The 72,089-nt window shown below is 41.6% G+C and overlaps 4 protein-coding genes across 4 annotated transcripts in view; 3 read left to right on the top strand and 1 right to left on the bottom strand.

The window, feature by feature from the left end:
• The window catches only part of bbs1 (Bardet-Biedl syndrome 1), a 29,565-nt gene extending 20,482 nt beyond the window's left edge, over positions 1–9,083 (top strand). The window contains exon 7 of the mRNA XM_039784023.1: positions 8,204–9,083. Coding sequence (XP_039639957.1) covers positions 8,204–9,034 — 831 coding nt within the window. The 3' untranslated portion in view covers positions 9,035–9,083. The remainder of the gene's footprint in view (positions 1–8,203) is intronic.
• A 10,715-nt stretch (positions 9,084–19,798) lies between these two features.
• Positions 19,799–21,661, top strand: LOC120548071 (leukocyte cell-derived chemotaxin-2-like; the record flags this gene model as incomplete). The annotated part of the gene is made up of 2 exons (XM_039784022.1): positions 19,799–19,976; positions 21,401–21,661. Coding segments are annotated over 2 exons (345 nt in total), but the record flags the coding sequence as incomplete, so codon positions are not given.
• Positions 21,662–28,438: 6,777 nt separating this feature from the next.
• Positions 28,439–37,822, bottom strand: LOC120548070 (microfibril-associated glycoprotein 4-like). Its single transcript, XM_039784021.1, has 6 exons — positions 37,739–37,822; positions 35,862–36,017; positions 33,870–33,908; positions 31,566–31,662; positions 31,325–31,492; positions 28,439–29,709 (listed from the first exon to the last, which is right to left on the bottom strand). Exons 1-6 carry the CDS (start codon positions 37,742–37,744, stop codon positions 29,453–29,455), a joined length of 723 nt encoding a protein of 240 aa, XP_039639955.1. The 5' UTR covers positions 37,745–37,822; the 3' UTR covers positions 28,439–29,452.
• Positions 37,823–46,380: 8,558 nt separating this feature from the next.
• Positions 46,381–71,646, top strand: asah2 (N-acylsphingosine amidohydrolase 2; the record flags this gene model as incomplete). The annotated part of the gene is given in 13 exon segments (XM_039784020.1): positions 46,381–46,453; positions 50,610–50,744; positions 51,948–52,075; positions 61,800–61,943; positions 62,725–62,901; positions 63,813–63,940; positions 65,777–65,854; positions 68,671–68,791; positions 70,142–70,267; positions 70,543–70,567; positions 70,570–70,628; positions 71,186–71,290; positions 71,565–71,646. Coding segments are annotated over 12 exon segments (1,303 nt in total), but the record flags the coding sequence as incomplete, so codon positions are not given.
• Positions 71,647–72,089: the final 443 nt, after the last annotated feature.

Genomic DNA, 72,089 nt, shown 5'->3' with positions numbered 1-72,089 from the left:
GCTCCTGTAAGAAGATGTCAATCGAGAGCACCTGTAAGAAGATGTCATCACTTAGAGCACCTGTAAGAAGATGTCATCACTTAGAGCCCTGGAAGATGACATCACTTAGAGCACCTGTAAGAAGATGACATCACTTGGAACACCTGTAAGAAGGACATCACTTAGAGCACCTGTAAGAAGATGACATCACTTAGAGCACCTGTAAGAAGATGTCATCACTTAGAGCACCTGTAAGAAGATGTCATCACTTAGAGCTCCTGTAAGAAGATGTCATCACTTAGAGCACCTGTAAGAAGATGTCATCACTTAGAGCACCTGTAAGAAGATGACATCACTTAGAGCTCCTGTAAGAAGATGACATCACTTAGAGCTCCTGTAAGAAGATGTCATCACTTAGAGCTCCTGTAAGAAGATGTCATCACTTAGAGCACCTGTAAGAAGATGACATCACTTAGAGCACCTGTAAGAAGATGACATCACTTAGAGCACCTGTAAGAAGATGTCATCACTTAGAGCACCTGTAAGAAGATGACATCACTTAGAGCTCCTGTAAGAAGATGACATCACTCGAGTTTTTAACCAACTAAATAGTTGGCGATTTAATCCATGAATCCAGAGAAGGTTCCTCAGGTGAAGTAATCAAACTAACCTGTGCATGGTGTCTGTGGTGTCTGTGTGTCTGTGGTGTCTGTGGTGTCTGTGGTGTCTGTGTGTCTGTGGTGTCTGTGTGTCTGTGGTGTCTGTGTGTCTGTGGTGTCTGTGGTGTCTGTGTGTCTGTGGTGTCTGTGTGTCTGTGGTGTCTGTGTGTCTGTGTGTCTGTGGTGTCTGTGGTGTCTGTGGTGTCTGTGTGTCTGTGTGTCTGTGGTGTCTGTGGTGTCTGTGTGTCTGTGGTGTCTGTGTGTCTGTGTGTCTGTGGTGTCTGTGGTGTCTGTGTGTCTGTGGTGTCTGTGTGCTGAAGATGTCGCTGCCCGCCCCCCCCACCATGATGGATGTGACGGGGCAGTTCGACGTGGAGTATCGCATCACCGTGGCGACCCGCAACGGCAACATCTACGTCCTGCGCAGGTGAGACGCACACACCTGGCTGAGATACACACACACCTGGCTGAGATACACACACACCTGGCTGAGATACACACACCTGGCTGAGATACACACACACCTGGCTGAGAGAAGGCTGAGACACACACACCTGGCTGAGATACACACACCTGGCTGAGATACACACACCTGGCTGAGACAAGGCTGAGACACACACACCTGGCTGAGATACACACACACCTGGCTGAGGTACACACACACCTGGCTGAGATACACACACCTGGCTGAGATACACACACCTGGCTGAGATACACACACCTGGCTGAGATACACACACCTGGCTGAGATACACACACCTGGCTGAGATAAGGCTGAGATACACACACACCTGGCTGAGATACACACACCTGGCTGAGATACACACACCTGGCTGAGACACACACACACCCGGCTGAGATACACACACCTGACTGAGAAAGGCTGAGATACACACACACCTGGCTGAGATACACACACCTGGCTGAGATACACACACCTGGCTGGGTAGATAGATAGATAGGTAGGTAGGTAGGTAGGTAGGTAGGTAGGTAGGTAGGTAGGTAGGTAGGTAGGTAGGTAGATAGATAGGTAGGTAGGTAGATAGGTAGGTAGATAGGTGGGTGGGTGGGTGGGTAGGTAGGTAGATAGGTAGGTGGGTAGGTGGGAGGTAGGTAGGTAGAGGTAGGTAGTGGTAGGTAGGGGGGTGGTGGTGGTAGGGTAGGTAGGTAGGTAGGTAGATAGATAGATAGATAGATAGGTAGACAGACAGACAGACAGACAGACAGACAGACCTCAGCCCTGATGCATGTCTGTCTCTTCAGGGAGTCGGACAAACCGGTACGCACTGTACGAGCTGTCGTCTCACCCCGTGGGTCTGGTGAGAGTCGGCAAGAACGTGTGGTCGGGCTGCAGCGTAACGAGAGCTCTGCAGAGCTTCACGCAGAAGGTAATCTGAGCTCACGTTATGAACTCTACAAAAGGTAATCTGGTTCCCACGCTATGAACTCTGGACAAGGTAATCTGAGCTCACGTTATGAACTCTACACAAGGTAATCTTGTGTCGCCGCGTATACACAACACAAGGAACATGCCTGAATTAAAACTATAAAAGGTAATCTGAGCTCACGTTATAAACTCTACAGAAGGTAATCTGAGCCATAGTGAACTCTACACAAGGTAATCTGGCCAAGTTACAGTTAATCGTAATTCTACGCTACAAAACTGAGCTTTTTAATACATACTACACAAGGTAATCTGAGCTCACGTTACGAACACTACACAAGGTAATCTGAGCTCACGTTACTAACACTACACAAGGTAATCTGAGCTCACGTTATAAACTCTACACAAGGTAATCTGAGCTCACGTTATAAACTCTACACAAGGTAATCTGAGCTCACGTTATAAACACTACACAAGGTAATCTGAGCTCACGTTATAAACGCTACACAAGGTAATCTGAGCTCACGTTACTAACACTACACAAGGTAATCTGAGCTCACGTTATAAACTCTACACAAGGTAATCTGAGCTCACGTTATAAACTCTACACAAGGTAATCTGAGCTCACGTTATAAACACTACACAAGGTAATCTGAGCTCACGTTATAAACTCTACACAAGGTAATCTGAGCTCACGTTATAAACACTACACAAGGTAATCTGAGCTCACGTTATAAACTCTACACAAGGTAATCTGAGCTCACGTTATTAACACTACACAAGGTAATCTGAGCTCACGTTATAAACACTACACAAGGTAATCTGAGCTCACGTTACTAACACTACACAAGGTAATCTGAGCTCACGTTACTAACACTACACAAGGTAATCTGAGCTACGTTATAAACTCTACACAAGGTAATCTGAGCTCACGTTACTAACACTACACAAGGTAATCGCTCACGTTACTAACACTACACAAGGTAATCTGAGCTCACGTTACTAACACTACACAAGGTAATCTGAGCTCACGTTATGAAAACTACACAAGGTAATCTGAGCTCACGTTATGAAAACTACACAAGGTAATCTGAGCTCACGTTATGAACACTACACAAGGTAATCTGAGCTCACGTTATGAACACTACACAAGGTAATCTGAGCTCACGTTATAAACGCTACACAAGGTAATCTGAGCTCACGTTATGAAAACTACACAAGGTAATCTGAGCTCACGTTATGAAAACTACACAAGGTAATCTGAGCTCACGTTATGAAAACTACACAAGGTAATCTGAGCTCACGTTATGAAAACTACACAAGGTACTTTACCTTCTGCCAGGTGTAATGTTAACTACCGTCACGTGCAGCAATGGTTTTGTTGCTGTAGAAATATTTCTATAATCTAGAGGTGTTATTCTCAGTATTAAAATTGTATCCCCTGTATAATGGGACACACAGTCAGTTATCTTACGCTTTGAGTACTTTATAAATCCAGGAATGTGAGTGTATGTATTACTGTACCATACAATGAAGCGGAAAGGGGCGACAAAAACATCCAAAAAAGTGACTAAAACTTAATTTCCAAAACATCTGGAAAAAAGTGTAAAAAAAGATGACCAAAACATTGAAAAAAAGTTTGAATTTTTACACAGAAAAGCGAAGCTGCCCGGCCGACGGGACGACAACACAAGGGTTAACCCTTCCAAAAAATGAACAATAACCACTTTTATATAATGAATAGTGTGATACATTAGGAACATACATTGGGATTCTCAACAGAGGTCAAAATTAGCACCACCTACCAGCCAAATGCTGGTAAAATAAGCAAGTGGCTGGTACATTTGCTTCGCTCTCCAGCCAAAAAATACAATGGCAATCTATTGAGTGGCTGGTAAAATGTGAACATTCACTAGCCATTTAGCTAGTAGACAAAGTTAATTTTGAACCCTCATTCTAACCATTTACTAATAGAGGTGTTGAAATTAATCAAATAATCGATGCATGGAATCGTGGACATGGACGATGCTGCATCGATAATCGTCCGGCTCATAATCTATTATTTCTGTTTATAATGTAATGTAGGCCTAACAACATTTCTGTTTACATATTCTGGTATGTTAACACATTCAGGAAGAGCCATGTGCTCAGTGCTGTATAGTTTTAATATCCAGTTTATTTAGTATCAGAGCCCTGCAGAATGTTTGGTTTTTGAAGATTGAAAAGCTATGAATTAAATATCCTACATGGCTTTATAGAAACATGGATTAAACATCCTACATGGCTTTAATAGAAACATGGATTAAACATCCTACATGACTTTAATAGAAACATGGATTAAACATCCTACATGACTTTATAGAAACATTGATTAAACATCCTACATGACTTTATAGAAACATTGATTAAATATCCTACATGGCTTTATAGAAACATGGATTAAACATCCTACATGACTTTATAGAAACATTGATTAAATATCCTACATGGCTTTATAGAAACATGGATTAAACATCCTACATGGCTTTAATAGAAACATGGATTAAACATCCTACATGGCTTTATAGAAACATTGATTAAACATCCTACATGGCTTTATAGAAACATGGATTAAATATCCTACATGGCTTTAATAGAAACATGGATTAAATATCCTACATGGCTTTAATAGAAACATGGATTAAACATCCTACATGGCTTTAATAGAAACATGGATTAAATATCCTACATGGCTTTATAGAAACATGGATTAAACATCCTACATGGCTTTATAGAAACATTGATTAAATATCCTACATGGCTTTAATAGAAACATGGATTAAATATCCTACATGGCTTTAATAGAAACATGGATTAAACATCCTACATGGCTTTAATAGAAACATGGATTAAATATCCTACATGGCTTTATAGAAACATGGATTAAACATCCTACATGGCTTTAATAGAAACATGGATTAAACATCCTACATGGCTTTATAGAAACATGGATTAAACATCCTACATGGCTTTATAGAAACATGGATTAAATATCCTCCATGGCTTTATAGAAACATGGATTAAACATCCTACATGGCTTTAATAGAAACATGGATTAAACATCCTACATGGCTTTAATAGAAACATGGATTAAATATCCTACATGGCTTTATAGAAACATGGATTAAATATCCTCCATGGCTTTATAGAAACATGGATTAAACATCCTACATGGCTTTATAGAAACATTGATTAAATATCCTACATGGCTTTAATAGAAACATGGATTAAATATCCTACATGGCTTTATAGAAACATGGATTAAATATCCTCCATGGCTTTATAGAAACATGGATTAAACATCCTACATGGCTTTATAGAAACATTGATTAAATATCCTACATGGCTTTAATAGAAACATGGATTAAATATCCTACATGGCTTTAATAGAAACATGGATTAAACATCCTACATGGCTTTATAGAAACATTGATTAAATATCCTACATGGCTTTAATAGAAACATGGATTAAATATCCTACATGGCTTTAATAGAAACATGGATTAAATATCCTACATGGCTTTAATAGAAACATGGATTAAATATCCTACATGGCTTTAATAGAAACATGGATTAAATATCCTACATGGCTTTAATAGAAACATGGATTATATATCCTACATGGCTTTATAGAAACATGGATTAAATATCCTACATGGCTTTAATAGAAACATGGATTAAATATCCTACATGGCTTTATAGAAACATGGATTAAATATCCTACATGGCTTTATAGAAACATGGATTAAATATCCTACATGGCTTTAATAGAGACATGGATTATATATCCTACATGGCTTTATAGAAACATGGATTAAATATCCTACATGGCTTTAATAGAGACATGGATTATATATCCTACATGGCTTTAATAGAAACATGGATTATATATCCTACATGGCTTTAATAGAAACATGGATTAAACATCCTACATGGCTTTATAGAAACATGGATTAAATATCCTACATGGCTTTAATAGAAACATGGATTAAATATCCTACATGGCTTTAATAGAAACATGGATTAAATATCCTACATGGCTTTAATAGAAACATGGATTAAATATCCTACATGGCTTTAATAGAAACATGGATTATATATCCTACATGGCTTTAATAGAAACATGGATTAAATATCCTACATGGCTTTAATAGAAACATTGATTAAATATCCTACATGGCTTTATAGAAACATGGATTAAATATCCTCCATGGCTTTATAGAAACATGGATTAAATATCCTACATGGCTTTAATAGAAACATGGATTAAATATCCTACATGGCTTTAATAGAAACATGGATTAAATATCCTACATGGCTTTATAGAAACATGGATTAAATATCCTACATGGCTTTAATAGAAACATGGATTAAATATCCTACATGGCTTTAATAGAAACATGGATTATATATCCTACATGGCTTTAATAGAAACATGGATTAAATATCCTACATGGCTTTAATAGAAACATGGATTAAATATCCTACATGGCTTTAATAGAAACATGGATTAAATATCCTACATGGGTTTAATAGAAACATGGGTAATACATATCTGTAGGCTTTAATAGAAACATGGATTATATATCCTACATGGCTTTATATAGAAACATGGATTATATATCCTACATGGCTTTAATAGAAACATGGATTAAATATCCTACATGGCTTTAATAGAAACATGGATTAAACATCCTACATGGCTTTAATAGAAACATGGATTATATATCCTACATGGCTTTAATAGAAACATGGATTAAATATCCTACGTGGCTTTAATAGAAACATGGATTATATATCCTACATGGCTTTAATAGAAACATGGATTATATATCCTACATGGCTTTAATAGAAACATGGATTATATATCCTACATGGCTTTAATAGAAACATGGATTAAATATCCTACATGGCTTTAATAGAAACATGGATTATATATCCTACATGGCTTTAATAGAAACATGGATTATATATCCTACATGGCTTTAATAGAAACATGGATTAAATATCCTACATGACTTTAATAGAAACATGGATTAAATATCCTACGTGGCTTTAATAGAAACATGGATTATATATCCTACATGGCTTTAATAGAAACATGGATTATATATCCTACATGGCTTTAATAGAAACATGGATTAAATATCCTACATGGCTTTAATAGAAACATGGATTAAATATCCTACATGGCTTTAATAGAAACATGGATTATATATCCTACATGACTTTAATAGAAACATGGATTATATATCCTACATGACTTTAATAGAAACATGGATTATATATCCTACATGACTTTAATAGAAACATGGATTAAATATCCTACGTGGCTTTAATAGAAACATGGATTATATATCCTACATGGCTTTAATAGAAACATGGATTATATATCCTACATGGCTTTAATAGAAACATGGATTAAATATCCTACATGGCTTTAATAGAAACATGGATTATATATCCTACATGGCTTTAATAGAAACATGGATTATATATCCTACATGGCTTTATAGAAACATTGATTAAATATCCTACATGGCTTTAATAGAAACATGGATTAAATATCCTACGTGGCTTTAATAGAAACATGGATTAAATATCCTACATGGCTTTAATAGAAACATGGATTATATATCCTACATGGCTTTAATAGAAACATGGATTAAACATCCTACATGGCTTTAATAGAAACATGGATTATATATCCTACATGGCTTTAATAGAAACATGGATTAAACATCCTACATGGCTTTAATAGAAACATGGATTAAATATCCTACATGGCTTTAATAGAAACATGGATTATATATCCTACATGGCTTTAATAGAAACATGGATTAAACATCCTACATGGCTTTAATAGAAACATGGATTATATATCCTACATGGCTTTAATAGAAACATGGATTAAACATCCTACATGGCTTTAATAGAAACATGGATTAAACATCCTACATGGCTTTAATAGAAACATGGATTAAATATCCTACATGGCTTTAATAGAAACATGGATTATATATCCTACATGGCTTTAATAGAAACATGGATTAAATATCCTACATGGCTTTAATGGAAACATGGATTATATATCCTACATGGCTTTAATAACACCTCTGTTTACTACCCTCGGTGTGTTCAGGGGAAGAAGCTGTGGAAGGCCGTCCTGCCGGCTCCCATCACCACCATGGCGTCCATGGACCTGCCGACGCGCGGCTTCCAGGCGGTCCTGCTGGGCCTCGCCAACTGCGAGGTCCAGCTGTACCGCGACAAGAACCTGCTGAGCACCATCAAGACGCCCGACGTGGTCACCAGCATCTGCTTCGGGCGCTACGGGCGCGAGGACGGCACGCTCGTCATGACCACGAGGAAAGGCGGCCTGATGGTGAAGATCCTGAAGAGGACCGCCACGTTCGAGGACCGGGACAGCGCGCCGGGGCCGCCGCTGGCCCAGAGCGTGCGCCTCAACGTGCCCAAGAAGACCAAGCTGTACGTGGACCAGACGCTGAGGGAGCGCGAGAACGCCGTCGCCATGCACGGCGCCTTCCAGATGGACTTGAGCCGCTTGCGTCTCGCCGCCGCCAAAGCCTACGTGAAAGCGCTGGAGTCCAGCCTCGCGCCGATGTCGGCCAGCCTCACCGAGCCGCTGAAGATGAACGCCGTGGTGCAGGGCCTGGGCCCGTCCTTCAAGCTGACGCTGAACGTGCAGAACACGGCGGCGTGCCGGCCCGTGATGAACCTGGCGGTCAGCTTCCTGTACGACGAGAGCCTGTACCGCATGAGGAGCCCGTACATGAGGATCCCGCTGCTGGTGCCCGGACTCATCTACCCCGTGGAGACCTTCGTGGAGTGCACCAGCGACAAGGGCGTCTCTGACATCATCAAGGTGTTCGTTCTGCACGAGGGGAAGAGCTCGCCGCTGCTGACCGCGCACATCAACATGCCCGTCAGCGAGGGGCTCACGCTCAACTGATCGTGCTTCACAAACTGACAGAAAACTTACAGAAAACTTACAGAAAACTCAGAGAAAACTGACTAAAAACTGACAGAAAACTGACTAAAAACTCACAGAAAACTGACCAAAAACTGTCTACAAACTGACAGAAAACTGACTAAAAACTCAAAGAAAACTGACCAAAAACTGACAGAAAACTGACTAAAAACTCACAGAAAATTGACCAAAAACTGACTAAAAACTGACCAAAAACTGACAGAAAACGGACTAAAAACTGACTGAGAACATCAACCCGCCATGTGGCGGCCAGCGCTCTTAGATTTACTCGCCAAACAGAAAATCCACCCCCATTTGGCGCCTGGCGAGTGTTAATTTGGGACCTGGGCCTCCATGTGTTAAAGTTAATGTCCTGTGCTGTTTGGACGCAAGTTAAGTCAAAATGAAATAAATACATGAGGCAATAAATATCTATGAATAAATGTAAAGATAGTTAAATAAACAACCTATTTATTTAATTTAGGAATAAATGTCCCTCCCTTCTTGTCATGTTCGAAGAAAAAACAACAGATGGACATTGTGCGTAAATGTTTAAATCTCAAATGTAATCAAATCTTAACCTTAAAACTCTCAACCCAGCTGGTGGATCAGGAGAATGATGACCCCTCTAACACTGACCTAGTGGAACAGCCCCACCTGCTGGACAGCTGACAGTTAAACTAAACACACTAATACAACCTTTTCTGATTAAATGAGCCGCAGACACATCCGATGTTAAGCGTGAGTTAAATCGCCAGCCACTCTGTTGTACGTAGTTACACACTACGTATTGTGTGGATTTAAGTTTGTTGTTTATGTGTGAAACAGTTTGTGTTTGTGTGTTTCTGCGTGGAGTTAAACTCCAGATTTATCAACATATTTAAAGCTCTCAGGGTTCATAATGTTTGTATAGAAATAGAAATGCGACATATGTTTTAAATACTCTGCGTTTTTTAAAATGTAGTTTTGTGTAAAGTAAAATAAATAAAACAATGAAACCAGTTTGTACAGAAATCATCATTGTGAACAAACGACCTATGGGGGTGTTTTTATTTCATGAAGTTAGACTAACAGCTGAAAGGTGGGTTTAGTCGTTTGGATGTTTTAAAGTGCCCATATTATGAAAAAATCACTTTCTGGTGATTTGGGGAGTTATTTTGTGTCTCTGGTGCTTCCACACACATACACACTTTGAAATAAACCCATCCATGGTGTTTAGAGTTAGATCTGGTTTCTGAATGTGTCCTGCCTTCAGTCTCCTGGTGAGCTGGTCACAATCTGCACGGCTTTCTACGGCACTAGCCGAAAAAAGCTGGCTAACCGTAGCAGGCTAGCGCTAGCATGCTACCTCATTCTCAATAGCAAAGCACTGCTATAACACACACAAGTTCACCATAATCTCCAAAAGAACTACTTCCATGTGCTCCCTGGTTTAGAAGAAGTCTCCCAGCTGATCCTGCCTTGTAACTGACTGAAGTTGGAGAAACAGCCTTTCTTTTACTGTCTATGGAGTTAGCTGACATGAGCTACGATCTGAGCTACTGAGCATGTGCGAGTGCAATCAAAGATAGTACAGAAGAAGAAGAGAGGTCTCACTCTGTAGCTAAAACAGAGACCTGAACACAGGGTGAAAAGAGGAGCTGCAGCAATGTGCAGTACAACTAAAATATGGTGTTTTTTGATAATTAAACCATGTAAACCTATTCTGGTACAACCTTAAAATACAGTTATGAACCTGAAAATGAGCAGAATATGGGCGCTTTAATGCTGACATGTTGCATCTTTAACCCTGTTGTCCTGCCGACCTGCAGCTTTTAGTTTTTCTGAGTCAAAATTTTAAATGGAAACCCTTTATCAACGTTCTGGTTGTCTTTTTCGACACTTTTGAATATGGCGATAACAATATCACTTGAGATAAATAAACAGATATTCAAGTGTTCTCAGTTCTACTGCTTTCAGTACTCTACTAAAATACAACAAACAATAATTTCCAACATTCTTTTATTGAACAAATTGAACATTGAAATTAATATAAACGGCAGCAAAATAATGAAAGTTACATTTTACTTTACTTTTAACATGATGCAGCCTTTAGCGACGTGTTTATTGCGCAATCGATAGCGATTTAAAAAAACAATATATTGTGCAGCCCTAGTTTAAGGCTGTCGCAGCTCGCTGCAACGTGGAAGAAAAGTCAGATGTGTCTCCAGTTGGGCGGCTGCAGCAGGAAAGTAGGGCCCATAATCTTTAAATGGAAACACATATATAGTCTGATCAGCTGTTAATCACTGCATGAACTGATAACACGAGTCTAAAAGAGAGAAAGAAGTAAAGAAAATGAAAAGTATGAAAAGATCTTTGTAGTTCAGGACAGCCAGTTGATGTTTGGTGGAGGTTTGAAACTCTAATGTGAATCTTTATCTGCTGTACGGTGACAATAAATAAGAAGCTGAGCATTAAGATGATCTGATGTCTTCACTTTGTCTCCTGAGTCTTTCTGTCTGGACTAATTTTCTAATTCAAAAATGTATATTATTTTTCACATTTGGATTTTATATTTTAGTTTGAAAATAGTTTTTCAGAGTGTTTGTTAGATTTATTTTTAGACAATAACACATTCGACTGTGTCCTTATGAGTTCAGTTGTGACTTCCTGTTCTTGTCTTTGTATTTCATTTCAAGTGTAGAGAGGGAGAGCTGTAACCTGACTCCACCAGATGGATCACTTCACATTAGCTCGGCATATCCATCTGGGAACATACTGTTGGAGAACTTTTGGGAAGGGGCGAAAATCCTGATTATCTGATTGGATAAACCATCTGTCTATCACCACCTATAGTTGGTGATAGACGGGTCAAATCAACCAATCAGATCAAACTCTTGCCGAAACAAGTCGGGAGAAGATCAAAAATCATCTTTTCCTCCGAGAAAAGCCTCCAGTGCCGTTTTTTTGCTCTTCTTTCAATGAAGGAATACTTTCTAATTCAGATAAAACTTGCTGCGATAGCTACGCTCATCTCATCCGTGGAAGTCGCCACGTTGTTTAGACTGAACAGTCGCTTCTCGTTGCGTCACACCTAAACCCGCCTCAAAACCAACGCTGATTGGTCGGGCGTTTGGCGAACGGCTCCAAATTTTCTCTATCTCAAGATGCCAGACTGATCTGCCAGTAGAAAACTGGAGCTCGCCAGATCAGGACGGTCCCAAGAGGCTAGGAGAGCGGGGCTGAACTCACCAGACTATTATTAAAATCAAAATTCTAAAAATGTGTGTTATTACAAATTTTTCAGATCATAAAACCCATTTATTTTTTATGAGTTTACATTTGAGGCAGTTCATTCAAATTTGAAGCTCAAACAATTGTCAACAAAACATTGACAACAGTTTTTACCATTGATTACTTGTGATATATTAAACTTTATGTTTCTCTTCATGTAATGGATAATGTCAGTTGACTGTGGTCAACACACTGTTTTACTGCTGTGGGATCTATCTGCGGCTTCTGACACCATCAATAATAGTATTTTAATTAAATGTCTTGGTGGTTTTAGGTTTGTCTGTTCTTATCTGTCTGGAAGGTCTTTCTGTGTGGAAATCGGATCTTCTCGATCATCTACAGTACCTTTACACAGGGTTCTGCTCTTGGCCCATTGCTATTCTTCTTAACATGTTACTTGGTCAAATTATTAGAAAGCACAATATCAACTAGCATTTCTACGCTGATAACTCACAACTGTATATTTCTGTTGGTTCTAACGACACCAATCACTTTTGGCACTTTTCCCAACATTTCTGTTGCTATTTTCAATGCTTTCTTTAATTCCTGGTCAATAACCCTAATTTAAATGACATTATAACAAATTCTTTAGTTAAAAAAGCAGAAATTATGAATTATTTAAAAACATTTAAAAACATTTTTCAAACGCTATGAATTTAATAAAACACTCTAAATTCAATGGAAATAATCATTAATTTTACCTGCGAAGAATGTTGTATGGGTTCCATACAACATGCATGCATCCAAGTTATTTTTTGGGCAATTTAGTTGTAAGAAACCCATATTTCTGATATAAAAAACTTTGAAAATGGGTGAAATTTGACCTGAGGACAACAGAAGTGTTAATTGAATCTTCCAAACTGGTTTCATCCAATTAAGAAACACCGTCATATCTGCATTCAGTTCCTCCCAGTTAGATTACTGCAATGCACTCTTCTCATGCCTCCCACAACAAAACCTGAATCACAATAACTAAATATCTTTGGCTTTTGGACAAAAAAAATCTTATTATCTTATCTTATCTTGCAATTCTGTTTCCATTTACTCTTTTATACTTTTACATTTCTGTTTAGTTTTATTTTACATTCTTAATTTAGTTTTATACAACTTATTATTTATGTCTTGTAATTATTGTTGTCGTTATTTCCTTCCCAACATTAAGCAAACATTTACACAACATTCGGCATTCAGTCTACATCCTGGATGCATCCTGCAGAGGAACGAAATTCAATATCAACTCAAATATTTATATAAAGGAGGGATCTGCTCCTGCATCCCTAAATACACATTGTCAAATGCATGCGAGTGTGTATCTTGTTTTTTGTTTCTTGTCAGTTCTTAATTCTAGTGAAACGTAAATGAGAGAAAACTCTTAGAGATAGATGTGGGTTATAATAACATCCATTTATTCACGCAACAGATACGAGACAAGTTTATTCACAGGCACGTGATTAACTCAGCCAACGCCCCTCCCGTGCGGTCAGCGACCTCTCTGCCTGGGGTCGTAACGTCCAGAAAGAGTCTCCCGGCACCGTCTGCTTGTAATTAATAACAGATCATGTAATAATTTGGCGTTTGGACTCACGGTTTTTAAATTAAAAAAGCTAATTGAGGGATACAATCATCATTAAATGGACACGTTTGACTGTCTACGCCTCCCTTCTCTACTCCCTCGCTGCACATATCACCATAGCAACAACTTCTGCCACACACACACAACACACACACACACACACACACACACACACACACACCAAGTGCTGCTATTTATCACTACTGTAACTTTACCTTGCAAATCTGTTTCTATTTAATCTTTTATATTTTTAAATTTTTCTTTAGTTTTAGTTCACATTCTCAATTTCGATTTATATAACTTATTATTTATTATGTCTTGTTTTCGTTATTTCCTTCCCAGCATTAAGCAAATATTTACACGGCATTCGGCTGGTATTGCCGGATGTCTACCAGCCGGATACATCCTGCAGAGGAACGCAATTCAAAATCAACTCAAATATTTATATAAAGGAGGGATCTGCTCCTGCATCCCTAAATACAAGTGATCTGAGAGAGTTGTGGTTCTGTGAGTCCAATACCTCAGTGTGCTTGATATATGTGTTGAAGTTCAGAGTCCCTCTTCCTTTATTTCTTCTTCTGTGGTCCTGTGTCTATAAATCCCTAGTGCCCCTCTCCCTCTCCCCTTTTAGTAATCCCGAGCCATTTTGGATGTCCTTAGATGTTCTTAGATGTGTCAGAGTCATGGTTTGTCACCAGAACAAACAGACATCATCAGATAGAGAACCTGGCGTCACGGGGTGTTGACTAAACACACCTCAACCTGGGTGGGACAATGCAGTAGTCGGTCCAGAACTCTGTTTATTAAAGAGGAGCAGGATGTTCTTCTGTTATTTTAATATCTAGCTGTGCTGACATTCATGTATTTGTTTTAAACTGAATACACAATTCAAAGTTCCTTGGAATTGTTTTGATTGAATAAGTATTGGTAAGAGGTCAGGTGATGTGACATCACAGCCTTCTGCAGATATAAGTAGAGGGGTTCTGACGGACTGAAGCAGATATAAGTAGAGGGGTTCTGACGGACTGAAGCAGATATAAGTAGAGGGGTTCTGACCGACTGAAGCAGATATAAGTAGAGGGGTTCTGACCGACTGAAGCAGATATAAGTAGAGGGCTTCTGACCGACTGAAGCAGATATAAGTAGAGGGGTTCTGACCGACTGAAGCAGATATAAGTAGAGGGGTTCTGACCGACTGAAGCAGATATAAGTAGAGGGGTTCTGACCGACTGAAGCAGATATAAGTAGAGGGGTTCTGACCGACTGAAGCAGATATAAGTAGAGGGGTTCTGACCGACTGAAGCAGATATAAGTAGAGGGGTTCTGACGGACTGAAGCAGAAAGCAGCAGCTTGTTTCCTCTGAAGACACGAAGACTCTTCAGTTCGACCTGCAGCTTCAGACAGGTAAGCATCCAACCAGAGACATTACAGAGACGTGACTAAATCAGCTGTGACCGAAAATGACATTTACAGCAATGTTGAGCTGAAGTTTGTAACATTGCAATAATATTTAAAAATTGCACGTCAACTGCTAAAATTTAAGGTAACATTAGTGCGTTAACTTTGTTCCAGTTGGATCGTCTTTTGGGAAAAGAAAATTACTGAATTTACAAAAAAGTTTGAGTTTGTTGCACGTCAACTATTAGAAACAAAGAGCGACTGGTAATTGTGTGTAATACATTTTTTTTAATTTTAACTTTATTTAAGTCTTTAAGGTAATATTAGTGTATTCACATTTCAGTTGGATCATATTTTGGGAAAAGAAAATCTCATCTTTTTATTCTGATCTTAGTGTATTTTTTAAGTGGAGCAGCGAGGCAGAGCAGATGGAATTGCCAAAAACAGAACATTTTGATTTTGAATTTTTTTCATTCTGACACCAGAAAAGTTTTTTTATTTTTTATTTTTTATTTTTTTTAAATAATTAAATATAAAGGTTTTTCTTTTTGTAATTACAAATGAATTACGGATTATCCGATGATACCCTGAACACCAACCCTTCTTTTACTTTATTCACTTACAGTTTTTTTCGATTGCTAAACGACAGTGGGCACAACTGGAGTCACATGTGCAAAACTCTAACTACAGTCTGCACAGCAGCAGTTCATGTGGACCAAACTCTAGTTCGTTTCTCATTGCTTGAACACAGTTTTCAAAACTCTACACACTTATCCCATGACTTTAACCACAACGTGCACAACACTGTAGATTTACAGCACTTTGTTCAGATGCTAACACACTGCTGTCAGAACTGTTAACCACACATTCAAAACAGAATAGATTTCAGTCTGGTGCCTATCAAACACTGCTGATTGCAATTTTAGCTGAAAGCCTAAGCAGGTGTCTTGTTTTAGACTAGTTAGTGAACATATACGGTATTTATACAGAGAAAGCTCAGAAAGACCTTTATTGTATACAAACACCAAATAAGAATGAAACAATCATACACTGTACTGTTTGAGAGAAACGGGTAAAAGAGCAAAGATACCAACATGTCCAGGTAAGATGTCTGAGGTTATGTACGCAGCTATAAATAAAGTGAAAAACACTATATCTTTACAATAGTAAAACTGAGTTCTTACTGTTTTTCAGAAAGTAATGGAGGTGAAAGCAATAGAAACACCACATTCATTAGTATTTAGAGATGATGAAGACATCCAATGTGATGAACTTGCCACATGATGCTGGAGAGAGGCAGGATTAGTCACACTATTCGTTGGTACTGTTATGTACCTTTAGTTTTTTCCTCCAGTAATTCCATAAATTACTAGAGACAAAATACTTTATTGAAGAAAACTGCTGATTTTCATTCCTTCTTGTTTACCTTATGTAAAAATTGGTATGCTATACAATCTATATTTTTTCCTTAAATAAACTGTTGAGTAGTGTCAAGTCACTCAAATTGTTCAAACTGTAAAGATGAAAAAGTTTGTAATTTCTGTATTGGTGTTTGAGGCTAGTGTTTTTACCCTCAGTGTGTTCTGAGTGACAGTGTGTGTTATCTCAGTGAGGCCTGTGCATACCTGTTTGACATGTGTGTTAAGAGTTGTGTTGCTTTGAATGAGTTTTGCAGGTGATGTGAACTGTTTAGCTCAGGTGACTGTGGTGGTGCAGACTGTAGTTTGAGTTTTGCACATGTGACTCCAGTTGTGCCCACTGTCGTTTAGCAATCGGAAAAAACTGTAATCTGTTGCCTGTGGGTCCGTGTACTTTTCGTTCATTCGATTTTCATTTCATAAACAGACTTAAAAACCTAAAAACGAATGGTTATTTGATTTTCGTTTTAAAATACAACATTTGAAATTGAAATACAAGGTGGTTATATAAATAGATGGAATAAATAAAAGTCCCTCGAAATACATAGTAGTGAACTGATTATTTATCTTACTTGTGAAGAGCGTTGCATGACATGAACCATTCACGTTATTTTTTTGGACAATTTGTTTGGAAGAGACCCAAATTTCTGATATAGAAACTCTTTGAAAATGAAAATGGGTCAGATTTGGGAAGACAACAGGAGGGCTACATTAACCTAACCTGAGGGAATGGAAATTGGGATGTTTTGTGCTTGTTCTCTGCTGGTTCTAGGTCAGTGGTGTGTGTGGATGGATATGATGATGGTATTGTGGTGGTGTGTGTGTGGGTATTAATTTGTGTGTGGTAGTTGGGAGTGGGTGTTTATGTTGTAGGACAGGTGTGGTGTTGGGGTGTGTGTGTGTGTCTGTGTGTTTGTGTTTCTGTGTGTGTAAGATGTGTGTGTGTGTGTGTGTGTGTGTGTGTGTGTGAGTGTGAGTGTCTTTGTGTGTGTGTCTCTGTGTGTCTGTGTGTGTGTCTCTGTGTGTCTGTGTGTGTGTGTGTGTGTGTGTGTGTGTGTTGAGGACAGGTAAACATTTGTTGATAACATAAAGCTGATGAACTTCCTCTTCATTGTGAAATAATAAAAATTCCCAAAAAAAACCAGAACTCTGGACTTCCCTCGGTGACGAAAGAGGAACATCAGCAGCTATAAAGTCTGCCTGGAGCCACAGAAGAAGAGAGTTTACATCTGGACCAACGCTGACATCTAAAGATGAGACCTGTCATCGTTTTGCTGGGTAAGAAACTGAATCAGCTGTTCATTAATAATCCAGATTATAACTTCAACATGTTTCACCCTGCTTCAGACTTTCATGTTTTTATTAATTGTTTGATTTCCTCAAATCATATTTATTCTACAGTATGTGGTCTGATTTGTCATTTTCTTCCATACTGTTAAAACAATGCATTTGTTCAGACTAGAATTTAATTCATAGAATACAACAAAAGGTGAAATATTCACTCTGAACACCTGATACATTATGTATTCTGAACAGAAGAGCAGCGAGAGACAGAGATCTCTATAAACTACAACAAACTCTCTTTGTGGTAAAGTAAGATGTGTTCAGATTTACCTACGTTGTGGGGACAAGAACCAGGTCCCCACAACGTCAGTCTCAGAGGTGAAAGGTTAAGGTAAGTAATTAATGTAAGGTCCTCTTAAGTAACAAGCGTGTGTTTCTCTGTGTGTCTGCGTCTCCGTGCATATGTCTGTGCATATGTCTTGTGTGTGTGTGTGTCTGTGTGTGTGTGTGTGCGTGTGTGCGTCTCTGTGCGTGTGTGTCTGTGTGTCTGTGTGTGTGTGTGTGTGTGCTTTCGTGTGTGTGTGTGTGTGTGTGCGTGTTGTGTGTGTGTGTGTGTGTTGTGTGTGTGTGTGTGGTGGTGTGTGTTTTCTACGTGGCCAGTGTGAATGGCCCACTGCAGTGGAACTTGAACGCCAGGCAGGCGAAGGAAGGAACCAGGGAAGGAAGGAAACAGACCGAAAAAAAAAAACTACAACCTACACTGCAAAGGTGCATTATGGGAAGTGTAGGCCACAGTGTTTGTGGACTAAAAGTCTGGATAACTAAGATTTAAACTGATCTTAAATCTACTACACACAACAAATAATTTATGGAAGAGACACACTGAAGATCTGGAGGATTACATATAAAATTAGTGTGTGTGCATGTGCGTCTATGTGTGTGTGTGTGTGTGTCTCCAGTTTGTGACACACACACACACACACACACAGACACACACTTCATATATATATGAAGTGTCTCCAGTTTGTGATTCCATCTCAGAGCTGATTTTATATTTAATCCTTCAGATTTTACATATATATATATATATATATATATATATATATATATATATATATATGTGTGTGTGTATATCTATATATGTATATATATATATATATGTATATATATATTTCACATATATATGTATGTATATATCACCTCTCATTTATACTATTGATTATAATCAGGGCCACACTGAATCAACTGCCACAGAATTTCCTGCAGATTTTAAGCAAATAAAAATAAACTAAAATAAAACTTCAGGATTTTAACATACATCTTCCTCCAGAAGCGGAAACAATTTCCACCGATTTTCAATTTGAATTTGCCGATGAAAACTCTAAATGGGTCTTAAATTATAATATTAAAAATATATTTACAGCAGACACTATGGGTCGATAAGGTCAACATTTAACTCACATCACAGCATCGAACTTCCCCGGTTGATTATTGACATTAACAAAATAATTTTTGTATTTTTGTTTTCTGAAATGTTCTGTTTAACCCTCGTCAACCTGCAAAATTTAGTTTTTCGGGGTCAAAATTTTAAATTATAACTTTATGGTCGTCTTTTTGACACTTTTGTCGTTTCCCCCGATGTTTTTGATACTTTTTTCAAAATTTTTGTCTCTTTTTTTTCACGCTTTTTGTAACTTTTTCCGATGTTTTTGTTGATTTTTTTGCAATCTTTTTTCACATCCTATCAGATTCTCTATTTTACATTAACTTAAAATTAAATGATGCTGCATGGTTGAAGAGCTGGATGTGTTGTGTGTTTCAGGGGAACCCGGGAACACAAAGGTCTGGACATCGTGTGCAGAGACGGGTCGACCGTCTACGCTCCGTTTGACGTGACTCTCCACGGAAAAGTCACTGTCTACACCGACCCCGCGAAGGCCGCCATCAACAGCGGCATCAACCTGAGAGGAGAGGGTCAGTCCATCACAGATAGTATAGTAGAACATGCTTAAAGTCCATCACAGATAGTATAGTAGAACATGCTTAATGTCCATCACAGATAGTATAGTAAACATGCTTAAAGTCCATCACAGATAGTACAGTAGAACATGCTTAAAGTCCATCACAGATAGTACAGTAGAACATGCTTAAAGTCCATCACAGATAGTATAGTAAACATGCTTAAAGTCCATCACAGATAGTACAGTAGAACATGCTTAAAGTCCATCACAGATAGTATAGTAGAACATGCTTAAAGTCCATCACAGATAGTATAGTAGAACATGCTTAAAGTCATCACAGATAGTATAGTAGAACATGCTTAAAGTCCATCACAGATAGTATAGTAGAACATGCTTAAAGTCCATCACAGATAGTATAGTAAACATGCTTAAAGTCCATCACAGATAGTATAGTAAACATGCTTAAAGTCCATCACAGATAGTATAGTAGAACATGCTTAAAGTCCATCACAGATAGTATAGTAGAACATGCTTAAAGTCCATCACAGATAGTATAGTAGAACATGCTTAAAGTCCATCACAGATAGTATAGTAAACATGCTTAAAGTCCATCACAGATAGTATAGTAGAACATGCTTAAAGTCCATCACAGATATTATAGTAGAACATGCTTAAAGTCCATCACAGATAGTATAGTAGAACATGCTTAAAGTCCATCACAGATAGTATAGTAGAACATGCTTAAAGTCCATCACAGATAGTATAGTAGAACATGCTTAAAGTCCATCACAGATAGTATAGTAGAACATGCTTAAAGTCCATCACAGATAGTATAGTAGAACATGCTTAAAGTCCATCACAGAATAGTATAGTAGAACATGCTTAAAGTCCATCACAGATAGTATAGTAGAACATGCTTAAAGTCCATCACAGATAGTATAGTAGAACATGTTGAAAGTCCATCACAATAGTATAGTAGAACATGCTTAAAAGTCCATTACAATAGTATAGTAGAACATGTTTAAAGCCATCACAGTAGTATAGTACATGCTTAAAGTACATCACTGAACATAAAGCTCTAGTGCATGAATCTGAATTGTGAAAAATATGACACAGTGGTGTGTGTGTGTGTGTTGTGTGTGTGTGTGTGTGTGTGTTTTTTTTTTGTGTGTTTATGTGTGTGTGTGTGTGTCTGTGTGCGTGTGTGTGTGTGTGTGCATCCCAGGAGAGGTACCCTTTTGAAAGACAATTTTTGTACATTTTGTACCCTCCAATTAGTCATAAGTTACAGTTCTGGCCTCTCAAAAAACAATACTCTACTCTCAAGGGAACATGTTAAAAAGTGCACCTGTGAGTACAGAAATGATCTTGTCTCGTACCTATGTAGTATTTTATATTATGAGTACTTCTACTGCAGTAAAGCATCTTCTCGTGCAGGCTTGTGTTTCAAGTTGTTCTACGTTCAGCCGGACAAAACCTCTGGGTCAGTGAGGAAGGGGGAGCGGCTCGGTGTCATGCTGCCCATGCAGAGGGTTTACCCAGGAATCACCTCTCACGTCCACGTCCAGATGTGCGACAAGAGCAACCCCACACCTTACTTCTGATCACCTCACCGAGGACGCCTGTCCCTTCTCTTTATGTCAACATTAAATCCTTTTTAAATGTTGCCGTTATAAACTAATAAAGTTTAGAGACTCAGTTGTATTGCTTCTTTTAATTATCAAGAAACTACAAAACATCTCAAACATCATCGCTTTGTGTAAAGTTTTGTCTTAATGTTTAAAACTTAGGTTTTTTTAACCAGAATTTCCCATGTTTATGTGTCTGAGTGTCTGATGTGAACAACAATCTCTGAACCTGGTCCAGTACTAAACCAGAACCAGGCTGTAATGTAACCCTACAGGACTAATGTTCAGCAGCAGTTAGAGTCACTAAAAGTTCTGTTGTTGCCGCTGACAGACTCAGATTATTATTATAAGAGTCTGACAACATTATGGGATGGATCCCTACAGAGATAGACCTTTTAGTTAAAGAGTAAGATCCTTTTAGTTTAACATGAAACAGCCCTGAAATCACCATCACCAAACTCCACCAGACTCCATGTAAATAATCAGATTTAGCGTGTATAGACACTTTACAGACCCATACATCAGGATTGAGTTAGAAAATTTCACCAGACTCTTAATAGGTAGCCATTATTAGATTCTACATGTAAATAATCAGGACTTTTATCATCGTAAAAACACACTTCATTCAAAGTGGACAGAAACTAAATAAAACTATCAAAAGCCATCTTGGTTCATCTTTCCACTGTTCCAACAATCACCACTCTGGTGTGGTTGAAATAAACCCTTAATTCACCCATTTACATGTGGAGATATGCTGGCTCTATACAAGCTAAAAGTCCTGATTATTTACATGGAGTCTGGTGGAGATATGCTGGCTCTATACACGCTTAAAAGTCCTGATTATTTACATGGAGTCTGGTGGAGATATGCTGGCTCTATACACCGTAAAAGTCCTGATTATTTACATGGAGTCTGGTGGAGATATGCGCTCTATACACACTAAAAGTCCTGATTATTTACATGGAGTCTGGTGGAGATATATTGGCTCTATACACGCTTAAAGTATTAATTATTTAAAGGTGCTGTAGGTGGATTATGTATAAAGTGGGTGTTTGTGTGTATTAAAGGTGCTGTAGGTAGGCTTGTGAAGATCCAGGCTTTTAGCCAAAGAATTTGAACATCGACAACCTCTCAGTCCCTCCCCCCCTTTCTGCTAAAGCCCAAATGGTCTCCTAAGCCCCTCCCCCCACAAGGGAGAATGAATGCGTGTGTATGAGCAGTGATTAACATGCAGTTAAGGCCGGGACACATCAGGCCGATTATCGGCCGTCTGACAGTCTGGCGAGGTCAGTGACTCTAATCTGTTCGGTGTGTCCCGTGCCGTCGTCCGTCTGGGGGGCTGTCGGCGTTCATTTTGTCCGACCTGACATGTTCAGTTGGCGGCAGGGCAGTCGGGACTCACCCGGAAATGACGAGCGGAATGAGGTGACTAGAGTCTCTCAAAATCTGATGAAAATCTTTTAAACTGACCTTTGTTGATCTGAAATGAAGACAGATTCAGGAACTGCACAGCCTATTTCTCTCTTCAAATGTTTTCAGAAACATGTCTCAGTGAACTATTTTAGTACAATATGAGATCGTATTCTGAACGGCCGCCATGACGGCCACGATGCTTTTTCCGGAGAAAACAAACCCATGTGACGCGTTCGTCCAATCAGCTGCCGGTTTTCATATCTTGGGCAACGTTACAGATAAGCGCCGCCTGCTGTTATAGAGATGTATTACGTCTCGTCTCCTCTCGTCTTTTTGGTGTGTTCTGTGGCAGTTTTTTGGACCTCGGGGATGCGACTGATCATATCGACGGGGTTTTCTGTCAACGGTCGCCCGTCGGCTATATGTGTCTACACCATTAGACACCCCCCCTGGCCCTGATTGGTGCATCTGAACAGGGAGCGGTAGATGTTTGCAAATCACACTACAGGCTGTAGGTGGTGCCAGAGGAGCTGGATTTATTTTTTTAATTACCTGCTTCGTGTAGTTCTAAGGGAACATAGGGTCAATTTCAGCAAATATGACAGAAAGTTAGTTTTATAAGTCTTACCAACTGCACCTTTAAATGGAGTCTGGTGGGTTCGGCGATAGGGCTCTCAGAGTTTCAGCCAGTTTGTCACGTTTCTCATGCCAAAATTGCTTGCAACTTAATAACATCTATCCATGCTCTAAAACAAAGCAAAAGTGAGAAGATCAAGGTTTCAAGGAACAAAAGTCTTGCAGTTAAGAAAGCTGTCTGAAGTCTGGCAATCGCTCAAAAGACTAAAAACAGAAAGATCTGCGATGCATGATAGAAAAGACATCAAACTTGCCTCCATGATAATTGCACTGAGAAAGAAAATATGTCAACAAGACCTGATCGAGCAGTGACGTCACAAAAGGAATGTGGATCTCTCACAAGATAAAGCAGCAGGAACATCACATGGGGCAACATCCAAGAGAGTTGTCCAGAATATCAAGGACACTCATCCATCCACAGTCATTCCAGATAGGTTGTCAGCCACAAGTGAGCCAGATAAAGTAAGTTTCTTTCAATACACAGAAAGACAAAACCTTTATCTTTGTACAAACAGCAAAGGCTCCCTGCACAAAGAGCGAACCAGTGCAGCTAAAGCTCTTCACAATGGCTTTAAGAAACACAGTTGTGTCATACCGAAAACTGGCTGGTTAACGTGAGGATTCCACTCCGACAGGATAACCCCTCTGCCAGTGCCCTACTCAAGATAATCCATCCCTGCAAACAGAGATCATATTCCCAGACCACAGACTGCAAAGGCATGGCTTCATCTTGAACACATCTTGACCTGCTAACTGTCATCAAGGTCTGGTCCCAAGACAAGTGGTGCCAGGTTAGCAGAAAGAACATACTTGGTCTGGAGTGTAGTCCACAGCAACCCATGTCTCCACTATGGAGATGTGATTGGAGTAAGTCACCAGGTCATTGTGAAGCAAGTGATGCCAGGTCTCTGTTCCTCTTTCAAACTCACGAGCAAGGTGACACATATCAAGGAACTCTTTGAGTCACTCCCCTCTGGTAGGAGGTTATGTTCCATCAGGACCAAAACATCACGCCAAATGAACAGTTTTTTCCCCTCCACCACTAGCCTTATCAACAAGGCCCGGAACCCGCACTGACTCTCTCCACACCCCACCTCTGGCTCTACATGCCACTGCATCTACTCTGCTGTACTGTTCCTTTTTACCTAACTTATTTTACTTATTCTTATTTTTCAGTTATTTCATACTGTATGTATTTATGTATACTTATAATTTTTATATTTGTTCTGATCCTTCTTATATTTAGAGAATGTGTGACATGTACCAACAGCAAACAAGACAAATTCCGTGTATGCGTAAAAAACGTACTTGGCAATAAAACCTTTTTTGATTCTGATTCTGAATAAGTCTTATCTGCAGACATTATCAAAGTGCTGTAATTTGACTTCTTTTAAGAGCTTCAGAGGATGGCCAATCTTTCTCAAGAGGATCTCAGATTCCTGTCAAGGATGGAAAAGGGTATGGCTCAAGGATGATGGTTACTAATAAATGCCACTGCCATTTAATAAAGATAGGCTCAAAATTGAAAGGAAAGAAACACACACACACAAGATATCCTCCATAGAAGACAAAGTGAAGACATCAGATCAGCTTAATGCTCAGCTTCTTATTTATTGTCACCGTACAGCAGATAAAGATTCACATTAGAGTTTCAAACCTCCACCAAACATCAACTGGCTGTCCTGAACTGCAAAGATCTTTTTATACTTTTCATTTTCTTTACTTCTTTCTCTCTTTTAGACTTGTGTTATCAGTTCATGCCGTGATTAACACCTGATCAGACTATATATGTGTTTCCATTTAAATATTATGGGCCCTACTTTCCTGCTGCAGCCGCCCAACTGGAGACACATCTGACTTTTCTTCCACGTTGCAGCGAGCTGCGACTGATTTAAACCATCACAGACGGTAACAAGATTTACAAACATCAGTTGGTTTTCTTGTGTTGGTGCCCAGTTTCAGGAAAATAAGACCTGTTGTGAGATTACAGTTTTTCTTGATTGTTTACAGACATTTTATGAAAGCATGCTTCATACTCTCAGAACTCTACACACAAATCAAAAAAACGCACACACACAATGGGCAAAACCCCACAATTCTTCTGCAAAATGAAACTTTACATTCTCAAAATGGTATTTTGTTTTCAAATGACACACACAAACCATCATATGAATAGACATTTATAAGAACCAGTTGAACACTGATGTGCTCAATGTAAAACATTATCATGAATGGATTATTATGAATGGAAAACACCATTCATCATAATGACTTAGGCCTTTTTATTTTTCCCACAAAAACAATGTACACAGTGTACATCCCAACCAACACAAAGTTGCACCTACAGTGGTCTACATGCAAAACAACAGAAGAATTTACTGTATACAGTCACAGTAAAAAAAAAAAAAACCTCTTCTGTTTCAGTCTGGCCACAGCACCTCATCCACATCACAGGCAATGTTTTCCCTTGCCAAGCAGCAGGGGAAATATCTCCTAGCATGGCGAATCCAGCCATGAAAAGCATCTACTGCTATATCTCCACATATGTCTTCCATAGCTTGGAGAAGGGTTATACGCGTTTGTGGATTTCGGTCATACACTTTCCATCTCCAGGCAGAAAATAATTTCCGAAAGCTCACCTGTTGCCCTTTTATGCTTACAGTTTTTCTTGATTGCTTTGGTGCAGCAGTCAACTCAAACTCCACATTTTCAAAACAGTTAACACACAGGCTGAAACAGTGGCACTCATGGTCAAAATGACACATTTTGTTTGCAAAAGGCTCTAACCGTGCCAAAACATTTAAAATATCCAACAAAAGCAAATTTTGGCTTCAAACAACACAACTTGCAAACAAGTGTATGAGCTCTTCCAATCAACCATTACACAGTGGACAACAAAATACAAAATACAGCACTCAGTGAACCATTGCTTTTCATTGCAGTCTATTACTAGATGTAGTTTTCATCCCAGTGACATTTTTTGTCAAATTTGCCTTCTTGCAAAGAATTGGATCCAGAATCAGAAATGCTTTGATGCAAATTTTATTGATTCCAATTATTGTTATTTTTTAAACTGTGGCTGAAAACTGAAATACTGTAAATATTACACAAAATACATGCAAAACCAAAATAAAATCTATTACAGTAAAGTATAACCATATATTACTGTAGATTATGAGAATGATACTATGATATGTATGATACTCAGTCTCTTCTGTTTTAGTTTTAGTTTAGTTTAGTTTATTTAGCAGGACAATGTGCAGTTACATTAAAAAGATGGCTGCACCAGATTTAGCATTATGCTACTTTCCATCTGTAGTCCTCCACAATGATAATGACATAACAGAGTTGAGTTCATGACAAAAACAATAAACATAACATGTTTATACAACAAGACAGTTAAGACAATATAAATAGACTATTTACACCGAAGGTGCAATACACAAATATACACAACAATGGAATAAAAAGCATTAGTGAGAGCAGGTCTGATGTTCTAAAAGGAAGTATTAACTGCCCGCGAGAAGCTTTTAAAATTTGAGATATTCTTTAAATTGTTAGGAAGCCCATTCCATTCTTTGACTGCTTTATAGGAAAAGGCTGATTGAGAAAAAACAGATTTTCTTTTTGGAACATTGCAATCACCCCTGGATACAGACCTCAAGGCTCTGTTTGTAAATTTAGAGCGTAGCTGTACATATGTTTTTAAAGGGGGTGGAGCGGCATCATTAACAATTTTGTGAACCAAACGGATATTAGAATACCTGATCAAATTATCAAAGCTCAAAATACTGTACTTCTCCAGTATACTACAGTGGTGGTGCCGTCTAGGTTTAATGTCTAGGATTTTCAAAGCTTGATTACGTAAAGATCTAAGAGGATTTAAAACAGTTTGTTTAGCTTGAGACCATGATGACATACAATACAATATATGCGATAAAATCATTGCATTAAAATAAGATTTTGCTGCTTCCAATGACAAAGAGCTTCTAATGTGCCTGAAGTTAGCAATATTAAATTTCAAAACACGACAAACCCTTTTAACATGTTTTTTAAAATCTAGTACAGGATCCAAGATCACTCCCGCAGGCATTTAACTTCTTCCACATTTTGGATCATATAACTATCCACATAATATGGTGTGGGTGGACTTTGAATTTTTTATTTGAGAAATACATTGTTAGCGTCTTCTCCGTATTCAACGTAAGGCCCACTTGTTCATCCATTCTGTTGCTTTACTTATTGCCTCAGATAGTTTAGCAGCAACAATATTAACATTGGAACCGTGTGTATATAAAACCGTGTAATACGCGTACATCAACAAGACCTCCACGTCCTCACAAATGGAAGGTAGGTCATTGATGTACAAACTGAAGAGCAATGGCCCCAGAATAGACCCCTGGGGTACCCCTGTAATACAGGATCTAAACGGTGAAGTTTTATCATTTATTCTTATGCACTGGTAACAGTCTGCTAGATAAGATTGCAGCCAGCTAATAGTGTTTGCAGAAAAATTAAAATTCCACAATTTTGTTAGCAGCACTATTACTATACTATACTGTCTTTACGATGGGGCCACATGGCCTAACCCTGCAGACTGATCTATGGGGCCACATGGCCTAACCCTGCAGACTGATCTATGGGGCCACATGGCCTAACCCTGCAGACTGATCTATGGGGCCACATGGCCTAACCCTGCAGACTGATCTATGGGGCCACATGGCCTAACCCTGCAGACGGATCTATGGGGCCACATGGCCTAACCCTGCAGACTGGGCCACATGGCCTAACCCTGCAGACTGATCTATGGGGCCACATGGCCTAACCCTGCACACTGATTGCTAATTGAAGATTTGTGTGAAGGAGTGTCAAACAGGTGCTTCAGTGATTTCTTACTGATGGAGGTAGTTTCTAATAGTTAGGAACAGATGCTTTCTGTAACTAAAACAATGGAGTTTGGACTGCTTGAATGACATCCATGTTAACTGTTCTGCAAAAGGGTTGGGAGAATGTGTCAATCTAATGAGAAAGGGTTAAGACATTTGCCAGAGGTGTCTTCTGCTCTGCTGAGACAGTGATGATGAAAACCCAGTGGATCCCAGTTTCTTTAAGCAGGTCAAAGCAATCAAGAAAAACTGTAAGCTCTGATTGCTAATTGTAAAACTGTGTGACAGGTGGTTGCCCTGGTGATGAGTCAAGGGCATATTTGAATGCAGTGTGTTCCTTGTGCAAACAAGAGATTTTCTTCATGATAATTATGCCAAATGCAGAGAATTGTGTGTAGTGTTTGGAAAAAAGTGTGTTTTAGAACTGCAATTTGAGTTAAAGCAGGAATTGTGCTAGTAGTTTAGCAGAATTGGTTCAGGGGGTTGGTGCATGAGTTACATGTTGTGGTCATTGTGTCTTAAGTATCAGTATTTGTGTGTAAACAATCAAGAAAAACTGTAAATGTTTAAAGGGTTACTTCACCAATTATCATTCATCCTTGTATCAGTAGAAACCTGGTAGTATTTTTGAATGACCGTGCTTCCCTCCGTCATGTCCCTCTGAGACAAGAGATAGCTGTATTGTGTGTCTGGAAAAAACCTCAGATGACGCAAACATCGTCATTTTGCGTCATTGGAGGCTTTTTTTTTGGCTGTAGTCTCTACCCTCCGATGACGCAAAATTACGAATTTTGCATCATCTGAGGTTTCTACTATTACCAGGTTTCTACTGATACAAAGATTAATGCTAATTGGTGAAGTATCCCTTTAACGAGAGAAAGAGAAAGAGATGAGCTGATATTCTGCTGGACGTTGGTCCTGGAGAACTACAGCACAGGACGGATCTTCATGCTGATGGCCTTCAGGGAGTAGTCGTTACCTTTCCAACGTTGCCACTCCACTCCAACAGCAGAGAGAGTGCTGTCAGCCCCCCAACGATAAACGCCGTTTGGATTTGTAAGGTGACAGTTGCTGTACCAGAACGCCCCCAAGTATGATCTGGCACAGTTCCTATCATCATCAGAGTCCTGGTCTTTGTCGAAGGTGGAGAACTTCTGTCCGTTGTGATTAGTCAGGGCGTCTCCTACAGAAACACAACAGTAAGTTACACAGTTATACAGTAAGTATAACTAAATAATACAACTATTGAACTAACAACACTGGACTGGTGATGTTTAATGGCTATTATGGTGTATATATATTTAATTAAAACAATAAATCTACAGATTGAGTCAGCTATTACACTTTTTTCGGTACTTCCCCCTTACCCTCAATCCGTAATAGAATAAACATTTCAGTTGTAAAAATAATTCCAAACCTATTCATCCTTTTTACTCTGAACATTATGTTATTTATTAAAAATATTTTACACTCCACACAAAATAAACCCTTCCCTCTACCATAACTACAAGGTATTAAATCAAATATTTATTAATTTCTTAACTAACCGCACCGCGACCCGTTACCCCTCGCCATTATATTATATTGCTGCGTGGAGTTTTGAAAAGTGTAACTGCACTCGTGACCACTATATCAGCATTGACATGACTCCCCGTGACTTGAACAAAGAGTCGTATTTTCGTCCGTCTGAACCTCAACTCTGTAGAAGTGTGTATCAGCGTTGAGCCCCGCTCTCTGTCAACATGAAGAGAGGACGGACAAGGTTGAGCTTACAAGCTTTCAGGTACAGAAATTAGGCACTGTTTGATTTAACGTGAATCGGTCATCCGTATTCAGTTGGTACCATAAAAAGTTCAGAATACGGTACCTAACACTAAACCTGATAAACAAATCATTGACAATGTTTGTTTGCTCTTACATTTCTTCATTAAAACAGAATTAGATAAAAATATACGTGACAACAAGATGCGTTTTCAACTCAGACACCTACCCTGTCTTGATCCTGCCAGTAGCTAGCTCGCCCTGCTAGCTGCTGTCCGGTGAGTGTGTTCAGCCAGACTTCTGTGATAATCATCCCGACAATAATCCACTGAGTGCCCGGTGGTCTGGCTATGTCCTCCAGAGGACAGGTCATCTCACGTGATGAAGTTTATTCCCCCCTAAAAAAAACAGTAGTGCGGAGCGATCTGCACACTGTTTACCTTTTCCTGCTACAACGGGACTTCAGCACGAGACTACAGCTACCTTCTCTAACGCTATCACTGTGTAAGCCACAGACATCATTTGGCCCGTTTCCATGTAGTTACATAGTCACTGATATGGTCATAACTACTACAGTGCTCAATTACCTATTTTTGAGGGGGAATAATGTTTTCATTGCAAAGGCATGACGTGTCCTCTGGAGGATATAGCCAGACCACTGGGCGCTCAGTGGATTGTTGCCGGGATGATTATCACAGAAGCCTGGCTGAACACACTCACCGGAAGGCAGCTAGCAGGGCGAGCTAGCTACCGGCAGGATCAAGACAGGGTAGGTGACTTTAAACAATGTCTGAGTTGAAAACGCATTTTGTTATCATGTAAGGGCCCTGTTGTATTTTGTGTCTGTTAAGAGGCACAAAGGCACTCTAAAACCGACAACTGCCATTTTAGCTCAGTGGAAGCTCATACATGTAGTTGCAATGTTGCCTGCACCGATTCGGGTCTGGTTTTTTTCAATTGAAAGTACATGCATATTTATAGCGATCAAGATTAATGTAGAAATTGGCTGGAATTCTCCTCTAATGTGGAAACCTCACTTGCTCCTTCATCAGTGAATCCAGAAACATGCAGTGTGTATCCGGAGGACTCAGCATCGATGGAGAATGAGGAGTAACGAGCGACCGCTTTGTTTCCTTCAAAGTCCTCCATGTCGACCAGCAGCTCGTACTTGTTCCTCAGAGCCAGGTGGTAGAGAGACTCCAGACCTGGAAACAAACACATAAACATTTAGAAACAGTTTCATGAAGTCATGACTGTTAGTTTGGTTTCATTTCTCACCGAGCCAGTACTCTCCAGCAGCGCTACCAAAGCCGGTCTTGTATTGATCCCAGCCCCTGTAGAAGTTCACCGTGCCGTCCATCCTCCTCTGGAACACCTGGGGGGGACGGGATGGGGGTTTAACTAAATTTAGCACAAAAAGTAAGGAAAATTGTGTTTGGTAGATTATTTATTTGTGGTAACAATGCTTTTTTGCAATAAATCTTATACCATTAGAATTCCTGTTAAGTTCCCTTTCAAATGGTGCCCCATTTGTAAGGAACATGCATTTGTGGAATGAGCAGCAGCGCTGAGTATTTGGGTTGCGCCCATGAAAAATTTGCCAAATCTTCTCTGCCAATGCCAAACAGCTTATTCTGCCATTGACTCGTTTGGTGTTTGGTGGATTGGATGATTGAAGTTTAAAGAAACAAGACATATTGGCAATTTAAAGGTCCTATGACATGCTGCTTTTTGGATGCTTTTATATAGGCCTTAATGGTCTCCTAATACTGTATCTGAAGTCTCTTTTATATAGACCTTAGTGGTCCCCTAATACTGTATCTGAAGTCTCTTTTATATAGACCTTAGTGGTCCCTAATACTGTATCTGAAGTCTCTTTTATATAGACCTTAGTGGTCCCTAATACTGTATCTGAAGTCTCTTTTATATAGACCTTAGTGGTCCCCTAATACTGTATCTGAAGTCTCTTTTATATAGACCTTAGTGGTCCCCTAATACTGTATCTGAAGTCTCTTTTATATAGACCTAGTGGTGGTCCCCTAATACTGTATCTGAAGTCTTCTTAATATAGACCTTAGTGGTCCCTAATACTGTATCTGAAGTCTTCTTTTATATAGACCTTAGTGGTCCCCATACTGTATTCGGAAGTCTCTTTTATATAGACCTTAGTGGTCCCCTAATACTGTATCTGTAGTCTCTCTTTATATAGACCTTAGTGGTCCCTTATACTGTATCTGTAGTCTCTTTTATATAGACCTTAGTGGTCCCCTAATACTGTATCTGAAGTCTCTTTTATATAGACCTTAGTGGTCCCCTAATACTGTATCTGAAGTCTCTTTTATATAGACCTTAGTGGTCCCCTAATACTGTATCTGAAGTCTCTTTCCTGAAATTCAGCCTTGGTGCAGAATTACAGCCACTAGAGCCAGTCCCACAGTGAGCTTTCCTTAGGATGTGCCATTTCTGTGTCTGTAGATTTAAATGCAATTGAGGAGGAGAGAGGGGGGCAAGGTGAATGGTGGGGGTGTGGCCTTGACCAACTGCCACTTTGCTCGTTTGAAAGCCATGATGTCTCTCTCTCATGGGTGGGCCAAATTCTCTTGGCGGGCAAAGCAGAGAAAGGGGAGGTAATCTTGCTCCTTATGACCTCATAAGAAGCAAGATTCCAGATCGGCCCATCTGAGCTTTCATTTTCTCAAAGGCAGAGCAGGATACCCAGGGCTCGGTTTACACCTATCACCATTTCTAGCCACTGGGGGACCATAGGCAGGCTGGGGGAACTCATATTAATGTTAAAAAACCTCATAAGTGAACTTTTCATGCCATGGGACCTTTAACAATTTATTCATTTCACAAACATGAGCCTCAGTAGCGTGTGGAAGAACCATACACAGTCACAACAGCCTGGCACCTCCTCCTCATGCTGGTCACCAGCCTGGTCACACACTGCTGTGGGATGGCATCCCATTCTTCAACCAGCATTTGTCGCTAGTCAGCCAATGTGGTTGTGTTGGTCACCCTGGCACGAACAGCACGCCCAAGCTGATCCCACAAGTGTTCAATGGGGTTGAGGTTAGGACTGCTGGCAGGCCATCCATCCTCTCCACTCCCACATTCTGGAGGTAGTCTTTGAAAAGCCCCGCCCTGTGGGGGTGAGCGTTGTCATCTTGGAGGATAGAGTTTGGTCCCAGACTGTGGAGACATGGGATTGCCACTGGCCTGGGGGGTACCAGAAGCTCAAAATAAGTGTCAATAGCAACAGCAAAATAACCTGTTTGGCAATGGCAGAGATTTGGCAAATTGTTCATGGGCGCAACCCACAAATGCATGTTCCTTACAAATGGAGCACCATTTGAAAGGGAACTAAACAGCCTTTCCAACAGTATAAGATGTATTGCCAAAAAGCATTGTTACCACAGAGAAATAATCTACCAAACATAAATTTCCTTACTTTTTGTGCTAAGTTTAGATAAACACACAAGATATCTGACAGCTCATGTTTCCAGACAACAAGGATTTTACTGGAATGTGATTTATTGTGAAGGAACTACAGGAAGTGTTGACTTCAGTTAAAATACTCACCGTCCACCGTCCTCCTTCTGAATCCATGTCACAGTACACCTACACACACACACAGGTATTAGTTAATGTGATTGTGGGGGTTAACCATAGACTGTAAAAATAATGGTATTATTCCGGTTTTGAAAAGAAGCCACATGGAGGACGGAACATAACTAAAGTCTCAATAAATAAATAAATGTATAAATATATACAGATATAAATAAATAAATACAGATATAAATAAATAAATGCATAAATAACTAAATAAAAATATATGAAAGAATAAATTAATTAATGCTTTAAATTTATTTCAAAATTTTTCTCCACCTACATTTGTTTATTTCTGTGTCCATATGTTAATGAGGTAGGAGGTCGTAACCTCAGTTTAAAGCATGATTGGCTACAGGAGTGAGCTTGATTCGGGTCTACTAGTTTTGCCTTAAGGTGAAAGACTGTAACGAGTGAGACATTGCAGATTACACAAAGGAGCTGACAGCAGCTCTACTCTTCTCCCTGCTATGTTTCCAGTACTATTCTCCTCATTGATTATATGTTATTTAACCCTCAATCCATCATCCACTATTAATCAGGATGTTCATTTTCATGACTCAAACTGCCGCTGATAAAGTGCAAGCGGTGGCTATGGATGCTGCTATCCATAGCCCCAAGGAGCTAGCATGTGGCTTATCCCGTGATTGATCATATTCGGTTCGGGAGAAACTCTATCCATAGATGTTAAACCTATAAGCAATATTACACAAGAGGATGTGATTTAATGTTAGCATGATGGCTAGCACCAAGGTCCGTAGCGTTAGCTAAGCATCACTGAAGTGCCAATGTCAATGTATAGTCAGTCAACCAACTTCAGCTAACGTTAACTTTGTAGAGATCGTAGGATTTCACAAACTGAATAAATACTGCACATATGAACACAAAAACTACTTTGCTAGCTCAATCGTGTTGTAATGTGTTTGAACTGATAAGGGTACTCATGTCACAGTACACCTTCACACAAACACAATGATTAGTAAATCATATCCATTTGGAAATATTAGATATATCCAGATTGGCTACAACTTGTACAACTACAACTACTCAAATCTGTTGTAGGGCTGGGTATCACCACTGATATCCTGAATCGATTCGATTCAAGTTTATTCTCATTTGCCTTTAAAAGTACAAAGTACAAAGAGAATGCAATTAAATGTATTTTGTGATTTCCGATTCAATGTAGATTTGGGACATGTCAGTTGCAAAACCAATTTAGCTTGGATATGAAAGGGGCAAGTTGAGGTGGTTTGGGCATCTGGTAAGGAAGCTGGGGGGAGGCCTCGGGGAAGACCCAGGACTAGGTGGAGGGATTATATCTCCAACTTGGCCTGGGAACGCCTTGGGATCCTCCAGTTGGAGCTGGTTAATGTGGCTTGGGAAAGGAAAGTTTGGGGTCCCCTGCTGGAGCTGCTGCCCCCGCGACCCGACCACAGATAAGCGGATGAAGATGGATGGATGGATGGATGAAAGATATTCTACAATTGTACAAGGTTCCATCGAACCTGGTGCATTATTAAAAAGATTAATGTTTACATAATGTGCACTTTTTATTTAACACACATGGTTCAGCTCTACGGACTCTAAAGTGAGTATTGATTGACATTTAATTCAAATATCTTTAGGTGAGATTCCAAAAATGGCCATGCCAGTTTTTCCCTTGCCATCGTTTTTTAACCCCGGCCCCTTCCCAACAAGCTAGCATGACATAGTTGGTGCCAATGGTCTTCTAGTTCCATATGATACAGACGGATCGATTCTGGACAGAGCCTCTTAAAAGATGAACCTCAGGATTTAATCAATTGTTTGTTGGAACATTTAAATAAAGATTAATTTGATTGGGAAAATCAATGTTTTTTAATCCAGCCCTAATCTGTTGTATCAGAAGCATCAGTCAGAACATTTAACTCTTCACATTATTATCATCTGAAGTTCAACCTGCGTCCCAGAGAGGATGAAGTGTACCTGGACAGCAGATGTGGCTCCTATGGGATAGATGGTGTACACTCCACTGGGTCGGCTGTTGTCATTACTATAAATGTCACTGCAGTCCAACGGCAGAACGAGCTGCTGGCAGCTGGTCAACAGGGGGGCCAGCAGGAGGAGGAAGAATGAAATCAGCTGGAACAGAAGAGATGTTGTCTTTGAGTTTGATCAAGAACAAAAAACTTTGGCTTCTGCAGCAGGATCAGGGAGACTCTGCTGTCGTCGACACATTGTCATTTTGGTTGGTACTGATTTGAAAACAAACTGTGCTGACATCGTATTCTATGTGGGCTTTAGTCGCGTTATTATTTTGCAGTATTTCTGTTTACTGTGTCTCACTTCAGGGGCTGCATCAGGTCGCACGGCGCAGACACAGGCGACGTCACTTCCTCAAACCACATTCTTTAGAAGTAGGGCTGGGTACCGAACGTCGATACTTTTATCGTATCGAAAAAAATGCTCAAATTCTTTCAAAATCTTTCGGTGCCACACACACACACGCACACGCACACGGAGAGGTGTGGACGGAGTAAACTGTCTGCAGTTTTGTTGAAGTCACAGAGAGTCAAGTTTGGTTTCAAGTGTGGTTACAGTTTTTTAAAACTTCACGCAGACAGCATTTGCTGCGATATGATATTAATGGCGAGCCGAAAGCGGTCGCGGTGCTGTTGACGTTACACTTCCTCTTAGACAAGCAGCCACTACGGTGGTTTATCTGCCCTGATGACTGACTGACAGGCTGAGCTTGCAAGGCAAGGCACTTTTATTAATGTTACTCTGAGTGAGCAGTTTTACCAGAATTTTTTTAATTTTGATAACTGTTTTGATTCACAATTAAGGTGGAAAATAAAAGCTTTGTGTTTAATGTATTTTTGTTGATGTTGAAATGCTTAAATGCTTAGATGCTTAAAAACAGACTGCAAGTGATGCAAAATAATGTTATACGCTACCTGTTAAATGCACCTCAGATGCTTTTAAAAGGGTAGGACTGGAGTGACCTCTATCTCACCCAGTAAGAGCGTTTGCCCCATATTGGCTGAGTTCTGCAGCGGCGCAGGGTTCGAATCCGACCTGCTGCCCTTTGCTTCGTGTCATCCCCCATCTCTCTCCCCCTTTCATGTCTATCCACTTTCAAAAATAAAGGGAAAAGCCCCAAAAAATTCTTAAAAAAGGGTAAGACTGCTGCCAGTACATGTTAGAGTGGAGCAGTTAAAGTTGAATCATATGTGTAATGTCATGAATAGCTCTGCTCCCAAATATTTACACTCTCATATAAAAATGGTTCATACACAGCATAATCACAATAATAGGGCCAGTGTCCGTTCTTGTAAAGTGCCCAGAGTCAACGCAGCTAGAAGTGCTTTTTTCTATACAGCTATAACATTGTGTAATAATCTGCAGCTTTCCCTCAAAATTGTAAATACCAGAGGGGCTTTTAGACACCAGGTTAAGGCATTTTTATGGAATAGAGTAACCTATCTTTTTAATTACAGTAGACTGATTATTTTATGTGATTTGTGATTTTCTGATTTTAGAATGCTCTTGAACAATGGATGATTTGTGTTAATGTTAATGTATTTGTCATGTATTAAATGTTTTAACACCAAGGACCATCTTGGAAATAAATTTTCACACTTTAACATGTTATCCTTTGGATTATGTTGTCTGTCAAATCCAAAATAAATCAAATCCCAATCCCCCCCCCAAAAATAGCAGAAGATGAAGACTTTTGCTTTCCCTGTCCAAATTCTGGGGCCACAAATGATTGAAATGGGCTAGTGCTGAACCTGTTAAAATACTGAAACTACTGATTAACAATTAGACAAACTATCAGATATATAAATTTACAAACTTACCTTCATGGTCAGATTTCAGCTGAACTGAAGATGAAGATCCTGATGTCAGTGTGTTTGGACGCTCTGTTGTCTTTGATGTCTCTGATATCTCTAGTGTATCATGGTGTCCCTCCCTCTCATTCATATTGTTAAAATTAATAAATAACTGAATAACTGCTGTTTCACAATGATAAAACAATAAACATGTCCTTTGGATTACACAACATTGGCAGCACCAAAATCACAATGGGAACTCGCCTCCATTGAATGACCAACAAGACAAATTATTACTTTGGAGTAGATATGTTTTATGGCTGAGGTCATAGGTTGTGATGATTCATTATAATCTGACCCCTTTATTTATGTAAACACTTCTCAGTACAATCCAGTAGAACACTTAACTATGTACTCAGTAATACACAGAGAACTGAATTCATCCATTTCCAACAATGTCAACAAACATGGAAACAGTATTATTGCTTGTAAAATTAGTTTCAACTGTAGTCAGCCATCTATTATCTATAAGTGAACTTTGGAGGGAGAGTAAGAGTGATTTTATCAGTTAGATAACAGTTGAACCATGGATCTGAGCCGGTAAACAAACCTCAGATCAGACTCATGTCTTTGATGTCTCTGATATCTCTAGTGTCTCATTGTGTCTCTCCCTCTTGTTTATATTCTCAAGATTAATAAATTACTGGATAACTGCTGTTTCACAATGATACAACAATAAACAGGTGGAAACATGTCCTTTGGATTACGCAACATTGTCAGCACCAAAATCTGATTTGCCAGCACTTTTGGGAACTCACCTCCATTGAATGACCAACGAGACAAATTTTTACTTTGGAGTAGATACGTTTTATCGCTGAGGTCATAGGTTGTGATGATTCATTATAATCTTATCCCTTTATTTATGTAAACACTCCTCAGTACAATCCAGTAGAACACTTAACTATGTACTCAGTAATACACAAGAACTGAATTCATCCATTTAATTTAATTTATTATACAGGAAAGGTAAAAGTAACATTAAGTTACAACATAAACAGGCCTGACTCAGTTTAAAAACTGGTTTCCAGCAGGTTCCTGTTCTGCAGAAACATAAAACATTGAACACAGTTTACGGCACATGAAGACAGAAACACATGAACAGGACATTAGCATGGACTAGACACATACAGACAACTAAAGACAGAGACACATGTACAGGACATTAGCATGGACTAGACACATACAGACAACTAAAGACAGAGACACATGTACAGGACATTAGCATGGACTAGACACATACAGACAACTACAGACATAGACACATGTACAGGACATTAGCATGGACTAGACACATACAGACAACTAAAGACAGAGACACATGTACGGGACATTAGCATGGGCTAGACATACAGACAACTAAAGACAGAAACACATGTACAGGACATTAGCATGGACTAGACACATACAGACAACTAAAGACAGAGACACATGTACAGGACATTAGCATGGGCTAGACACATACAGACAACTAAAGACAGAGACACATGTACAGGACATTAGCATGGGCTAGACACACACAGACAACTAAAGACAGAGACACATGTACGGGACATTAGCATGGGCTAGACATACAGACAACTAAAGACAGAAACACATGTACAGGACATTAGCATGGACTAGACACATACAGACAACTAAAGACAGAGACACATGTACAGGACATTAGCATGGGCTAGACACATACAGACAACTAAAGACAGAGACACATGTACAGGACATTAGCATGGGCTAGACACACACAGACAACTAAAGACAGAGACACATGTACAGGACATTAGCATGGACTAGACATACAAACAACTAAAGACAGAGACACATGTACAGAACATTAGCATGGACTAGACATACAGACAACTAAAGACAGAGACACATGTACAGGACATTAGCATGGGCTAGACACATACAGACAACTAAAGACAGAGACACATGTACAGGACATTAGCATGGACTAGACACATACAGACAACTAAAGACAGAAACACATGTACGGGACATTAGCATGGACTAGACACATACAGATAACTAAAGACAGTAACACATGTACAGGACATTAGCATGGACTAGACATACAGACAACTAAAGACAGAGACACATGTACGGGACATTAGCATGGACTAGACATACAAACAACTAAAGACAGAGACACATGTACAGAACATTAGCATGGACTAGACATACAAACAACTAAAGACAGAGACACATGTACAGAACATTAGCATGGACTAGACATACAGACAACTAAAGACAGAGACACATGTACGGGACATTAGCATGGACTAGACACACACAGACAACTAAAGACAGAGACACATGTACAGGACATTAGCATGGACTAGACACACACAGACAACTAAAGACAGAGACACATGTACAGGACATTAGCATGGACTAGACACATACAGACAACTAAAGACAGAGACACATGTACAGGACATTAGCATGGACTAGACACACACAGACAACTAAAGACAGACACATGTACAGAACATTAGCATGGACTAGACATACAGACAACTAAAGACAGAGACACATGTACAGGACATTAGCGAGGACTAGACACATACAGACAACTAAAGACAGAGACACATGTACGGGACATTAGCATGGACTAGACACACACAGACAACTAAAGACAGAGACACATGTACGGGACATTAGCATGGACTAGACATACAGACAACTAAAGACAGAGACACATGTACAGGACATTAGCGAGGACTAGACACACACAGACAACTAAAGACAGAGACACATGTACGGGACATTAGCATGGACTAGACATACAGACAACTAAAGACAGAGACACATGTACAGAACATTAGCATGGACTAGACATACAGACAACTAAAGACAGAGACACATGTACAGGACATTAGCGAGGACTAGACACATACAGACAACTAAAGACAGAGACACATGTACGGGACATTAGCATGGGCTAGACACATACAGACAACTAAAGACAGAGACACATGTACAGGACATTAGCATGGGCTAGACACACACAGACAACTAAAGACAGAGACACATGTACAGGACATTAGCATGGACTAGACATACAAACAACTAAAGACAGAGACACATGTACAGAACATTAGCATGGACTAGACATACAGACAACTAAAGACAGAGACACATGTACAGGACATTAGCATGGACTAGACACATACAGACAACTAAAGACAGAAACACATGTACGGGACATTAGCATTGGACTAGACACATACAGATAACTAAAGACAGAGACACATGTACGGGACATTAGCATGGACTAGACATACAGACAACTAAAGACAGAGACACATGTACAGAACATTAGCATTGACTAGACATACAGACAACTAAAGACAGAGACACATGTACAGGACATTAGCATGGGCTAGACATACAGACAACTAAAGACAGAGACACATGTACAGGACATTAGCATGGGCTAGACATACAGACAACTAAAGACAGAGACACATGTACGGGACATTAGCATGGACTAGACATACAGACAACTAAAGACAGAGACACATGTACAGGACATTAGCATGGACTAGACATACAAACAACTAAAGACAGAGACACATGTACAGAACATTAGCATGGACTAGACATACAGACAACTAAAGACAGAGACACATGTACAGGACATTAGCATGGGCTAGACACATACAGACAACTAAAGACAGAGACACATGTACAGGACATTAGCATGGGCTAGACACATACAGACAACTAAAGACAGAGACACATGTACAGGACATTAGCATGGACTAGACACATACAGACAACTAAAGACAGAAACACATGTACAGGACATTAGCATGGGCTAGACACATACAGATAACTAAAGACAGAAACACATGTACAGGACATTAGCATGGACTAGACACATACAGACAACTAAAGACAGAAACACATGTACAGGACATTAGCATTGGACTAGACACATACAGATAACTAAAGACAGAGACACATGTACGGGACATTAGCATGGACTAGACATACAGACAACTAAAGACAGAGACATATTACAGAACATTAGCATGGACTAGACATACAGACAACTAAAGACAGAGACACATGTACAGGACATTAGCATGGACTAGACACATACAGACAACTAAAGACAGAGACACATGTACAGGACATTAGCATGGACTAGACACATACAGACAACTAAAGACAGAGACACATGTACAGGACATTAGCATGGACTAGACACACACAGACAACTTAAGACAGAGACACATGTACAGGACATTAGCATGGACTAGACACATACAGACAACTAAAGACAGAAACACATGTACGGGACAATAGCATTGGACTAGACACATACAGACAACTAAAGACAGAGACACATGTACAGGACATTAGCATTGGACTAGACACATACAGACAACTAAAGACAGAAACACATGTACGGGACATTAGCATTGGACTAGACACATACAGATAACTAAAGACAGACACACATGTACGGACATTAGCATTGGACTAGACACATACAGACAACTAAAGACAGAATAAACACATGCGCGACATTAGCATTGGACTAGACACATACAGATAACTAAAGACAGAGACACATGTACGGGACATTAGCATGGACTAGACATACAGACAACTAAAGACAGAGACACATGTACAGAACATTAGCATGGACTAGACATACAGACAACTAAAGACAGAGACACATGTACAGGACATTAGCATGGACTAGACATACAGACAACTAAAGACAGAGACACATGTACAGGACATTAGCATGGACTAGACACATACAGACAACTAAAGACAGAGACACATGTACAGGACATTAGCATGGACTAGACACATACAGACAACAAAAGACAGAGACACATGTACAGGACATTAGCATGGACTAGACACATACAGACAACTAAAGACAGAGACACATGTACAGGACATTAGCATGGACTAGACATACAGACAACTAAAGACAGAGACACATGTACAGGACATTAGCATGGACTAGACACATACAGACAACTAAAGACAGAGACACATGTACAGGACATTAGCATGGACTAGACACACACAGACAACTTAAGACAGAGACACATGTACAGGACATTAGCATGGACTAGACACATACAGACAACTAAAGACAGAAACACATGTACGGGACATTAGCATTGGACTAGACACATACAGACAACTAAAGACAGAGACACATGTACAGGACATTAGCATTGGACTAGACACATACAGACAACTAAAGACAGAAACACATGTACGGGACATTAGCATTGGACTAGACACATACAGATAACTAAAGACAGAGACACATGTACGGGACATTAGCATTGGACTAGACACATACAGACAACTAAAGACAGAAACACATGTACGGGACATTAGCATTGGACTAGACACATACAGATAACTAAAGACAGAGACACATGTACGGGACATTAGCATGGACTAGACATACAGACAACTAAAGACAGAGACACATGTACAGAACATTAGCATGGACTAGACATACAGACAACTAAAGACAGAGACACATGTACAGGACATTAGCATGGACTAGACATACAGACAACTAAAGACAGAGACACATGTACAGGACATTAGCATGGACTAGACACATACAGACAACTAAAGACAGAGACACATGTACAGGACATTAGCATGGACTAGACACATACAGACAACTAAAGACAGAGACACATGTACAGGACATTAGCATGGACTAGACACATACAGACAACTAAAGACAGAGACACATGTACAGGACATTAGCATGGACTAGACATACAGACAACTAAAGACAGAGACACATGTACAGGACATTAGCATGGACTAGACATACAGACAACTAAAGACAGAGACACATGTACAGGACATTAGCATGGACTAGACACATACAGACAACTAAAGACAGAGACACATGTACAGGACATTAGCATGGACTAGACACATACAGACAACTAAAGACAGAGACACATGTACAGGACATTAGCATGGACTAGACACATACAGACAACTAAAGACAGAAACACATGTACAGGACATTAGCATGGACTAGACACATACAGACAACTAAAGACAGAAACACATGTACAGGACATTAGCATGGACTAGACACATACAGACTACTGAAGACAGAGACACATGTACAGGACATTAGCATGGACTACACACACACAGACAACTAAAGACAGAAACACATGTACGGGACATTAGCATGGGCTAGACATATACAGACAATTAAAGACAGAGACACATGTACAGGATATTAGCATGGACTAAACATACAGACAACTAAAGACAGAGGGCCAGATTTACTAACACTGGCGCAGTTTGCGCTGCGTCTGTTTATGCGAGTTCGGTAATAGCGCACGCTATGCTTCCACATTTTGCGTAGTATTTATCAACCCTGACACCCATCAGGCAATCAGCGTCTTTCTCCGCCCACTATACCGTAAATTGCGCTGTAGCAAAGCGCTACTGGTGCTATGATATGGCTGGGTGCAGACTGCGATATTCCAACAGCTGATGCTATGACTGTTTGAAATGATCCTGATGCCGATATATTTGTAATATAGCGAGGAGTTTAACAACTGCTGGAATGGGGGAGATTCAATTTCATCTTTGATTTCTTCCAGTAACTCTAATATTGCACGGCTGCTTGATCTGTAACGCTAAATGATGTTGTGTTCACTGAAAGTGTAATTCTTGTGTTAACGATATTTTCAGCCTCGCCTATGTCTTCGTCTTGCTCAGATTACTGTTGCCATTTCACCAGCGGCATAAAGGTCTACGAGGAAACTCGACTGCGGCTGGTTTAGAACTGCTTTAAGAGGCGGAGAATTTCCCGCAAATAGAGACGCGCTCTTACTGACAGTCTTTGTAAATACCACAGAATATATAATTCGACGTCTTTATCCTTTCCCACCTTTTGGGTGGAACTCCCACTTTCCCCATGACCCTCCCACGAACGCATATTGAAAGCGCAACTTGTCTCTTCTCGCTCTTGTGGCAGACAATCTGCGATTTTACCCAAGTGCGCCCCGTTTGTAAATAGCCCGCATCAGTTACGTCCGTCTTTGCGACCAATTAGCGCCTGGAAACAGGCGCAAACAGCTTGATAAATCTAGCCCAGAGACACATGTACGGGACATTAGCATGGACTAGACACATACAGACAACTAAAGACAGAGACACATGTACAGGACATTAGCATGGGCTAGACACATACAGACAACTAAAGACAGAGACACATGTACAGGACATTAGCATGGGCTAGACACACACAGACAACTAAAGACAGAGACACATGTAGGACATTAGCATGGACTAGACACATACAGACAACTAAAGACAGAGACACATGTACAGGACATTAGCATGGGCTAGACATACAGACAACTAAAGACAGAGACACATGTACAGGACATTAGCATGGACTAGACATACAGACAACTAAAGACAGAGACGAATTTTGAACATGTACAGGTAATGCTTTTCGAACCTGTTCTGGGGGACGCAACAACGGGGAAATGAGGCGCCACACGTCGGCAACAACAACAGGACGGACCGCCACATGTGGGACGCGATCCCCGGGTGCATCCCCAGGTGCAGGGGCACGCAACAACGGGGAAACGAAACGCCACAACAACGGGACAGTTGTGGTTAGGAAGAGAATAACGAGGAAAGGAACTGCAACACGTGGAACGCGATCCCCGGTCTCCAGGGTGAAAGTCCCGTGTTGTTTCACCCATCCACCCCCCCGACCAACATCCCTGACTTTCGCCTTATCACTACTACTCGCTACCGTCATCGTGCTGTGATCACGAAATGTGCTTCCCATTGAAATACATTGCTTTAAAATTCATAATCACCACACGAAAAAAAACCCAGACGTTATCGTGTCCTGTCCACGACTCAATAGATTCAATAACGTGACAACATCACGAACTGCCATGAGACCGGGCTGGTACAGGACATCAGCATGGACTGGACAGATACAGACAACTAAAGACAACAGTACAGACAGTGCAAACAATACTTGGACAATATTTGAACAATCAATGTGTGCAAGTGTAACTGTTGAGAAGGAACAGTTTGTATGCCTTTTTGAAATATGTGATGGATGATAGTGTTCTGATGTGATGGGGAATGTCATTAAAAATGTTGGTGTATGTATGAAAAAAGGATTTCTGACCATAGTTGTTTTTGTATTGGGGGGAACTGGAATGAGTGCCTGTGAGACTGACCTAGTGAGGCATACTGGTCTCATATTGTGTGTCGGGAGAAGTGCAGCAAGTGCTGGTGAAGAACTATTTTGAATCTGAAAATGAAATGCAATAGCGTGGCTGTTTATGTAGTTCTGGTAAGTCACAGCGTGTGAGTGCAATGCAATGGTGAGACCACTTTGGAAGATTACCGTGGATCTTGAGAACTCGATTATATAGTCGTGCTACTGGTTCAGTAATTCATCCATTTCCAATAATGTCAACAAACATGGAAACAGTATTATTACTTGTAAAATTTGTTTCAACTGTAGTCACCCATCTATTATCTATAAGTGAACTTTGGAGGGAGAGTTCGAGTGATTTTATCAGTAAGATAACAGCTGAACTGTGGATCTGAGCCGGTAAACAAACCTCAGATCAGACTCAACACAAACACACTTTCACCACTCGTTCTTCCCTGAAGGTGAGTTCGATCACTTATTCTGATTGATTTTAGGTCTGAACTCGGGTCCTCTGTGTGTTCTCTCTGTGGCTCAGTGGGAACAAACTTTTAGATCTGTTTGAGCTGAATGAAGTTTGTTTTTTATCATGTAGTGATGTATGGTAGCTGGGCCGTTAAACGTGAGGCTGGGATTAAAACAATATTTTTTCCGATTTAAATCCACCTAATTTGATTGATCCAATATCGATTTATGATGTGAGGAATCCATGTCTTGTTAAATAACGCACCAAAGTTAGGCTAAATTTGGGTAAGAGAAATACTGGCATGACCAGTTTCACAGATGTATGGCTTTAAGTTTACCGTCTCTGCACTGAAGAAGCATATGTACAGTATATTGTACAGCAGGGATCAACATTAAGGTTTTTTTCACTTGCCCACAAGTACAAATTTTAGTCAGGCAAGTCAAAAATAATGATACTTGGCCAAAGTAAATTTTTACTGGCCCCTATTTTATATTTTTTTTATTAGTGGTTATTAAAGGTGCACTATGAGTTCCTGCATGGTCACTTCTGTAGACGTTCCAAGTAAATTTAAAACAAAACAGAGCAAGCTCACCCCTTCCCCCATGTTCCTGTAACTGTCATAACTAACAGATTAACTGTCACTAACCCCCACCCCCTCCCCCAACGATCTAGTCGGTGATTGGCTTGAATGTGGTTTGTTGTATTTTGGGGCCTATCCTGAGCCTCTAGTGTGTGTTTGACGTTTACAACCCCTGTGTTGTCTCCTGAGACCGGGCTTTTTCACAGTGTATTCAGGGGGCAGGCAGCTAACGGATCAAGAAGAGATGCCTACCATTTGAGACTTGCGCTAAAACCATGCAGGAACTCATAATGCACCTTTAAATAACGACAAAGTCCTCTTAGCTGCCTTCAAGCAAGATGCTGCTTGAGTTTATCATGGTACTCCAGCATCTGTTTTCTGAATTCAATTCAATTCAATTTTATTTATAGTATCAAATCATAGACACTTTACAGATAGAGTAGGTCTAGACCACACTCTATAATTTACAAAGCCCCAACAATTACAATAAGTCCCTCAAGAGCAAGCAGTGCGACAGTGGCGAGGAAAAACTCCCTCTTGGGAAGAAACCTCGGACAGACCCAGGCTCTTGGTAGGCGGTGTCTGACGGTGCCGGTTGGGGATGTGATGAACAGTGGAGATAGTAGTCACATTAATAATGGAACAGTGACTTCAAATGGTAGTCGTAGTAGTTCATGTCATATCAGGGCGCTGCAGGGAGTTACAGGATGTAGCGTGGCCCAGCAGAGCATGGATGGACGTAGCAGGAAGCTACAGGGTTCAGCAGGAAGCAGCAGGGTTCAGCAGGAAGCAGAAGGGTTCAGCAGGACGCAGCATGACATTGCAGGGCACCGCTGAGCTCAGCAGGGAGTGCAGCAGGCCCATGGTGACAGCTGGAACCAAGATCTTGGTGCCAACGTTCTCCAAGGAAATACGCTGGGGGAAAAAACATAAGGACTCCGGGGAGTAAACTCCCCAGAAGCTAGGATTAATAACAAGCATTTCTGGGACGGGATGCACACAAATAGTAATAGAAAGGGAGAGGAGAGAGCAGCTCAGTGTGTCAAAGGAAGGAAGTCCCCCGGCAGTCTAGAACTATAACAGCGTAACTAAGAGAGACAGGTCATAAGGAGAGGTAGCTTTTTCGGGCTTGGAACTCTCCCCTGCCGGATCGGGCTGTGCTGGCCTGCCTCCCTCTACTTTGTTATATATTATTAATCTAACAATTATGAAGAGAAGCTGTTGGGCCAGTTAGGTGGACACTGCAACTCCTCACTCCCTAACTATAAGCTTTATCAAATAGGAGAGTTTTAAGTTCATTCTTAAATGCAATTACAGTTTCTGACCCCCGAACCCAGATCGGGAGCTGGTTCCATAGGAGAGGAGCCTGATAACTGAAGGCTCTGGCTCCCATTCTACTTTTAGAGACTCTAGGTACCACCAGTAACTCTGCATTCTGGGAGCGCAGTGCTCTAGTGGAACAATAAGGTATTAGGAGCTCTTCTAGATATGATGGTGCTAGACCATTTAGAGCTTTGTAGGTCAGGAGAAGGATTTTAAATTCAATCCTGGATTTTACAGGAAGCCAGTGCAGAGAAGCTAATACAGGTGAAATATGATCTCTTTTCTTAGTTCTTGTGAGAACACGCGCTGCAGCATTCTGGATCAGCTGGAGAGTCTTAAGGGACTTATTTGAGCAACCTGACAGTAGGGAATTACAATAGTCCAGTCTGGAATAACGAATGCATGGACTAGTTTTTCAGCATTGTTTTGAGACAGGATGTTCCTAATTTTGGCAATATTACGAAGATGAAAAAAGGCTGTTCTTGAGGTTTGTTTTAGATGGGCGTTAAAGGATATATCCTGATCAAAAATAACCCCTAGATTTCTGACAGTAGTGCTGGAGGCCAGGGCAATACCATCCAGAGTAGCTATGTCTTTAGATAATGAGGTTCTGAGGTGTTTAGGGCCCAGGAAAATAACTTCAGTTTTGTTAGAGTTTAACATCAGAAAATTATAGGTCATCCAGGATTTTATATCTTTAATGCACGCTTGAAGTTTAGCTAGCTGACTGGTTTTGTCTGGTTTGATTGACAAGTATAATTGTATGTCATCCGCATAACAGTAAAAGTTAATTGAGTGTTTCCTAATAATATTGCCAAGAGGAAGCATATATAAGGAGAATAGAATAGGTCCAAGCACTGAGCCTTGAGGAACGCCATGGCTAACTTTAGCGTACTTGGAGGATTTATCATTAACATTAACAAATTGAGATCGATCAGAGAAATAGGACTTAAACCAGCTTAGAGCAATTCCTTTAATGCCAACTAAGTGTTTCAATCTCTGTAACAGGATGGTATGGTCAATAGTGTCAAATGCAGCACTAAGATCTAATAAGACAAGTATGGAGACAAGACCTTTGTCTGCAGCAGTTAAAAGGTCGTTAGTAATTTTCACCAGTGCCGTCTCTGTGCTATGATGCTTTCTAAATCCTGATTTAAAGTCATCAAATACACTATTGCTATGTAGAAAATCACATAACTGATTAGCAACTACCTTCTCAAGGATCTTGGATAGAAATGGAAGGTTAGATATAGGTCTATAGTTTGCTAAGACCTCAGGATCGAGGGCGGGTTTTTTCACAGCTATTTTAAATGACTGCGGTACATAACCTGTTAATAGAGACATATTGATCATATCTAGTAATGAAGTGTTAACCACGGGTAACGCTTCTTTGAGTAGTCTCGTTGGGATGGGGTCTAAGAGACAGGTAGATGGCTTAGCTGAGGATATCTTTAACATTAATTGTTGAAAGTCTATAGGATAAAAGCAGTCTAAGTATATGTCGAGACTAGTCGTTATTTCTAGCGGTCCTGCGTTTGAAGGTGAACTGTTAGAAGTTGAGGGCAAAAGGTGATGAATTTTATCTCTAATTGTTGTAATTTTATCATTAAAGAAGCTCATGAAGTCATCACTACTCAGAGCTAGAGGAATAGATGGCTCAGTAGAGCTGTGACTATCTGTCAGCCTGGCTACAGGTAATGAAGACATTCCTTTAAAATATGATCCACTTTTATTTGCCTTGGACTGGAACTTGCAGCAAATTTCGCAAAACACTGTAGTTGTTTCACTGACATCCTATAGTGCCACCCAAGAAAACTCCTTTATCCAGGACGCTTAAAACACTTTTTTGCTTTAGCTTGTACTTGCCCAAATGGGCAAGTTGGTTGTTATATTTACCTCCCCGACATGGTGTTTTCCTTGCCCCGGGCCATCGGGCAACCCTTATTGTTGAACCCTGTACAGACACTTTTTCTGTCTCTATGTTACTGCTTTGGGGTCAAATAATTTAAAGGTACTCTAAGCGATGTCACGTGTTTTTTAGGCTACAACAACTTCCTGTTTAGTCAGCCTGCTAAGTTAGGCCAACGTTAGCTTTGTAGAGATCGTAGGATATCTGGGGATCCCAACATAAACATAAACCATAGTCTCGTTGCATAATCCAGGAGACTCCTGAGTTTCTGTGTTGATGATTGAAAGAAAAAATGTAAAAGTCTTCCCCACTCACTCAGTGTTTTCCCTCCGGTGCCGACAGACGGTATGGCCTGCAGGAAAAAGGTGTGTTGTGGTGCTTCTGTTCTGGAGGTGACGCTGGCCGTCCTGTTCACCCTCATGACGGCTGTTAGCGTAACACTGATCGCAGTGATGGCTACCCGGAAAACAGACACAGGTGAGAACACACACACACACACACACACACACACACACGCATATTTACATCTAGAACCATCAAATTATCTAGACTGGGTAAACCCAGCCCAATCTGCCGGTGATTTCTCCCTGCAGCTCAGGCTGGAAACCTGTACGTTTATCTATCCTGCTTCCGTAACAATTTTGCGGGAACCAATAACAGACTGGCTTATCCACCTGGCGCGCTATTGATGGGTTTAACACGATGACGATAGAGAAGCGTCCAAGCATCTTTTTGTTTACATTCAACATGGCGGCCACCGAAGCGCAGTAACCCATTGATGGCGCTGTCGCTGCTACGTCACCCAGCTAGTTGGTCTGATTGGTTGAAGGACTATCCAATTGCGCCCAGAGTCATTTTAACTATGCCCATTGGTCACGCCTCTTGTGCAGAGAAAATACAGAGCAGACTCCCCAGACTAATGTTCAATCATGAAAGATTGAGCTTGGTCTGGTGATAGCCAGACTACAAATTATCTGGATACATGCCTAAACCTCATTGGCTCTTACCAGTGTATCTCCGTGTGTACTTTGTCCACAACAATCCCACCAATCAGTCCCAAAATGACCCAGTTAGAGAGGAAATGCCCTAAACATATTCTGTGTAAATCTTTACAATCATTCCCTGAAAGAACCAAGCAGGTCTGCTTAGTTGCACCGTCCACATCTTCTAAACTTGACATTTTAAGCGTGTAGCTCGCTGCCTCAGTTTGTTGTTTCCTGAAGCAAAGTGGTTTTGGGAATGGCAACACACTTGCAATTATCCTGAAAATGTACTACCCCTAATCAGAATCTGAAAGAGATTTATTGGCCAAATATACTTATATACACAAGGAATTTGACTTCGGTGGGTGTTAACTCTCTATACATTCAACAAATAGACATGTAGTAGTAACATACTGTACAATAGAGATATACATATAGGCACATATCAACATTATATACAAAAATACAAATATACAAATAAGACACATGGAGTGGGATGAATACCAGTATGTTATGGTTGTTTACGAATAAATACCCAAATGCATACCATGAAAATTCACATTGACTGTGATGAATTATCTCTCTGCAGCAGGTGTCAAGTCACTGGGTTAGTTTTCATAATTAGACTATATAACGGAAAACGATAATGGTACGGCTCTCTAAAACTAACAGCTACCCTTCTCGGTTGTCCTATCAGGCCCGGAGCCAACCCTTCCTCCAAGTCCGGAGCCGACCCTTCCTCCAAGTCCAGAGACTCCACACAAACCCTACCTGATTGGGGTGGGCCGAGCCGACTGCACCGGGCCTCCAGCTGAAATCCCTCTGGTCAGTGCCAAAACACACACACACACCAGATACTGATTCTGCCTTCAAAGCCTGCTGCCACACGACTTCTTCTGAGAACAACTTGACCTAGAGATAATAGCTACACCCAGGTGTCCACATACAGATGATAACGACTGCCAGGTATTCAATTGGAGACATAGAGAGGCAGAGTTTTGGACAGAGGATAAACAAGCAGCATTTGAGCGAGCTAGAGGTGCAACGGCAATTGAAGGTGTACTTGTTGCGCAGGTAACAACATATAAGTATTTAGTATGGTTTGGTAACATGTCCATTAAATTAAAATCACATCTCTAAAACTTGATAAAAAGGGCTGGGAAAATAATTGGCCAAATTCCACCAACACCTCTTCAGGAGCTCTTCGAGGAGGCGGTGAGGAAACAAGGTCTCAAAATCACACACGACCCAAATCACGTCCTGTATAGTGAGTTTGAGCTGATGCTCTACAGGCAGAAGGTACAAGTTACCAAACTGCAAGCTTAAAAGGTACAAATTCTCATTTGTGCCGCTTTCAATCAAATTAATGAATAATAAGAGATAAGATGTGTGTGTGTGTGTGTGTGTGTGTGTGTGTGTGTGTGTGTGTGTGTGTGTGTGTGTGTGACAGTGTGTGCGTGTGTGTGTGTGTGTGTGTGTGTGTGTGTGTGTGTGCGTGTGTGTTGGCTGCAGTGATATGTATGGTATGTGTGACTAATACTACTAAATAATATCTGTGGTACTTACCATTATGGTTATAGGTGTGCAATGTCTGATAGGGTACTGGTGCAATATATATAGTGTATATACAGTATATATATATATATGCTATGTTATATTTTATATGGTATTATACAGTTGGGTGGTGATGGCGCAGTGAATATGACACATGCCTTTGGTGTGGGAGACCAGGGTTCGATTCCCACTGCGATACATCAACCAATGTGTCCCTGAGCAAGACATTTAACCCCTAGTTGCTCCAGAGGCGTGTTACCTCTGATATATATAGCAGTTGTAAGTCGCTTTGGATAAAAGCGTCATCTAAATGACATGTAATGTAATAATGTAATTGGTCATTGTGCAATACTGAGGTTATTGACCACAGCATGAGTTAACGGGAAATGTGCAATCATTATCTAAATGAAGTCCAATACGACGGGGAAGGATGTGTTATGGGTTCTTCTGGGATTGTGGGGAAAGGTGGGTGGGGGGGTATGGTGTCAGTTTTATTAGATGTTCATTGAAGCATTGGATGAGATAATGTGTGATTATGTTTCAATGTCCATATCGTTTCTCTTGAGTGCCCAAGATGAATTTCTCCTTTAGGAGACAATAAAGGCTTATCTTATCTTATCTTAGAGAGTGATTGAAGAGAGGGAGCAGCATAACCCTAAGAACAAAGCAAAGAATCAGAGAAATTAAACGTTGTTTTCTCTGTTTCATCTCTACTAGAAATGCAGCTGTAGCAAGTATCTCACTATTACTATCCTCGTTCATATGTTAAGACAACACAAATGATATCCAGCTACAAAAAAGTTTGAACAGAAGTACAGAGAGGGGTTTCTATGGAGATTGGTGGAAACTGGCAGTTTTCAGATCTCTGCAGTGGTGCTCATAAGTTTATGAACCCATGCTAAAGTTAAAAAAAATCATCTTTTAAAATTGATCTTAATGCCTTAATAAAAAAAAAATAGGAAAAATCCAACCTTTAAGGAGACCAATTTTCTTTGTGAATGACTTATGTATCGTAAATAAATAAATGTTCTTCCTTAAAATACAGGGGGCATAAGTCAGTCCAACCCTATGTTAGATTCCCATAGAGGCAGGCAGATGGTTATTATAAAGGCCAGTTATTACACGGATCCAGATACTATGCATCCTGATAAAGTTCCCTTGGCCCCCCCATCATCACATACCCTTCACCATACCCCATCATCACAACCCTTCACCATACCCCCATCATCACACACCCTTCACCATACCCCCCGCCATTCACATACCCCTTCACCACCCCCCATCATCACATACCCTTCACCATACCCCCACACATCACATACCCTTCACCATACCCCCACACATACATACCCTTCACCATACCCCCCATCATCACATACCCTTCACCATACCCCCACATCACCACATACCCTTCACCATACCCCACACACATACCCTCACCAACCCCCACACACAAACCACCATACCCCCATCATCACAACCCTCACCAACCCCCACACATCACATACCCTCACCATACCCCCACATCACAACCCACCAACCCCTACACACACATACCCTACATACCCCCACACATCACAACCCTTCACCAACCCCCACATCAAACCCTCACCATACCCACCACCACAACCACATACCCCACACACATACCCTTCACCATCCCCCACACATCCAACCCTTACCATACCCCACATCACACATACCTTAAACCACCACACATACACAACCCCCCACACACACAACCTTACCCCCACACACATACCAAACCCCACCACAACCTACCCAAAACAACCCCCACACAAACCACCACAAACCAACCCATAACATACACCCCCCACACACACCTACACAACACCCACCACACACACACAACCCCACCACAACCACACCACACACAAACCCACCAACCAACACAACCTCACCAACCCCACACATCACAACCCCCCCCCCACACATACCCCCCATAACACAACCCAAACCCCACATCATCACAACCCTCACTACCCCACAACAACAATCCCCTACACAAAACCCCACAACCCCCCACACACAATCCCCCACACACAAACACACTAACAAAACCCACCAACACACACCCCACCATACCCACAACAACCCACCTACCCCCCACACAACAAACCCCACACACATACCTCACACCCCCCCAACACCCCCCACCACACACAACCCCACAAACTCCCCCCCCCCCAAACACACACACAACTCCCCAACCCCCCACACACACATACCAACCCCCCACCACACCCCCACACAACCCACACCACCACAACACAACCCCAATCCCCACCCCCCACACACACAACAACCCCCCCATACCCCCCCAAACAAACCCACACAACCTCCACACCACACCCACAACCCCCCCACAACCACCACCAACCCAACAAACAACCAACAAACCACCCCAACCCAAACCCCTAACACACCACACCCCAAAACCCCCACCCCCAACACCCCCCACCCCCCCCCCACCAACCAACCCCCCCACCCCCCCCACAACACACACCCACCACTCACCAAACACACTACACCACACACACAACCACAAACCCCATCCCCCCCACCCACTAACACCCCCACACACCCTACCACCCCCCTCCACCAAACCACAACCAACCCAAAACATCCCCCAACCACACACACCCACACCTCACCCACCACCACCACCCCCCCCAACCCCCCATACAAAACACAAACAACACACACAAACCCCACACCCCCACCCCACACACCACACCACACAAACTTCACCAAAAAAACAACACACCACTACACCCCACACACAACCCTCCCACCCCCACAACCACCACACCACATACCCCACACATACAACCTCACTCCCACACCACTCATACACCCTTCATCATACCCCCACACATCACCATAACCCCCCCATATCAACCCCACTACCTAACAACCCTTCCACCAAACCCCTACATACCCCTCACTATACCCTAACACATACACTACAACCCCCACACATCAAACACCTCAACCATACCCCCACACCACCAATACCCTTCCATCCCATAATCACCCACCCTCACATAACCCACTCCCATACACCATAAACCTAATCACATACCTCACCTAAACCCATCATCACATACACCCTCACTATACCCTACATACCCTTCTAACTATACCCCTACATCATCACATACCTCACCATACCCACACATAACGCATTCACACATAAACACACACATAACCTTCACCATACACACACCACATATTCCACCATAATCCACCACACCACACCTTCTACCTATACCCCACACATCACATAACCCTCCTAACCATACACTACAATCATCACATAACCCTTCACCATACCCCCCACATCACACCACCCATAATACCCACACATAATACTTCTACCTATACCCCACACACACATACCCTTCCACCATACACCCCCACATCACTACACACCCTTCTACCATACCCCTACATCACTCACATACCCTTCTCACCCACCTACCCACATCATCACATACCCTTCTCACCATAATCCCACATCAACATAATTCCTCACCATACCCCACACATCACCCTTCACCATACCCACCTACACCATACCTTCACCATACCAACATCACCATACCCACCATACCCACACACACACCCACCCACCCCCACACACACCTTCACCATACCCACACATCACATACCCTTCACCATACCCCTACATCATCACATACCCTCACCATACCAACACACATCACATACCCTCTCACCATACCACACACATCACACCCTACCCCCATACCCCCCATCATCACATACCCTCACCATACCCCCACACACACAACCACCAACCCCCACACACACACCATATACCCCCACACACAACCCTTCACCATACCCCCCACATCATCACATACCCTCCACCATACCCCCCACATCATCACAAACCCCTTCACCATAACCCCCATCATACAACCCTCACCATACCCCCACATCATCACATACCCCACCATACCCCACACATCACAAGCCTCCACCCATACCCACACATCATCACATAACCCCACCATACCCACATCATCACATACCCCCACCATACCCCCACATCATCACATACCTTCACCCATACCCCACATCATCACACAACCATCACACACCCCACACATCACATACACCCTCCACACATAATCCTCACATACCCCCCACATCATCACAACCCCACCATACCAACACATCATCACATACCCTTCCCACCATACCCCCCATCATCAAATACTCCCACCATAAACCCTACATCATCACATACCCCCTCACCATACCCCCACACACATAATCACACCATACCCCCACATCATCACAACCCTTCCACCATACCCCACATCATCACATACCCTTCCACCCATACCCCACATCATCACATACCCTTTCACCTCATACCCCCACATCATCACATACCCTCCACCATACCCAATATACATCATCACATAACCCTTCAACCATACCCCACATCATCACAACCCCTCACCATACCCCACACCTACACATAATCCCACCCACACTCCCATCATCACAACCCTTCTCACCATACCCCCCACATCACACCTTCCACCATACCCCCCATCATCACATACCCTCACCATACCCCCTACACATCACACCTCACCTATACCCCCACATCATCACATACTCCCATCATACCCCACACACACATACCTCACCAACCCACCCACATCATCACACCCACCATACCCCACACATCACATACCCTCCACCAACCCCTACATCACACATACCCTTCAACCATACCCACCATCACATACCCCTTCTACCCATACCCCCATCATCACATACCCTCTCACCATACCCCACATCATCACATACCCTCTCACCTATACCCCCACATCATCACATACCCTCCACCATACCCCCATCATCACAACTTCTACCCATACCCCCACACATCACATACCCTCACCATACCCCCATCATCACATAACCCTTCACCATAACCCCCATCACCACATACCCTTCACCATACCCCCACATCATCACATAGCCCTCACCATACCCACCACATCAACCCACCATACCCCACACTATCACATACCCTCACCTCCACATCATCACATACCTTCACCTACACTCACCACATAACCCTTCACCATACCCCCACATCACATACCCTCAACCATACCCCCACAACACATACCCTCACCATACCCCCACATCATCACACCCCTCACCATACCCCCACATCACCACACTTCATCATACCCACATCATCACATAGCCACCAAACACACACATCACAAACCCACCATAACCCACACATCACATACCTTCACCATACCCCCACACATCATCACATACCCTTCTCACCATACCCCCACACATCACATACCCTTCACCATACCCCCACACATCACATAACCCCTTCACCATACCCACCATCACATACCCTTCACCATACCCCCACCACACATACCCTTCCACATACCCCCACACACACATACCACCAACCCACCACACTCACACACACCCTCCACCATACCCCCACATCATCACATACCCACAACCCACATCATCACATACCCCCACCATACCCCATCATCACATACCCTTCACCATACCCCCCATCATCACATACCCTCCCACCATACCCCCACATCACATACCCACCTACCCCCCACACATCACATACCCTTCACATACCCCCACATCATCACATAACCCCTTCATCATACCCCACACATCACATAGCCACCATACCCACCACACACACATACCCCAACCATACCCCACATCACACATACCCTCACCACCCACACATCACAACCCTTCCACCATAACCCCATCATCACATACCCTTTCACCACACCACCCCACCACATACCCCTTCACCATACCCCCACATCACATAGTCTTCACCATACACCCCCTACATCATCACATAACCCTTCACCATACCCCCTACATCACACATACCCTTCACTCATAACCCCCACACATCACATAGCCTCACCATACCCACACACATCACATACCCTTCACCTATACCCCCACACATCACATACCCCTCACTATACCCACCACATCATACATAACCCTTCACCACAATACCCCACATCATCACATACCCTCTTCTACCATACCCCCACATCATCACATACCCTTCTCACCATACCCCCCACATCATCACATACCCTTCACCATACCCCCCATCATCACATACCCTTCACCATACCCCCACATCATCACATAGCCTTCACCATACCCCCACATCATCACATACCCTTCACCATACCCCCCACATCATCACATACCCTTCATCATACCCCCACATCATCACATAGCCTCCACCATACCCACACATCATCACATACCCTTCACCATACCCCCAACATCATCACATACATACAACCCCACACATCACATACCCTTCAACCATACCCCCATCATCACATACCCCACCATACCCCCCATCATCACATACACCCCTTCAACCATACCCCCACATCATTACACCTTCACCACCCCCACATCATAAACCCTTTACCATACCCCACCATCACACTCACATACCCTTCACCACACCCCCATCATCACATACCCTTCACCATACCCCCACATCATCACATACCCTTCACCATACCCCCACATCATCACATAGCCTTCACCATACCCCCCATCATCACATAACCCTTCACCATACCCCCACATCATCACATACCCTTCACCATACCAACACATCATCACATACCCTTCACCATACCCCCACATCATCACATACCCTTCACCCACTCCCCCATCATCACATACCCTTCACCATAGCCCCCATCATCACATACCCTTCACCATACCCCCCATCATCACATACCCTTCACCATACCCCCCATCATCACATACCCTTCACCATACCCCGCATCATCACATACCCTTCACCATACCAACACATCATCACATACCCTTCACCATACCCCCCCATCATCACATACCCTTCTTTAGCATTGGTTCATAAACTTATGAGCACCACTGTAGCTGCAAGTTTCAACTCGTCTCGTTGTGAATCTTTGCTCTGAACTGAGTTTAAGACGTCGCCACATCAGCCCTTTTTCCTCGATGTGTGTAATTCTTTGTCATTCATGATTGCATGTATGGGTCTGATTCTGATTTCAAAATGGGTTGACTGAGAATGTCACTGACACATGGCAGGACTTTGCCATTTAAAATACCCTGTTTACATTTAAAGATACATACTTCCCATGCTTATATATGGTGTATTTCTGAAGAGAACTGCATATAACCTGGAATTCAGCTCACTTAGGACTTTGGGAAAACACACAAACACACTTTTGAACTGCAGGTAATCAAACTCCAAAGTCTTCAGCTGAAGGCTGGGCAGTTCCCGTCTGACTGGGTGTGTTTTCACTGATAATCTTTATGGCTTCTCTGCTGAAATCTGAGAAACTATCAAACTGTCACATTCTCAGTCTGCAGCCAGAGGATTATGAACATGTGTCTTTTGTCTAAACATATCTGTATTAACTGCAGGAAGAAACACACAATCTCCAGAAAGCTGATGCTAATGATACAAAGCACCATTTCATGTCTACCTGAGTTAGGTTGATATGACAAAAACTTGAACCATGACCTCAACACAACTCCAACCTGCATAAAGGGCTTGCAGAGACTTTATTACCTGCGCAATGATAGCTTAATTTGTTACCTATTGACAGAGTTGTCAAAAGTATTCACATTCATTACTCAAGTAAAAGTATAGATACTAGGGTTTGAAAAGACTTCTGTAGAAATTGAAGTATCAACTCAAGCTTTTTACTCAAGTAAAAGTGTAAAAGTACTGGTTTCAAAACTACTTAAAGTATAAAAGTAAAGTAAGGTGTTAAGGTCTGGTGTTAGAATCCTCTCCAGTGAAATACAGACTCACTTTTACACCGTTTAGCTGTCAGCATTTTAACCGTGTTTACTCCAGCTGCTAGCTAACGGTAGGCTAACGATACCTGCTGTCAGGTGTAGCGTTAACTAGCGTCCCGTGCGGCGATGTTTCAGTTGCCTCTAACGTCTGTTTTCGGAGCATCAGAGAGACGCGCAGGCATTTAAGTGGCACCTAAATAAGGCACCGAAATCCGCGTTGCTATTAGGTCCGGTAGATAATGGTCATTAAGGCACCTGTGCCGGATTAGCACCGAGTCTGTGCAGATGCGATGGATCGTGTACAAACCAATTTATCTGGATAGGTTTTTTTTTTTGTGTGTACCAAGTTGGAATGAAAACAAGCCGAACTGAAATAGGAGTAACGAGGCTATTTTTAAAATGTAAGAAGTAGACGTAAAAAGTCTGCTGTAAAATAATTACTCCAGTAAGTAAAGATACCAAAAATTTCTACTTAAGTAAGTTAACAAAGTATTTGTACTTCGGTACTTGACACCTCTGCCTATTGAGTCCATTTCAAGCGTTTGAATTGTTGGTCTGGAACCTTACAGTGCAAAACAAAAAGCATCTGTTAAACATTGTAAAAGTGGCACGCAGCAGCTTTCTTTAACAGATGTCTACGACAGACAAGTTTTTCAGAAGGCACAGTCGATCTTAGCCGTCTCTGAACACCCAATCTTGGGAGGAATTTGTTTTTCTCCCTTCTCGGCAGAGATACAGTTTGGGTAAAAAAAGCAATCAGTTTAAACTTTCCTTTGTTCCAAGTGCCATAGACCTGGGTTTAAGTGACGTTTTGGTGCCATGTCAGTTAAATGTACGTGCAGACCGAGAGCGCCAAGAAGTGACGCCAAGAGTCCCGATCAAGCGTGTCTAAATCTGATGCTAAAGGAGACTTTTTGTGTCAGTAAAAAATGCCAGAGGCATCATTGGCAATCAACCTAGTCTTTCATGTAGGTGTGATGACGTGTTGATTGTACAGCTTTTTTTTCTCCATCTATTTGTAAAGAGGACTTTCTACTACCAGGTCATGTATCTGTGTGTGTGTGTTTTTCAGATGGGTTATGCCAGCCCTGAGCAGACGGCTGCAGGCATACACACTCGCCTGTACAGCCGAGCCTTCATTATTGACGACGGGAGGCGGAGAGTCGTGTTCGTCACCGCAGATGTAGGAATGATATCACAAAGGCTACGACTGGAGGTGAACACACACACAAACACACACAGGGCCCTATCTTGCACCCAGCGCAGCGCAAAGCCCGACACAGTTAGTGTTTCTGCTAGTTTAAGACCAACGCAGTTGTCAGTTTTCCTTCCAGCACCCACGTTGTTTAAATAACAAATGCACCTGCACCCATCTGTGGCCCATGGGTGCCATTTGTTAAAAAGGGGGGGTACAAGGGCTGGGGGTGTTTTTGGAAAAAAAAAAGGTTTTGTTGCTTTTCCTCCTGCTGATCTGTAGTAAAATGTTTTTGGATTAACGTATTATTGTTTTAAAAAAAAAAAAACCAAAGAAACAAACAAAAACCTGGTCTAAAGTCAATAACGCAGCATTTCATTGTAATTTTAACAGTGCATTAGGAAAATGCTCCTAGGCTCGTGCACAGCGCGCGCACAGGGACGCACAGCAGCACACACACATGCATAAAATTACAAATAAAAATATTATGGTGTAAATCCTCAATATCAATATCAAATTGGAAATGTAATCGAATCGGGACCTTGTGAATCATCATCTATTTGGTAAATCATTGGCGATACCAAGCCCTATAAACAAATAATGTGTCTGTGTCTGTGTGTGTGTGTGTGTGTTTGTGTGTGTGTGTGTGTGTTTGTGTGTGTGTCTGTGTGTGTGTGTGTGTGTGTGTGTGCGTGTGTGTGTATGTGTGTGTGTGTGTGTGTGTGTGTGTGTGTGTGTGTATGTGTGTGTGTGTGTGTGTGTGTGTGTGTGTGTGTGTGTGTGTGTGTGTGTGTGTGTGTAGGTTCTGCAGGCGCTGAAGGTGAAGTATGGGGATCTGTACCGACAAGATAACGTAGTTCTGAGTGGGACTCACACTCATTCTGGCCCGGCCGGATACTTCCAGTACACACTGTTCATGATCACCAGCAAAGGTTACATCAAGGCGTCTATCGAGCCGCTGGTCAAAGGCATCGTCAAGGTGTGTGTGTGTGTGTTGGTGTGCGTAATTTATTGATCGGTCTACACACAGTACAGCTACACACAAGTTTGCATTTCCATTCCCTCTATTCTCATTTTACTTAAAGTAAGTAATGTTCAGCAGCAGTAAGCGTCCACTAAAAGTTCTGTTGTTGCTGCTGACAGACTCAGATTATTATTCTAAGTGTCTGACAACATTATGGGATGGATCCCTACAGAGATAGACCTTTTAGTTGAAGAGTAAGATCCTTTTAGTTTAACATGAAACAGCCCCGAAATCACCATCACCAAACTCCACCAGACTCCATGTAAATAATCAGGACTTTTATCATCGTAAAACACACTTCATTCAAAGTGGACAGAAACTAAATAAAACTATCAAAAGCCGGCTTGGTTCATCTTTCCACTGTTCCAACAATCACCACTCTGGTTTGGTTGAAATAAACCCTTAATTCACCCATTTACATGTGGAGATATGCTGGCTCTATACACACTAAAAGTCCTGATTATTTACATGGAGTCTGGTGGAGATATGCTGGCTCTATACACGCTAAAAGTCCTGATTATTTACATGGAGTCTGGTGGAGATATGCTGGCTCTATACACGCTAAAAGTCCTGATTATTTACATGGAGTCTGGTGGAGATATGCTGGCTCTATACACGCTAAAAGTCCTGATTATTTACATGGAGTCTGGTGGAGATATGCTGGCTCTATACACGCTAAAAGTCCTGATTATTTACATGGAGTCTGGTGGAAATATGCTGGCTCTATACACACTAAAAGTCCTGATTATATACATGGAGTCTGGTGGTTTGGAAATGGATACGGATTAAACCTTTTTTCGAGAGTATATTCTGTACATAACCCATCGTAACATAAACTGTTTCTGAAAGTCTAACCTTGTTTCCAGAGCATAGACATAGCCCACGGTAGCATGAAGCCAGGCAGGATTTACAGGAGCCGAGGAGAGCTGGACGGCAGCAGCCTGAACAGAAGTCCTCATTCCTACCTGAATAACCCTGAGGACGAGAGACACAGGTACACACCTGTTACATGGGTAGGAGGCGGGAACGTTTGTTTAAAGGACCCATGGCATGAAAATTTCACTTTATGAGGTTTTTTAACATTAATATTAATTCCCCCAGCCTGCCTACGGTCCCCCAGTGGCTAGAAATGGTGATAGGTGTAAACCGAGCCCTGGGTATCCTGCTCTGCCTTTGAGAAAATGAAAGCTCAGATGGACCAATCAGGAATCTTCTCCTTATGAGGTCATAAGGAGAAAGGTTACCTCCCCTTTCTCTGGTTTTCCCGCCCAGAGAACATGAGAGAGAGAGCTAGCTACAGACACAGAAATGGCACATCCTAAGGAAAGCTCATTGGGGGACTGGCTCTAGTGGCTGGAATTCTGCACCAAGGCTGAATTTCGGGAAGGAGACTTCAGATACAGTATTAGGGGACCACTAAGGCCTATATAAAAGAGACTTCAGATACAGTATTAGGGGACCACTAAGGCCTATATAAAAGAGACTTCAGATACAGTATTAGGGGACCACTAAGGTCTATATAAAAGAGACTTCAGATACAGTATTAGGGGACCACTAAGGTCTATATAAAAGAGACTTCAGATACAGTATTAGGGGACCACTAAGGTCTATATAAAAGAGACTTCAGATACAGTATTAGGGTACCACTAAGGTCTATATAAAAGAGACTTCAGATACAGTATTAGGGGACCACTAAGGTCTATATAAAAGAGACTTCAGATACAGTATTAGGGGACCACTAAGGTCTATATTAAAGAGACTTCAGATACAGTATTAGGGGACCACTAAGGTCTATATAAAAGAGACTTCAGATACAGTATTAGGGGACCACTAAGGTCTATATAAAAGAGACTTCAGATACAGTATTAGGGGACCACTAAGGTCTATATTAAAAACTCATTACTTTTCTTTGACTTTTCCTTCGAGTTAGGTTTGTTATTTCCTGGTAATTTTAATTTTATTTTAATTTCACTATACCTCGTATACTGTATATTACACATGTTTTATTGTTGTATAAAATGTATGAGCAGTAATTTGTTGTTGTTGTTTTAACCTGTGAAGCACCTTGGTCAACCATGGTTGTTTTTAAGCGTGCTATATATAAATAAATTGATTGATTGATTGATTGATTGATATATAAAAGAAACTTCAGATGCAGAATTAGGGGACCACTAAGGTCTATATAAAAGAGACTTCAGATACAGTATTAGGGGACCACTAAGGTCTATATAAAAGAGACTTCAGATACAGTATTAGGGGACCACTAAGGTCTATATAAAAGAGACTTCAGATACAGTATTAGGGGACCACTAAGGTCTATATAAAAGAGACTTCAGATGCAGAATTAGGGGACCACTAAGGTCTATATAAAAGAGACTTCAGATACAGTATTGGGGACCACTAAGGTCTATATAAAAGAGACTTCAGATACAGTATTGGGGACCACTAAGGCCTATATAAAAGAGACTTCAGATACAGTATTAGGGGACCACTAAGGTCTATATAAAAGAGACTTCAGATACAGTATTGGGGACCACTAAGGCCTATATAAAAGAGACTTCAGATACAGTATTGGGGACCACTAAGGTCTATATAAAAGAGACTTCAGATACAGTATTGGGGACCACTAAGGTCTATATAAAAGCATCCAAAGAGCACCATGTCATGGGACTTTTAACGTTACAAGTTAAATTAAATAAAACAAAAGTAAAATGGGCATGATAAGGTACCTTCAATTTTGTTTGTATGTAAGGGAGAAAATGTATTCCTAAACTTTCCTTTGGACGTGTAAAGAGAGCCTTAAAGAGAGCTGTTGTTTTGATCCCATCAGGTATAAGTGGAACACAGATAAACAAGTGTTGGTGCTGAAGTTCACGGGTCTGGACGGAGACGGGATCGGTATGCTCAGGTAAGAACACACACTCCTTAACAACAAAACAGTGAATGTGTTTACATGCACATGATATTCCACCTTTGTCCACCACGTGTGTGATATGATGGTATTATTTAGGTCTTAGCATTCTTTGGACATGTATACAGCGTTGCACGGCTTCCAGGAAGGCTGCTCTCTGTATCCTCGCCTATAGACCTTTTTCATGGCAGACATGTTGACATGTCATAGTAGGAACAGCACAGGTGTGTTCAAAACCATTAATGATGGCTGCATTCCACTTAGGAGAGGTCCTGGTATTGTGCATGCTGACTCACTGAAATATCTTACTGGGACACTTGATGGAACTGAACAATTGTTAAGGTTATCAGTTTCAGCTGTGCTCTTCATACTATTACAAGTCAACATGTCTGCTGTGAAAAAGGTCCATAGCTCCTCGATGATCCCTCCTCAATGCTTGCTCCTTGCTCCTCAATGCTTGGTCCTCGGGCAGAAATAAGAGCTTTGAGACGGCCTTCCCTGAGGAGGAATCAAATAAGGGACATGAGATGCAGCCTGTGTCTCAATCTGGGTTTTTACTGCAGTTTGTGACAGTTTACAGCCTCTCGCCTGTTTATGGCTTACGATCAGCTCTGTCTCTCCGCCATGCACCTCTACCATAGCCCTGCATCTCTACCACAGCCATGCACCTCTACCATAGCCCTGCATCTCTACCACAGTCCTGCATCTCTACCATAGCCCTGCATCTCTACCACAGTCCTGCATCTCTACCATAGCCCTGCATCTCTACCATAGCCCTGCACCTCTACCACAGCCATGCACCTCTACCACAGCCATGCATCTCTACCATAGCCCTGCATCTCTACCACAGCCATGCACCTCTACCATAGCCCGCATCTCTACCATGTCCTGCATCTCTACCATAGCCCTGCATCTCTACCATAGCCCGCATCTCTACCATAGCCCTGCATCTCTACCACAGCCATGCATCTCTACCATAGCCCTGCATCTCTACCATAGCCCTGCATCTCTACCATAGCCCTGCACCTCTACCACAGCCATGCACCTCTACCACAGCCATGCATCTCTACCATAGCCCTGCATCTCTACCACAGCCATGCACCTCTACCATAGCCCTGCATCTCTACCATAGTCCTGCATCTCTACCATAGCCCTGCATCTCTACCACAGTCCTGCATCTCTACCATAGCCCTGCATCTCTACCACAGTCCTGCATCTCTACCATAGCCCTGCATCTCTACCACAGCCATGCACCTCTACCACAGCCATGCACCTCTACCACAGCCATGCACCTCTACCACAGCCATGCACCTCTACCACAGCCATGCATCTCTACCATAGCCCTGCATCTCTACCATAGCCATGCATCTCTACCATAGCCATGCACCTCTACCACAGCCATGCACCTCTACCACAGCCATGCATCTCTACCATGGCCCTGCATCTCTACCATAGCCATGCATCTCTACCATAGCCATGCATCTCTACCATAGCCATGCACCTCTACCACAGCCATGCACCTCTACCACAGCCATGCACCTCTACCACAGCCATGCATCTCTACCATAGCCATGCATCTCTACCATAGCCATGCACCTCTACCATAGCCATGCATCTATATCATAGCCATGCATCTCTACCATAGCAATGCATCTCTACCATAGCCATGCACCTCTACCACAGCCATGCACCTCTACCACAGCCATGCATCTCTACCATAGCCATGCATCTCTACCATAGCAATGCATCTCTACCATAGCCATGCACCTCTACCATAGCCATGCATCTATATCATAGCCATGCATCTCTACCATAGCCATGCATCTCTACCATAGCCATGCATCTCTACCATAGCCATGCACCTCTACCACAGCCATGCACCTCTACCCTAGCCATGCATCTCTACCATAGCCATGCACCTCTACCATAGCCATGCACCTCTACCATAGCCCTGTATCTCTACCATAGCCCTGCATCTCTACCATAGCCATGCACCTCTACCATAGCCCGTATCTCTACCATAGCCCTGCATCTCTACCATAGCCATGCACCTCTACCATAGCCATGCACCTCTACCATAGCCCTGTATCTCTACCATAGCCCTGCATCTCTACCATAGCCATGTATCTCTACCATAGCCATGCAAAATGTTGGCTGTAAACTGCCACAAACTTCGGTCAAAATGAATTAAAATGCAGATTCTGAATGCGCTGTATATATATGTATGTCCAGAGAATGCTTTTTCTAAAACCCTAATACTACTGGTATATCACACTTTCTCTTTATCAGAAATGCTATATTTGGAAAAAGGCTTTTTTAAAGAATATCCAAACAGAATATGACAGTTACTAGTCTAGAAATCTAGATGCACCCTAGCGGCAGCAAATGTAATTTGCAGCAAGGGAGGTCTAGCAACTCCCTGTTGGCTTGCGAGCTGGAAAAAACAAACTCTGGTCAGGCCAATCACATCGTGTATAGAGTGGGTGGGCGGGGCTTATGGCTGCTGCTGCTGCTGTTGAACAGCGGTCTTCTGGAAGGCTTGAGTTAAGCTTTTCTTTGAGAAAAGAACAAGGAACGACACTGAAGTCATTCTTAAAAAAGGAAGATGTGGGGCTGGCTTGTCCGGCTAGCCAGTTACATGACCTGCATCAAATTCTGAATATTATATATATATATTATATAATATTCTGAATAGTAGTGAAATATTCTGGTCATGTGAACATAGTCACTGTTCCAGCTATTTAATTTAAAATGAGTAAAGTCTTACCTCCCATTGGTCTGACTGTCTGTATGACTCCGTCTCTTCCCGACAGCTGGTTCGCCGTCCACGCCGTCAGCATGAACCTCACCAACCGCATGGTGAGCAGCGACAACATGGGCTACGCCTCCTACCTGCTGGAGCAGGACAAGAACCGCGGACAGCTACCTGGACAGGTAACAGGACCAAAGAGTTCACCGCATTTCATTTATTTATAACAGGGGAGTCAAACTCAGTTTCACTAAGGACTCAGAGAATCCCATCAAGAGCCAGACATGTAGAGTTTATTCACATGCTTTTATTTCACCGACTGCATTGTTGCATTTCTCATTATGGGTCCTATCTCGCACCCGGCGCAGCGCAGTGCAAAGCCCGTCCCAGGGGTCTTTGCTAGTTTAAGACCGACGCAGTGGTCGGTTTCCTGTCCAGCGCCCACGTTGATTAAATAGCAAATGCACCTGCACCCATCTGTGGCCCATGGGTGGTCTTACAGGGAGGTGTGTTCAGGTGCATTCTGGGCGTGCTGGTCTTACAGGGAGGTGTGTTCAGGTGCATTCTGGGCGTGGGACGTGATCGCGCCATTGACCAACAACAACCTGGTCTAAAGTCAATAACGCAGCATTTCATTGTTATTTTAACAGAGCATTAGTACAATGCTCCTAGGCTCGTGCACAGCGTGTGCACACTATGCTTGTTACACACACAGGGACACACAGCAGCACACACACACACACACACACACACACACACAGCAGCACACACACATACACACAGCAGCACACACATGCAGAAGATTACAAATAAAAATATTCTGGTGTAAATCCTCCATCATAACAGCAATGATCCAAGGCCCAAACGCGCCTGGCTTTTAAAGGGAATGGGAGATGATCTCTGATTGGTTGAGTAAACGTGCCTGGCTTTTAAAGGGAATGGGAGCTGATCTCTGATTGGTTGATGAATGGGAGATGATCTCTGATTGGTTGATCGCATGTTACGCCCAAAACACACCTCTGATTAATGAAGACACTAAGAACAACCCTTTAGAACCAGGCGCCCGGCGCACGGACACTTTTTTCCACCGTCAAACTAGTAAAAGTGAATTTGGACTCGCCCTAAACACACCTGCACCAGGCGCTCCACACCGTGACCTTAGGTCGGTAAAATAGGACCTCAGTCTTCTCACTTACAGTTTGGTCGACGAAATGCTCTAAAAATGTTCCTTAGCTTATCGTAGCAAATCAAGCGTAACAATGATTACATTTTTAAAAGCAGGCTACCACACAACAGCCTCTTTCACAGACTGAATATGCAAACTCTCTGGTTCTAGGGGGGGGATTTCGGAGTCTCAAACTCGACAAATCTGCAAAATTGTGTTGCGTGCGCCATCAAAACTAGACTTGGCGTGTATTTATTAGCGGAGCGGAGAGCTGGTGGAATCACAAGCAACGTCTTGAGTGGCCTTGCCATTGTCTGTGTGTGTGTGTGTGTGTGTGTGTGTGTGTGTGTGTGTATGTGTGTGTTTTCAGGGAGACTTCGTTGCTGGCTTTTCCTCCAGTAACCTTGGTGACGTCAGTCCGAACACTAAAGGGCCTCGCTGTGCAAACACCGGACTGCCCTGTGACTACCTGAACAGCTCCTGTCCTGTCGGAGGGGTAAACACACACGCACAAAGACACACACACACACAAAGACACACACACACACACAGACAAAGACACACACACACACAAAGACACACACACACACACACAGACACACACACACAGACACACACACACACAAAGACACACACACACAGACACACACACAGACACACACAGACACAAACACACACACACACACACACAGACACACAAAGATAAACAGAGACAGAGACACACACACACACACTAACACCCAGTAAACAGGAAGGGTGTGTGTCTGTCAGACTAAGATGTGTAAGGCGTTTGGACCGGAGACGACATGTTCGACAGCACGAGAATCATCGGACACAACATCTACAGTAAAGCCAAGGTAACATACTGTCTCACACACACACACACACACACACACACACACACACACACACACACACACACACACACACACACACAAACACACACCTCATTATTATTATTATTATTATTATTATTATTATTATTATTATTATTATTATTATTATTAACAACATCTACAGTAAAGGACCAATATCAACACACACACACACACACACAACAACAACACACAATAACACACACACACACACACACACACACACACACACACACCGTCTCATTATTATTATTATGACTGCTTCATTTACATGTGTCCTCACTGACCTGGTTTTTGGTTAATCATCCAATCCTGTCTTCACAACTGACAAAATGTGTGTGTGTGTGTCTGTGTGTGTGTCTCTGTGATGTCTGTGTGTGTGTGTGTGTGTGTGTGTGTGTGTGTGTGTCTCTGTGATGTCTGTGTGTGTGTGTGTGTGTCTCTGTGATGTCTGTGTGTGTGTGTGTGTGTGTGTGTGTGTGTCTCTGTGATGTCTGTGTGTGTGTGTGTGTGTGTGTGTGCGTTGGCTCCCCCTGCAGGAGCTTTATGCTAACGCAGTAGAAGAGGTGACCGGCTTCCTTCACTCGGCTCATCAGTGGGTCAACATGACGGACGTAACAGTTCAGATCAACGACACACACACGGTGAGCCCCACACACACACACACACACACGCACACACACGCACACACACACACACAGACACACACACACACACACACAATTGCCTTTTCTGCCAAAGGTCAGGTCAGGTTGGTGTGTTAGAGCCTTTAGCAGCAGCAACATGTGAGATTTGAGACTCCTTTTCCGTATGTTCATGTCTGTTTATTATGTGCATTAATATGTATTAGTGTGTGTGTGTGTTTGTGTGTGTGTGTGTGGGTGTGTGTGTCTGTGTGTCTGTGTGTGTGTGTGTCAGGTGACCACATGTCCACCAGCTCTGGGTCACAGCTTTGCAGCAGGAACAACAGACGGAGGAGGAGATCTCAACTTCACTCAAGGTGATTCTACCGTCTCTCTGCAACTTCTCCTCAAAACATCACAACTTGTTTTTAAATATCAATTTAAAATAACATGACCGGCCGGTCAGTCTGCTGATTTTATGCCATTCAAACGCTATAAACCAGGGGTCTTCAACGTTTTTTAAGCTAAGGACCCCTTAACTGAAAGAGAGACAGAGCAGGGACCCCCTATTTCATACAGTATATTGTATAAAATGAAGTTGCATATTAAACTGGGCCTAAAATAACATGTAGGCGACCGAAAGCCTTTATATATGTCTTTTTTTGCATGGAATACCAAGCTATTAAATTAATAATTGTTGGCATGATTTTATAAATCTAAAATAATTGACAATAATTTGGTGGCGCCCCTGCAGTGACTCTGAGGACCCCCTTCTGAAGATCTATTCTGTAAATAAATAACATTGTAAAGGCTACCACAC

Source organism: Perca fluviatilis, chromosome 19 (genome assembly GCF_010015445.1).
Source record: "Perca fluviatilis chromosome 19, GENO_Pfluv_1.0, whole genome shotgun sequence".
Lineage (NCBI taxonomy): Eukaryota > Metazoa > Chordata > Actinopteri > Perciformes > Percidae > Perca > Perca fluviatilis.
The sequence above is the reverse complement of the archived record's forward strand: the minus strand, read 5'-3'. Positions and strand labels throughout refer to the sequence as shown.

Excerpts from the sequence above, each read along its gene's own strand:
- LOC120548070 (XM_039784021.1), bottom strand. Across the intron at positions 31,663-33,869 it reads CAGAAGGAGGACGGTGGACG|GTGTTCCAGAGGAGGATGGA; the intron begins GTGAGTATTTTA and ends CGTCCCCCCCAG. Across the intron at positions 29,710-31,324 it reads ATTCACTGATGAAGGAGCAA|GAGACGCCCTGACTAATCAC; the intron begins GTGAGGTTTCCA and ends GTGTTTCTGTAG.